Source organism: Strigops habroptila, chromosome 3 (assembly GCF_004027225.2).
Source record: "Strigops habroptila isolate Jane chromosome 3, bStrHab1.2.pri, whole genome shotgun sequence".
Classification (NCBI taxonomy): domain Eukaryota; kingdom Metazoa; phylum Chordata; class Aves; order Psittaciformes; family Psittacidae; genus Strigops; species Strigops habroptila.
Genome location: NC_044279.2, coordinates 57,271,729 through 57,343,484, shown reverse-complemented (window position 1 = coordinate 57,343,484; position 71,756 = coordinate 57,271,729). Strand labels below are relative to the sequence as shown.

General features: G+C 44.6%; 2 long non-coding RNA genes across 2 annotated transcripts; both read right to left on the bottom strand.

The window, feature by feature from the left end:
- Nucleotides 1–46,665: 46,665 nt before the first annotated feature.
- On the bottom strand, nucleotides 46,666–48,610 carry LOC115605945. Its single transcript, XR_003990763.1, has 3 exons — nucleotides 48,552–48,610; nucleotides 47,761–47,788; nucleotides 46,666–46,677 (listed from the first exon to the last, which is right to left on the bottom strand). It is a non-coding gene; the product is annotated as an uncharacterized LOC115605945 (long non-coding RNA).
- An 11,059-nt stretch (nucleotides 48,611–59,669) lies between these two features.
- Nucleotides 59,670–65,926, bottom strand: LOC115605039. Its single transcript, XR_003990486.1, has 3 exons — nucleotides 65,875–65,926; nucleotides 62,495–62,501; nucleotides 59,670–59,722 (listed from the first exon to the last, which is right to left on the bottom strand). It is a non-coding gene; the product is annotated as an uncharacterized LOC115605039 (long non-coding RNA).
- Nucleotides 65,927–71,756: the final 5,830 nt, after the last annotated feature.

Below are 71,756 nucleotides of genomic sequence, written 5' to 3'. Positions count from 1 at the left end.
CACATAACAATCTTAACAGGTAATTTTATTACATTTCATATCAGAAGGTACTGCTAGAAACTAACTCTCTCAATATATTTCCAGAATGATCCATCACCAAAAATATATTTTCAGGAAATGGAAGACAATGTCCTTACAGACAGGATAATAAACATGACTATTGACCTCGAAAAGGCTCTTTTCCATTTCCTTCACATACTCCCATTTCACTGTCTTATCTTAGCTCCCACAGTCCTTGGAAGAGCTTTCAGTTACTGTAAGGCAAACAGCTCTCTTCAATGATTCTCCATGACATAAACCACCACCAAACCCAAACCAGTTCTGTAGAATATTTATCACAGATGGGCTCTAATTGTGGTTTGCTGTATACTGCTCTTCTTACTGTGCTGTTGGCATGTACACTCTTCAGGATAACGATTCTGCTATGAATCTGTTATACTTGATTCAGAGCATAGCAGCAATCACTGTGATAGACAAGGCACAGGCATTTTAAGAATGTTATACACAAGGAGTATGTGCACCAAACTCTTTCAAAGGTTATTCCAGTGTGCTACATAGGAAACAAAATGCTGTTTCGCATAGAAAAGGATTCCAAAGTGTGACTACTCTGTGCTTAGGGCATACTCTCCACTATTCCCTCTGCCCACTCAGTGGCCTGCTAAACACAGAACTTCCTTCCTGTGTAAATAAAGCTATACTTTTTATTACTCAAAACATTTGAAGAGTATTTGTGTGAATGCTTAATTCCATTTAGAACTGCTCTATTTCAATTAGTTTTGCTTGTGTATTAATATTTATTAAGCAAATATCACTCAGTTATGCACCTCAGAAATGAACCACAGAGGTTACTACTAATATATCTGGATGATTTTAAAATCTATTTTTAGACCAATGTTGATTGGTCATTTTTTTATAAGTATTTTACATGGACAAGGCTCTGCTTCTTCAAGCGGGTAGATGAAAGAGGTGAAACTGGGAATCAGAGGACAAGAGGTGAATTCAAGACACTGTGAGTATGGTAGGGCTGCAGGAGCACCCCACAAGCTAGGTCTCTGAATGTCTGAGGCATCCTATGGTGGAACGAGTAGGAAGTTGTGTCCCAGGCCCCGTTAACTAGATGGGTTAATTAAGAGGCTTAATTGTGCACAATGCTAGGTACAGCAAGTACTAGGAAGGAGGGGGAGCCTTAATTCATAAAGTTATTTCTCCACAATTTTAGTACCACACATGGGAAAAAAACCCTTCTATTTTTGGTACTTCTATTTACCTCTAGTAATAGCTTCAAAACAATCTTTGATAGTACTGCACAAACCAACCTCCATATAGTCACACCATGGTTGTATAAAATGGTGAGAAGAAGTATTAGTAAAATACTAGATATTCTGACAATGATTTCCAAAGAGTTCAGCTTCTTCTGATCCTACTGAAGCCAATGTGAGCTGTTGGTATTCAGGGCCTTTGAACATGTCGTGGTTTTAGCCCAGCCAGTAACTCAGAACCACGCAGACGCTTGCTCACTCCCCCACTTCTTCCTCCCTCCGCTCCAGGAGGGATGGGGAGGAGAATTGAAAGAATGTAACTCCCATGGGTTGAGATAAGAACAGTCCAGTAACTAAGGTATAATACAAAATCAGTACTGCTACCACCAGTAATAGTAATGGTAAGGGAAATAACAAGGGGAGAGAACACAATTGCTCACCACCCGCCGACTGATACCCAGCCCGACCCAAGCAGTGATCTCGGCCTTCCAGGTAACTCCCCCCAGTTTATATACTGGACATGACATACTGTGGTATGGAATACCCCTTTGGCTAGTTTGGGTCAGGCATTCTGTCTCTGCTTCCTCCCGGCTTCCCGTCCTCCCTGGCAGAGCATGAGACTGAGAAAGTCCTTGATCAGAGTAAACATTACTTCGCAAGAACTAAAAACATCAGTGTTATTAGCACCATTCCCAGACCAAAGTCAAAAACCGCACTGCACCAGCCACTAAGAAGGAGAAAAATGATTGCCACTGCTGAACCCAGGACAGAACATCTGGCCATCTATTCAAAATTGGTTCAAACATAGTTCCTACCACCCAAGGAAAGACTTTTTGCCAAGAAAAGGATAATCATAATTCAGACTTCTATTCTTCTGGCTTCTCTTTTCTAGACCAGGATAGATTTTATTTTATTCTTCTGTAATTCTCTTCATGAAGTGCTAAATTTTGAGTAGTAGAAATGAAAGAGACAGTGTTTGAAGCTAATGCTCTTTAGCCTGCAAAGCACAAATAAGTCTTTGCTGGCTTTCTTCAGCAAAGCTAAGTTTAAATGCTTCTTTTTAAACAAAAATAAATGAAAAAATAATTAGCAGTAATGTATCAACATTATTCTCAGACAAAAGCCAAAACACAGCACTGTACCAGCTACTGGGAAGAAAAATAATTCTATCCCAGCAGAAACCAGGACGTAGGCTCCCACTTATGAAAAATCCTACTGCTAAAATATCATGTGTGTATATATGCGATGAAGAAAATGCCATGTACTATGTCTCTTCACTGCCTCCATTCATCCAGCAACTGAATTACTGAAACACTTTTTCTGAAAGTGTTCTGAATTACTGAAAGACTTTTTCTGTCTTTGAGGAAAACAACCATATCCTGCTCTTACCAACGACACTTCCTTCCCTAGACAACCAGAGAAAAGCTAATGATTTCATTTTAAAGGTCTTCACGGCCCATGTCCTCCATGCAAATCGCCTTTCACTCACGAGTGACCCCTAGTGCCACCCTGGACTTGCAGGTTCTTGCAATTTCAAACAAATACATTTTGTATCTACTTTTATGCTGACCCTTACATTTGAGAGGACCTGCCCATACACGTTCACATACTGACTTAATTACTGACCATCAATCCTTCTTAAACATCCTTCTTTGAGTTGATGCCTACAAAGACATTCCCAACACTCCAATAAGTTAGGTTGCTGCTATGCCTGAAACTACAGTCATGCTGACAAAAAATGTCCTAAGGTCACTGACCTCCCCAACCTAAGTTCACCATTTTGTCACTGTCTTAGAGTGTAAGTCCTTTGTTACAAAGTTAGGTTCAGTATGATTGAATACTGGGTAAAAACTGAGGTTCCTAAGTGCTATAAGATTCTAAGGTGCAATAACAAGATCTTTATCTGGGGTTTATGAGCTTGTAATGGTGATTTTATTTTTTGTCCCATGTAATGTGTAACGTTTTGATTTCAAAGGCAGTTTTCACACACAATTGGTAGAATTTTCCAGGCCAAAGGAAACTGGCTTTCTTTTCCTCTCTGTCCTAGTTGTTTCTGCTGAGAATCGGAGGCTATCAGTGTCCTACAAAATAGCAAACCAGATCTATCAAGGCCAACAGGAATACTTCTATTGATATAACTGGAAAAAGGGGAAGCACCCAAGTTTCCACTCCTTTTCTGAGCACATACCTGGAATTTCATTTTCTGTGCTTTTTTCTTTAACTGTGTCTGTACTTATGCCAAAATTCTTCAGAAATTCTTTATAATCCATCACATTAGAGTCTCTAACACAGTAACAGTTCCAGAGCGTAGAGAAAAAGCCATTTTTTACAGAACACAGCTATTATAGATCATACTGGTAGTGAAGTGAAGAAATAGGATATTTATTAAGTATTTAGAAATGCAATATTGTAAAAGATTGTGAAAAACAAGCAGTGAATTACTTTTTTTTACCTTCTTCTTACATTCTTCTCTGTTCTCTTTCCTCTGCCAAAGATTGTCTACAGTATATGAGTTGTCTGAATAATATCATTCAAATCCTACATACAGTGCCATTTTCTTGGCCATCTACATGAACATGAATTTTAATGTATCTGCAAAGGGGCATTTTTCTTCTAATAATGTAAGAATATTACTATATTCTTAAACAAATTCCAGTGTAACTTTAGATAAGTCACAACTAAATTCTGCAGCAAGTTGTCTGGATCTTATAGCAAGCTGGAAAATTTGCAGCAGCTTCATCTGGATTAAATGGGAACCTCACTTTGCAATTAGAACTCATTTACACATAGAATTAACTTCTACAGCTTGGAAATTAGTCTTTGAAGTGCTTATTTTCTAGATATTTCCCCTGATCAGAAGGGAAGTAATTAATACTGTATACACTTGCCATCATCAGATTGTATCCAAATACTTCGAAAAAATAGGCAGTTTTCACCTTCCAGAATGACAGTTTGTTAGAGAATCCAGGGCCAGTTTATCACAAGTTACTATGAGATTTAATTCCAATCCCCTTCAGAAAACGCTGCTGTGACTCATGATCATGTGTCATCTTCCTAATCATGAAACCCAGAAAGATGTAGTTTTTAAAATGAAAATTAGAATTCTGTTGCATAAAGAGGATCAGTAAAGTCTAAAGCTAAAATGGTACCATTAGAACATCTTAACTTCCTTTGCATTAGTCCCACAATTAGTCTCTAAATACAATAAAACTTGCGTATGATTTCAGCATGTCTGAAAAAAATTCATCTAATTAGTCCTGATGAATTTTTTCCAATAACGGAAGAATTGATTGTCTTATTTTTTCATTTGAATTTATCTGTTTAGTGAAGATACTACATCATATGATGTAGTCACCTCTTAAACTCCTTTTTCAGAGGCTAAACTGATTGTCTGCTAACATTAAGCCCTAAAGCATCCACACCACCCCTTGAATCATGATTGTGGCTTTTTTAGGGGTTTTGGGGGGGTTTTTTGGCTTCACAATTTTCCAGCATCCTGGGAATGAGAGCACCTGTTGTGAAGTTGTGCTCTGGTTTTGACTTTGACAATATATGAAAATAAAAGTCCTATTTCTGCTCAGTACTTTTTTCCAGACATCTTTTGGATATTAACCCTTTTGGAGAGACTCATAGTAGAAGAAGAGATTTTATGAAAAAAAAAGCCAAATACCACCATTCATAACCTACTACTTGCATCAAAATGGTTGTGGGGAAATTCCATTTAGGTGACAAAAAGTATCCGATTAGCCATTTGGCATGTTCCATTTGTGACAAGAAAAGAGAGCTGCACTGAAACATACCCTGGTTTTCTCTATGTTGTTTGTTTTGCATGGCAAAGTGTGAAGTTATGATTACCTTCACTTTTGTGGGGCACTGAAAGACAGAAATGCCCAATTACAATATTAAATTTACTTAATAAACTTGGGAAGTCGTTGACTTGCCTCTTGCCTCAGTTTCTCATTTGTAACAATTGAATTATAATCCTGCCCAAAAATTGAGGCTATCCGGGTTATCATAATAAACCACATACCTATTTTTGATGTATGTAAGCCACAGGTATATGCATAATTCATGTAGGACTTCACTTCTTTTCCCCAGCAATTCCCTCACATCCTATTTCCCCTTGAGCCTTCTCTTTGTGTCTTACTAGAGTGTGAGGATTATCTGTGAACTTCTTTTCAAGAAAATTTTAAAGAGGTTAGGATTATTTTAGCTGTGAGTTGTACATATGGAAATACAGAATGAATATACAGACATTGCTCTAACATGTGAAATGCAGTAGAAACATATCTAATAAAATGGATAGATTTGGATCTACTTTGAACAAACTTTTCACACATATTCAAAATAAAAGGAATACTTCAAAAACATTCATGTGATTGGATTATTTGGGGATTGACAGTTCTGTTTTAGAAAATGTCATGAGAAAGATGAGATTAATAGTAAATCTCAGCAACAGGAATGATACTTTGGCACATTTTAGGAGTATCTGAAATTCTCCATTGTTTACAGCTCAGTTTTTGATCTACCAAAAACCCCCAACCTACAACAAAGAACAGATATATACACAAATTACCATGCCCTTGCTACAGAACCGGAACACTCTTCAGTCATTATCCTACATTACTGACTGTTTTCAAGCAACCCAGGGGGTACTCTGCTTTCTGTCACATGAAAACAGTTTCACTCCTTTCCCTAGGTACTTCCTACTGTTACTTTTAGGCAATTTCTGCTGTTTTGAACCAAATGGCTTATTATGGATCTGCATATATCAAGGCTGGGAAGCCAATCCCATTTAATAAACAAATAGAAATAAAATACGAATTACTGGTTCAAAATTGCACTTTTCCCCTCTGTTCTTTACACTCCAGTTCTGGAGCATAAAGGATTTACAGGATCCTCATGAATAGGTAAGGATTGCCATCATGCTTTGCACACCATTAACCACATCCTTACAGAAGGGGTGGGGTACAATCTGGACTTGTAAATAATGGAGATTTGAGTTGGTCTTTGCAGCAGGCATTAAAACTGGGCCAGAGCCCATTTTCATGATAAAAATTAATAGGAAACTTGGATTGCCTTGCACTTCCTGTCATTAGATGATTTCCCTATTTATTTCTATGACTTTCCTATTTATTTCCTCATTTTTATAAGCTAAACCAATTCATAGGTTATCATCTGAAAAAAATATTCCAGTACCTGCTTATGTTCTATGCCTGCTTAAATTTGATCACCATTTCCTATCTACACCCAAGATGGAAGGACTGGATTGAAAACAGTTGAAAACAGCAAAAATATGTTCATTGCAGTCAAGAGGCACTGAATCAGACCCTCTCTAAAGCCCTGTTCTTGTGAACACATGGTCTTTCAGAGCACACAGATCCCAACTACATTAACTTTACTGCTAGTTTTAGCTGTGATAGGCTGAAGCATTCAGTCCTGTGCAGCCATGATATTCTTGAATCAATGCCATAAATATAGCTGGACTGCCCAGATCCAGAATGGGAGATCTTTACACAAGTTTTGCTTACAGGCTAGCACATATCTTAGTGCTAAGACTATTACACAAGTGAGCTTATAAAATCTGATGGATCTTAGAAGAAAGATGGGGACAGACATTTTAATAGAACCTGTTGTGATAGGATAAGGGTTAATGATTTTAAACCCAAACTATTCTATGATTCTAAGCACAGGTATTGTTCTATATATTTTAAAGCCTGGGTTTATTTTTAATTTCAGTAAATATTTCTTAACCAATACTTCAACCAAAATTATTTTTTCGTTAGTAATTTTCAAAAAATTGAAGTTGAAAATGCACATTTAATAAGCATAGAAATGGCTTCCAGTTTCCTAAGTATCAAAATAGGCTAATTATAAGTAAAACTATTCATTGTTTTCATACTTTCTATTTTTACACACATACAAATACCTCCTAATTGTTAAAATTGAAAAACAAACAAATATATCCATTATACTTCTTATGAATGCAGCCCATTGTTCAAGGAAAAGAAATCATTCTTTACACAAAAATTTGTTCTGAAATCCTGCCAAAGAAAATAACCTTGAGTTATTTGCTGCATAACTGCCACATGAGTACATTAAAGGTGCCGAGGGACAGCTTCATCTTGAGCATGTAACTTTTAAGAAAAAGCTTTTAAGTTCAATATTTAAAAATTGCTGCCATATCCCTTTTCTTTCTCTGATTTTTAAATTAAATCCAGTTATCACGAATAGGAAGAAGTCAGATTAGTTTTGTTTCTATGTTTCCAGTCATTTTTCTAATAATGAAGGTTTGTATTGCCTGGTTGCAATGAATTCAAGATATCACTGGGATCTTAAGGAAGTAGGTATATATATATATATGTAGTACATGGGTGTTTTTTCCCACAAAACTGAAGAATTTAACCTTGATATGAACTCTGAATCACTTTTCTGACTACTAGGCCTAGATGATCAAGACTGCCCAACTGTAAAAGCCTAAAAGCTGAAGCCCTGGGATCTGGTCTTAAGGAGATTTTAATTTTTCAGAGTCAAGTAAATCTTTAAATGGGAGGTCCATCCAAAAATGGTTTACTTCTCCCTAGCAGAGACTAGGTTTCAGAACTGTTAGAATTCTGGGTTGGTGCTTTTTTGTTTGGGTTTTTTTCCCACAAAATTTTTAATATCTTTTTGGTGATGTAATACAATTGCTTTGTCTCTCTGGATTTGGGCTGACCTATCTAAAAGAAATGCTACGAGCACAAACAGGGCTGTCTGGCAGAGTCTGTGGATCCAAAACACATCTCTAAAAATTAGAATTTTCCCCTGACTACATAGCAAGTGTCCCCAGCCCAAAAGATATGTATGGGCAGTGCCTTATGTCAGGATCTTGACAGAAAAAGCCCTCTTAATAATCACAGGACTGGTCCAAAGTCCATTAAAGTTAATTGAGAGACTTGACACAGTGTCCCAGAACAACCATAACAGGATTATGGGCAAAAAAATATTTGTTAATCAATCCAAGGCAAATATTCAGCAAGCTCTGGCTTGGATCAGGAACAGCTGCAGAGTCCAAAAGCAGAAATCAGTCAGGAGACCACACTGTGAAGGGACTACAGGAAGAAAAGTGGCAGCAGTACTTGGTCCAAAGAACAATATTGGGTTAGAGGCTTTTTCTAGATCAATGCAGAAAGAAAGAATTATAAGTGGAGTATATTATACTGTATTTCAAAAGTAGACACCTGAAGGACAACAGGAGCCCAGGCCTTATCAAATAAGATGGATTTTCTCCAAATGTCACAGCCAGAGGACTATGCTACAAAAGTTATACAGTCCGGAGAAATGTGGTAGACAATCATATCAAAGAAACATGGCCTAGCAGCTAGCTGAGCATTCAACGCCCTAGAATGTAACTGGATCCACAGGTTTGAATCGGAGGCTCTTTAAATATACAGAAACCTCACAGGGAGCTTAAAGACAGAAGAAAATTTCTTTCTAATGAAACCAGCATTTAAGGGTGCTGGGTTTGGAGTATAACACTCCAATCTTTTGCCCAAGGAGGGGAGCTGATAGAGAAGAAAGGGGTATAGGTACATCTAAACAGTCTAAAAAGGCTGTTAGTATTTATTTTGCCTACCTGCTTATCTGCCCTCAACATGCTAAAAAGCACCTTAGAAGCCCAGAGATTATTGATTTTTGTCAAGGAATTTCATGAATGGTGATGTAGAGAACTTAAATATTCCATTGGAGACCATTTTAGTTAGATTTTTTTGCTGTTCACAACAGGCAAAACAAGTACGGTTCTTGCCCAATTTATCAGGCCCAATTTAACCAGTAAGACATGGTTATACTTGAAATAGCAGAGGGCATTTAGATTCAAACATCTTGAGTTGCCCATGCCTCCCCAGCCACCTATGACACAGATAAAATAAACCCAGTAAATATGACCTAAATCACTCCATTGGACAGTTCTTTTAAGGCATGATGATTACAGGATATATAGCTTTTGTACATTAGTAAGTGTGCAGGCACAGGAGCAGAGTAGATTAGCTGTTTTATGTTGTTCTTAAGATTTAACTGGATCAGTGCAAAATTACCAGCACAGAAGTGAATTTGACCCACGAATTTACCACACTTTCAAAAAAAGAAACCATTTTATTCTTCTGACTAGGACATTAATATCCTTCCATAAACATACTAACATTAACATCTTGCAACTTGCGCTTTGAGAAGAGAATACACTTTCAGTTGCTTTAAGGTTTGCCCATAATAACAAATTCAGGTATAATCTGGGTATATTTAAACATTCTCAAATTTAATAGGGTTCTTCAAAAGATGTTTGTGTGATATTCCATCAGTAAGAAAATAAAACAAATGTTACATTTTATCTGTGTATTATTTCTGATATTGTGTTGTTTCATACAGAGGTGACTTGGTACCATTGTTTTTATTTGTTAAGCTTCATAAGTTTTTCCAAAAAATTTCATCTTTTTAAAGCCTTAAACCCCAAAACGAAAATTTGTGTTCTTTTTTATTATTCAGCACTTATGAGATGTAGTAAAATTTTTATAGATTTATTACCTTTCAGATTGCAATGCCAAACACAAGGTTTATTGTCAAATAAAGCATAATTTTGGGTTTTGATTGCCTACTTTAGAAGAGTATTGCTTCTGTTCTATAATTGCCTGTACCAAATTATTTAATTGGTTTTGTTGATATCTAATTCTGGAAAGTATCCCAACCAGAAAAAAATACACCAATTGAAATAGTGTAGCCAGGCAATACGATCTGACAAAAATTATTTTGGAAGTTGCTCACTGAAAAAAAATCTCAATAAAATGTCCAAACAGAAATCCTCAAGCAATAAAGCATCATCCTCAATTGCTTCTTTTTCTTTTAGGTCCCTATCCAGCAAATATATCTCCAGTGGTATTTCCTGATGGACTTCATAGACTCCAGTTCCACAGAAAGCCATTAAATATCATAAGACACTAAATATTCTTTGGAATCAGAGCATGTAGAATCATAGAATAGTTTGGATTGGAAGGGAGCTGCAAACATCATTTAGTTCCAGCTCCCCATGCAGTGAGCAGTACATCTTCCACTAGAGCAGATTGGTCAGAATCCAGCCCAACCTGATCTTGAACACTTCCAGGGGCAGGGCATCTACCACTTCTCTGGGCAACCTGTTCCAGTGCCTCACTACCCTCATTCTGAAGAATTTCTTCCTTATATCTAGTTTAAATCTACTCTCTTTTATTTAAAACCATTACCCTTTGTCCCATGGCAACAAGCCATACTAAAAAGTCTGTCCCCATGTTTCTTATAAGCCCCCTTTACACACTGAAAGGCCACAATATGCTCTTCCCCTGAGCTTTCCCCTTCTCCAGGCTGAAGAAGCCCAGGCCTTTCAGCCTGTCTTCATAGGAGAGGTGCCCCAGCCCTCTGATCATCTTGTGGCCCTTCTCTGGACTTGCTCCAACAGGTCGTTGTCTTTTCTGCTAAGATGATGCTTCTAGAGCTGGATGCAGTACTCCAAGTGGGGTCTCACCAGAGCAGAGGGGCAGGATCACCTCCCTCGACCTGCTGGTCATGCTCCTTTTGATGCAGCCCAGCATACTGTTGGCTTTCTGGGCTGTGAGTGCACACTGCCAGGTCTGTTGAGCTTCTGGCCAAATAACAGCCCCAAGACTTTCTCTTCAGGGCTACTCTCAATCCATTCCTTGCCCAGCCTGTATTTGTGCTTGGGATTGCCCCAACCCAGGTGCAGGACCTTGCACTTGGTCTTGTTGAACCTCATGAGGTTCATATAGGCCCACTTCTTGATCTTGTCCAGGTCCCTCTGGATGGCATCCTGTCCCTCAGGCACATCAGCTGCACCAGCATCCCTGTATTGTTCCCAGGACACCTGTCCCTGCTTTCACTGCTTGTGCATTTCCTTCTTGCCTTTTAGTCTGACCAGCAGGTCTTGATTCAGCCATGCTGGCTTCTTGCCTTCCTTAGCTGATCTCTTACACCTGAGGATCGAGAGCTCTTGCGCCCTGTAGAAGACGTCCCTAAAGATCTGTCAGCTCTGTCCTGCTACCTTATGCCTAAGGGCAGTTTCCCAATAGTTTTCCTATTGACTAACTCCTTGAAAAGCTGGAATTTTGCTTTCCTAAAATTCAGGGTCCTGACTTTACTCTTTTCCAGACCCATATCCCTCAGGACTGTAATCTCCACCAGTGTACGACCACTGCAGCCCAGGCTGTGTCTAATCTTAATGTCACCTATTAGCTAACTTGTGTTGGTGACCGTTAGGTCCAGTATCACATCCCCTTTGGTAGGGCTGTGTATTACCTGGCTTAAGAAGTTGCCCTCAATGTGTTCCAGGAGTCTCTTCGATTACCTACAGCTCTCCATGCTACTTTTTCAGCTAATGTTAGGATGGCTGATATGCCCCAGCAAGATGAGAGCCCGCAAACACAATACCTCCTGTAGCTGGAGTAAGAAGGCTTTTTCAATAGGCTCCCCTTGACTGGCTCGCCTGTAGTAGACACCAACCACAAGGTTCCCTTTGTTGCCTCAGTATCTAATTCTTACCCATAAGTGTTCAACCTGCTTGTGGCTATTCTTCGGAGATAGGTTTTCACGCTCTACCCATTTCTTGTAGTAGAGGGCAACACCTCTGCCCCTCCTTTCTCACCTGTACTTTCTGAACAGCCTGTAGCCATCAATAGCTGTACTTGAGTCACGGGATTTGTCTCACCAAGTTTTTATAAAGACATGTAGGTCTTAGCTTTCTAGCAGCATGATGGTTTCCAACTCTTCCTGTTTGTTGCCCATGCTGTGTGCATTGGTGACAGCTGGGCTGTCATCTGTGTCACCTTCTTAGACGAACGTCCCTTAATTCCTTTCAGGTGTTTCACTGGTATTTCCTTCATGGCTCCTGTTACCTAAGGAGGCTCTGGCTCATCTCTGTAAGATTTCAAGTGTGCTCCAGTGTGGCCATCATGTCCCAGGACAACAAGCTGAGGGCCTTTGACAGAATCTGTCCCTCTGTCCTGGGTTCAGTTGTAGCAGTCATTTTTCTCCTTCTTAGTAGCTGGCGCAGTGCTGTGTTTTTGACTTTGGTCTGGGAATGGTGCTAATAACACTGATGTTTTTAGTTCTTGCGAAGTAATGTTTACTCTGATCAAGGACTTTTAGTCTTATGCTCTGCTAGTGAGGAGGGGCACAAGATGCTGGGAGGAAGCAGAGACAGGACACCTGGCCCAAACTAGCCAAAGGGGTATTCCGTACCACAGCACGTCATGCCCAGTATATAAACTAGGGGAGTTACCTGGAAGGCCCACATCGCTGCTTGGGTTGGGCTGAGTATCAGTCGGCAGGTGGTGAGCAATTGTGTTCTCTCCTCTTGTTATTTCTGTTATCATTATTATTACTGGTGGTAGCAGTAGTGGTTTTGTATTATACCTTAGTTACTGGACTGTTCTTATCTCAACCCATGGGATTTACATTCTTTCAATTCTCCTCCTCATCCTTCCAGGAGCTGGGGGAAGAAAGGGGAGAGTGAGCGAGTGGCTGCGTGGGTCTGAGTTACCGGCTGGGCTAAAACCACGACACCCTCTAACCTCGGTATGTCATCCCACAGCTTATCATGGACAAGCCTCATATTATCCCCCTCCCCTCCAAAGTCATTTGTCAATGAGCCCTGCTGGCTCTTCCTGCTTTGAGAAAGGTGAATCCCTTCTTATGCCAGCAAGCCTGATGCCATGTAAGCCATCCCATTATTGAAAACCCCAAAACTGTGGTGGTGACACCATCCACAGGGCCACATAATAATAGAATTGGCTCATCTGTTTCTTCCAATGTCACTGCCTCCAACTGGAAGGCCATTCCAAGGCCCTGAAGTCTCTCTAGTGTAGCCCTTGGACTACATGCTGCAGCTAAAAGATTCACATTGGTATAAGGCAGTTTGTAGCTGATCTTCCTGCATGCATAGGCATCAGTTCACAGGCATTGTCATTACTTGATCTCTTTCAACATTTCCATCATAGTGCCTTATCAGCACAATTTCACAGCAACCCATCAGCAAAGATCCTAAGGAAATAGTCCACATGTTCTTCGCATATGTAATTTCCTACCTCATCATGCCTGGACCATCTCTCTTCATGCAACCCCTACTGCAGTCAAAGCTCCAGCTACTTCCCATCCCCACATCTCTGCTCTGTGAGAGCAGGATCTGCTACAGCTTCATCCAGTACAAACTAATAGGGGCACTGGATCTATCATATCTGAAGCACATATGGACTGCCAGTATTAATACTTAGTCGTTGCTCTGCCATTGCAGAGCAGACCAATCTAGTTTCCAAATGCTATACAATTATCAATCAAGGTTCACATCATCCCTCTGATGTAAGCAAGTATTACTCCTTTATGTAGATATGCATATTACAGCTCTAAAAAGTTAAGTGTTTCTTCTGAGGTTCCTGGTGAACCAACTGGCAGGCATAGACGACTGGCTCACTGAAGCAAGATGCTCTTTGCTTTCTGGCTTCACCCTACTTGGAGGGAGCCTCTGAGTGTCCATTTCTCCGTAACACTTCACATGAAAACCGTGCTAAGAGAACAGGAAGCAGAGCATAGTATCCTGATGCAATATTTCCCTGTTCACTACCTCAAGCTGCACAGGATGTGAAGATGTGCGATGTACCATCTTATTTCAAATAACTGTGTTCCTCTACCCCATGGGCAAAAGACCAGTCATATTTAAAACACTTGCAGGAATTCAGCAAAAGCATGAAACAGCTGATGAGAGCTGTTGCCTGTTTCAAAGGCAAGATTTCACTAGTCACCTGGTTATTAGGATCTTTTCTTCAGTGAGCGGCAATGGCTCTCATCTTTCTCTACTCACTGGTTCAATAGGTGTGGGGAGCCATTTTCTTGGTCAGCAGCAAACAATTTCAAATCAGCTGTGAAAAGGAGGGGCTCCTGCATCCTGTAGGTATGTTTTGCACACACACTTTGTCCTTTTGATACATTGGTTCTACTTATTAATCATGGAATCATAGAATCAAATATATATAAAATAGAATCATATCTATATTCTCTCTATATAGAATAGAATCATAGAATATTTCAAACAGATCTTATGTATACCCTATGTCAGCCAAACAAATTGAAGGGGTCAAGCAACTGGCTGTCCTAACACCTTTTATAAGCAGAGTAAGGAAATCTTTTCCTCTTTTCACTATTTCTTCCTCTGGAAGAGCCTCTGGGGTTCTCACTATCTCTTCTGTTCAGCTTTCAGACTGGAGTAGGCACCAGCATCTCCACGCAGACTACTCAACCCTGTCCTGGATCTGAGGCCAAGGACATCCAGCACCCATGTTGCTTTGTGCGACTGCAGGCAAGGGGAGTCCTACATTTTCCCTTTAGTATCTTAACCCCCATCCTGAAAATCAAGCTGATTGGGATGAATTCTGATGCAGGACTCATCCGTTTGGAGTAAGTTACCAACATATTTATCTTTGCATTCTGTTGCATCCATTTAGTCAGAGAAAGGCTGAAGGCTGTAACTTGCATGCAGAACATAAACTGGCAAACTAGCCTGCTGCAAGCAACCCCCAGCCACTGTCATTCAGCAGATCACAAAGTCCCTGTTATTTATTGTATTATTACTCTTACAGAAAAATCATGCTGTTTCTTTACTTACTTTTCAAATTCTGAGTCCTTCATCCTAAAACAGGTCATCTCAAGAATTTAACTTATCATGTGCCTCTGTATCCATCCACACGGCTGTAGTCAAAAAGTCTGCAGCACCTGATAATGTTTTTTACATTCTGTGTAATCTACAAATTACAAGTGATTTCAATGAACAAGAAATCAATACTGACACAACTGACACAATTGCAAGCAGTGGAAAGCTTTCCTAACATATAATACAAAATGACATTTTATACCTATTTTGATAATACAGTAGAGTAATTCCCTGGCACAATAGAAAGTGTTACAATAACACTCCAAGAGAAATTAATATTTTGCATTTACTCAATGTCTAAGGCAATTTCCTCTTCAAATGGCACTAGCAAACTTCAAAACACTTTTAGGCAAAGCAATGAATTTCAGATATGATTCATATATTTTAAACAGTAGGATGATCTTCCTTTAATGACTGAAACCTAGAGATTTGCTGGAAACCAAATATCAAAGATCAAGGCAGGTACACATTTCAAAAGCATCAGTGAACTCCAGTGTATCCGTGAACTATTTGTTCTACATATACCAAAGCTTCTTTTTTTCACTTCACTTCAAAAATTGCCAAGATCAAGAAGATTTAGGGGTTGAAAGAGAATGTATACATGGGACAAATTGGCAAATATATTAAAATTCTAGAAATTGCAACTGTCTTCTCTAAGTCTGTAAAGAATCTCAGCAACCTGGACCTTAAAGTAAACTTAAAAACTGAAAACTGGCAATAAAAGTAGTATTGAAGTCTTCCGTGCTTACTCTGTTCTGTGTTGAATTGTTCAGCTTACAAGAATAAAGTCTTGTTCAAAAACAATCACTCTTTTTAACTGCTATTTCTGCAAATGCGACTGAGGAATTGAGTCAGGCTGTGTGCTTTCTGGCTCACATAATAACAGCAATAATAAAGATTTTGCCTCTGTTCCTTACTCACTTATTCAAATGCAGCTGCCTGAGACACAATTCAATCCAGCTCGGTTGCATATACTCTGCAGTGCTACCAGGAGTAAGCAGGAAAATCCTTGGAGGGAGTCCTGATCATAGTGAAGTCAGTACTTCAATGGAACCAAGATTTTGTATCTTGTTTGTTTTCACCAAGAGTCAAGATTCCAAGTCCAGTACGCCCACTGCAGAGCATTTATGCAGAGTAAATAGGCCTATTTGTGGCTACAACCATCCACTGATATAAGCAAATGTTGCCCAAAGTTAGTAGCTATGAATCAGGTGGATTTGACTACTCGTTGGCAACTCTACCTGGCAAAAAAGGGTGGAGGAGGATAAAGCTTTTCATCTGGCTAAAGACATGAAGAAGGAAACCCAGTTTTTATTATTAAAAATGTATTTTCCTATAATAATAGTTATAAAACAACAAAGAAAAGTCAAATTCAAAGAAAGGATTAGATTTCATCAGAGTAGGCTAGGATTTCTCTTCCTTGCCCTGACTGGCAAAACATTTCCACCACAACTCCAAGCTTTTCATAGAGAAAGAAATGCAGCAATCTTGATTCATTTCCCCCTGTAATCAGATTTTACTGAAATGTATTATCTAATGAATGAAGCACAGGTTTGGATACTGTGGTGCCTGGCATCAGTGGTACATTTTTCTGCCAGCTTGATGTGACCATTTGTCCTTACGGGTTAGATAAGCTACACAGCAATCAGTTTATGCTATCAGAATCACTCAGCAGAGACACTAGAAGCAATGTTCCTATTTGTTCTCTGGAGTGTTAGTGATACCACAGCACTTTTAGCAACCACAGGGCCTTGCCATAGCGTCTTTGGCATAACATGCTCTGTTGTCACTGACACATGCCAGCTGGCTGCTGCTCCCCACCCCAGCAGTGACTGCATTTCAGCAGCGTTTATGCATGTAAAGCACTTGGGGATCCCTTGGGAAGAAGGAAGACAATGAATATTTGAAATATTTTCTTATACTTCAGGAGCACAAAGGATAGCTATTGAAAACAATTCCTCCACATGCATCACAAACAGGAGGAACTTCCAGACACTCCCTTATGCAGACTGCAGCTTACTGGGAGAAAATTTCTTGCCACAAATCACTGAAGTTCATTTTGCTACCCACACAAGTGTTACCAGTCACTGTATATCGAGGCATTTTCCTCAGCGACTTGTGTGCCCCATGGATCTGGGCTTGTAAGGTGCCACCTGTGTAATGCATTATTTCCTTCTCCTGGCCTTTATGGAACTTGCTTAGTGGCTCAGGGTATTTGGCAAGGGCGAGAAGGAGATCTGGAAAGGGGCTTTCGTGCATTCCCATTACCTCAAACTCCTCAATTCGGCCTACTATACCATATACCTTCTTTCTGATATTGAACAACTCTGAAAGAGGTCTTAGGAAATCCCTGAGACCAACAGACCCCTAGTGTTACAGTTACCAGAAGAATTGTGCTTTGCAGAGAAGGCAGCTGGCTGGATGAGGAGGCAGAGAAGTTCTGCACAGATGCACTACCATGGCTTGCACATCTAGGGAGATACACATGGAGGAGACTGGGACAGACCCAGCGTTTCTTCTGCAGGAAACAAAAGCTGCTTGACCCTGACATGAGGATCAGAAGCAAAATCTGTGTTCAAACTCATGGCTGCTGCCCCTCTTTAGAGACATACAGTCACCCTAATAAACAACATATGGGAAATCTGGGGTTATTATTTGCCAAGAAAGCAAAAATAGCAAAATTTTAATGGCAGCATTAAGAAACACACTGCAAGGAATAAGTTGGGGACAGAGTGGTAAAACATGCTGCCTTCTTCCACTTTTGTGAAAATGTGTTAAAAATGCATGAATTATTAAAGAAATACCCATACTATAACACCTGGCAAAAGGACTAGAACTCAGATGTGCTTTCAAGGCAAACCCTGCAACATAGGACAACTTGGAAGCTTACCACCCCACTAACTGTTTCTGAAGAGACCATGCATCAGATCCATGGTCTCCAAAACACCCTTTTTGAGAGTGGAAGAGGTACACGTGAGGCAAGCTGGGCAGGGAAGGGAAAGAAAGACTCAGTCACTTTTCTTACAGGGCAGTCTGACAGCAGTCTGTAGTAGTGTCTTTGACTGTCCCCTTCTCTCTGGCCAGCACACCCATGCAGAGATTTACAATTAGATTTCCTGCCCTTCATGACACCCTGCCATAACAGGTACCAGGGAAGAAACAGGATGATGGGGAAGCTCTTAAAGGTATGGTTATATACCTTATCACCAAATGGAAGATTTCAATCTGCGAAGATCTATCAATCTAGTGTATTACACACAGAGATACATCAGATTTTGTTTGTTTTGTTAAAAAAGAAAGAAAGAAAATAAATGCCTGAAAAATATTCTTCTCTTGCTATAAACACATCAGTGCTCATTTTCCCTATATTCTACTTTGGGCCATTCTGTGTAAAATCTTTAATTAAAGTTTTTCTTTGAAATTGTCATCATCAAACCAGAAGAAAGAAAGTAAAAAATGGAAGGACACAGCTGTGCATATATGAAGTGCTATTCAGTACCAAATGAATTGGAACAAAATAAGTATCGTGACTGTTATGCTCTTAGTTTTGGCTCTGTATTCTCAGTAGCATAGTCTAACTTGTCACTTCATATTGATTCCATCTGTTTACACTCTGCAGAGTATTGGCTTCCTACAGTGAACATTTCCTATTTACCAGCTGGTAAAGATAGGCCCAAACCAGATAGAAAAGAATTAGACTATTTTCAGATCCTCATAAACATAAAATCAAAAATTAATGGGGGAGGGGAGATAAAAGTAGGGGGAGTGAGGAAAATATATGGGCCTGACGCTTGTTCATATTGATAGTCTTTTACAACTCATTAGCAATTTTTAGAGATCTTGAAATTTGTGCAATCAATACACAAAATAAATAAATTTTCAGTCCTCTTTACATTCTGCTTTACATGAACAGCTTTATTGTAAATGCGAATTAATCCCAGTACTTCAGTAATCTTTAAAGAGAAAGAGTTAGGGTCCGAATTTAGCTAAAACAATATTCCTACTCCCACCAGCCAGCTATGAGTGAAAGACCTCCAGGCAGAATGGATGCGCCCATGCAGTAGAGCCATCTTTGCACACCAACAAACTGAGTTTTAGTTATTTCTTTTTTGTACTTGCTGGATTCTGTTATTTGGAGGACTGTTTTTTAGAGGGGCTGACTCACTTTAGAAGAGCCCTCTTACTGTCATTAAAAAGACTGTTGCAGGTTGCAAGCTCTTCTTGAACAAAGTTTTATTTTTTAATATTCAGGAACACTGTTATTGAAGTTGAGGCTCTGTATGGTGCCATGCCCTTTTACAAGTGTTATAAATCCTGTCCTTGTTTTTGGAGTCCTAGCAGGCAAAACACTGAAATTGCACTCTGCAAGGAAAGCAAAGGCAGATTTGGGTGCTTAGAAGGCAAGATGCCCTTTTATTGAACAGGTCTCTGCTGCACCAGGACAGTAGCTGGCAGTGAGGTTATCAGCTGGCCGGGAGCATGAAAAAGAGTCTGGGCTTCTGGTATGGTGTAAAAGTTCTGGTTCTTGTTACCCACAGCACATAAAGAAGTGCTTAAGTAGCCTAACTACATTGCTGCCTACTACCTTGAACACTCACTGAGTCAATAGAAAAGAGCTCTTTCCTGTACCATCATTTATATTCCCAGGCATGTACCTGTTCAGCATTTGGCCCTCCTTCCCAGGCTCTTCTTTTCTTAGGAGACAACGCTGTGGATCCTACACATTGTGGCCATTTTCCTACAACTTGCTGTTACTTTTCTTTCTTGATCAGTTGTTGATTTGTTTTGTTTTGTTTGGTTTTTTCCTTTTCTTATATCTGCTTTTCCCAAGACAGTGACCTTCAGGAGTAACACTTTACTATATTTGACTAGAAATGATGGAAGGACTCCTATAGTCAAAACAAAACTTAGAGCTTTGAAATACTGGCATTTGAAATACTCAAAATCTTTCCCTAGCTTATCTATACTTTATTGAGCAAGTAAGAATGACTACAAAGGCAGTAAGGCTTACTTCCAACAAATGCAACGAATAACTGTAGTGTCATAAAACCAGACAAGGTCAGCTTTGGATCATTTGATTAGGTGAACCACCAGCATAGCAAGAGTTTCTAAGCACAGGATAGTGATGACAAATCCAAGGCTGCCTGTTCTCCTATATCTTTTCACTGACTAGAAGATGCTCTGAACCACTTGCCACTTTTCTTTATGGTATTGGGTTTGAATGGCAAGGTTTTGGTAGCAGGGGGGCTACGCAGGGGGGCTACACAGGTGGCTTGTTTGAGAAGCTGCTAGAAGCTTCCCCTAAGTCCAAGAAAGCCAATTCCAGCCACCTCCAAGACATACCTGCTGCTGGCCAACACTGAGCCCATCAGCAATGGTGGTAGTGCCTCTGGGAGAATATATTTAAGAAGGGCGGGGGGGGGGGCGCTTCACTGGAGCAATTGCAGTCAGAAGAGAGGGGTGAGTATGTGCGAGAGGAACACCTCTGCAGACACCAAGGCTAGTGAAGAAGGAGGGTAGTAGGCAGCAGAGCTCTGCTCTGCTCCAGGTACCAGAGCAGAGATTCCCCTGCAGTCCCTGGTGCAGACCATGGTGAAACAGGCTGTGACCCTGCAGCCCAGGGAGGTCCATGGTGGAGGAGATATCCACCTGCAGCTTGTGGAGAATCCCTGCTGGAGCAGGGAGATGCCTGAAGAAGGCTGTGACCCTGTGGAGAGCCCATGCCTTTAGTTGTATTTTCCCTTCCCTGTCCAGTTGAGAAGGGGGAGTGATAGAGCAGCTTTTGTGGGCACTTGGCATCCACCCAGGGTAAACCACCACGCTGACCTTGACCAGTATGCTAGTTATGATGACTAAATACAGATACATGTAGTAGATGTATCTTTCCAAATGTGTCTTTCTGCCTATACAAGGAAAAAACCACTATTCCATATTTTACTGAGGACATTAGAAACTTTATCTTTTGGGCTTGCTGATTCTTTTTTTTTTATTTTTTTTTATATTTTTTTAACGTGCACATACAAATTCAAAACCCAGTCAGAGTCACAAATATAAATGTATCCTTGACTGATTATGTGTATCCAAGCAGAAACAGGTTTGGATGCAGATAAGGTTTGGCTTGCGAATAACCACTGTGGTATGTTACAGATAAATATTTAAAAGAGTATATGAACTCTTAAGTGTATTTGAATAATTATCTGTGTACATCATGCATTTACATATCTTGCAGTACTTCTTTAACTGAATTGTTCCTGGGATATATATGTAGGAGTAACCTTGCCTTCAGTTAATGATGTTTTCTGTTAATGTAGTAAAGTATACATAACAGCTCTATTTCACAATGCTGCTAAAAAATAACATATAACCTTGTAAATTAAATATACCTCCAATTAGGACTTTGGAGGATATTTTCAATTCATAAATTCTATAATAAGAAGATATTTCAGCAGTTTCTTTTGTGATAGGCAACACTTAACATGAAAACATAAATGTTACTCTTTAGTTAGCTGCATATAGCCAAATGAGTAAAAGCTATGACATTAGTAACAAGTATACTAAGTTATGATTGATAGGCTTTTCTACAGCAAGAAAAGATTGTCTTGGATACAATCTGTCCTAACAGCCTTTGCGATATGTTAATATTTTATCCAGGCTAGAGTGAGGATATATTCAGATGTCCTACTCGGTGGAAGGGAAGCAAATGGGTTGCAAATACTACTGCAGCCCTGAGGTGCAGTAACAGCTGTGAAATCAGAAAGATTTTATTTCTCCCTCCCAAACTACAGGCCAAGCCCATGCCAAGCACAGCAGGAGATTGGATTTTCCTTGGAATTTACATCAGGTTATGTTTCTTCTTCTATGAGCAGTCTTAGGGTAAAGCCAACAGACTTTTACATGGTGCTCTCGAAGGCATGGAATACTCTTCTGTGTCCTTGTAAATAATAACTATTATTAGGCATTATAAGTGACATTAGGTTAACTTGCAAGTGCCCCAATATAATAAAAAATCAGGATGTTGACAGACAAATTTTCATGGCTGAGTTTGTACAAAATTAAAATAAAAATCTAGCTTTCCCATAGAAACACCACCACTTTGTCCTCGATTTTAAAAAGTGGTTTTGCGCTGTTAAAATGTGAGTTGAGATTTAAGCTGACTGAGCTCTCAAGTGGCTGGATACTTCTAAATAAAAAGAGTACAAAATGCCTAAAATATTGTTCTTCTGATGCGACAGAATGTTTTACATCAGTCTTGCAAAGTGCTAACCAATTACAGAAATTGTACTGCCATGGACAATCTAGTTTCTTAAATAAGTCAAACGCTGTTATTCAAGCCACAAGCATCCAGTAACTAGGAAATAAATTCACAGTGGGACTATGCCAACCCTATGGCAGAGATCTGTTGAAAGACTTCTTGAAAGAAAAAAAATGTTTAGATATTTGATGCTAAAAAGTGTGGATTAGAGAGGCTTTTAAAATATTACTTTGTACTTTAGCATAATAAAACAAAAACAAACAAACAAAAAAACTCCAACAAACCAGAAAACCCTAAGCATACAAGAATGACCAGATCTTCATAATACAATAGGGTGACATGCTTTTAAACTTATTACTAAATTTGATATTCGCATATCAAGAGCAACATCTACTTATCTGAAATGAATTACTACCCCAGCATGTGGTTTCTGCTATTACCCTCATCTCCTTGAGCACGGATTCTAGCTGACTTAATGTCATTATTTGGCAACTGTGACTGTTCGTCCTGAAAATTAAGATAATAAAAAAGATTATATCAACATAAACCACAAGTACATCAAGAAACATAAGTCACAAATGTATCGTATTACTGTGGAAGACCACTGTAGGGATACCAGTGGGAAAGGGCTTTTTTAGCATGTGAACAGAAGCAAGAAAGTGGCCTTCATTGTGGCTGTTCTTCACATCTTTACACCGCTCTTGGAGAAAATGACCACAAATCTGGATCCCTAAGCAGAAGAGAGATCACAAAATGGTTTGGGTCTAGATCCAACACCCCTGCCACATGCAGGGACACCTTTCACTAGACCAGGTTGCTCAAAGCCCTGTACAACCTGGCCTTGAACGCTTCCAGGTATGGGCAGCCACAACTTCTCTGGGCAACCTGTGCCAGTGCCTCACTGCCCTCACAGTAAAGGATTTCTTCCCAATATCGAATCTAAATCTCCCCTCTGTCAGTTTAAAGCCATTCACCTTTGTTATGTTACTACATGCCCTTGTAAAAACTCCCTCTCCAGATTTCTTGTAGGCCGCTATAGGTACTGGAAGGCTGCTGTAAGGTCTCCCTGGAACCTTCTCTTCTCCAGGCTGAAGAAGTCCAGGTGTCTCAGCCTGTCTTCACAGGCGACGTGCTCCAGCCCTCTGATCATATTCTTGGCCTCCTCTGGACTCACTTAAGCAGGTCCGTGTCCCTCTTGCGTTGGGGCCCCAGGGCTGAACATAGAACTCCAGGAGGGGTCTCACAAGAGTGGAGTATAAGGGGAGAATCCTGTCCCTCGACCTGCTGGTCATGCTCCTTTTGATGTAGCCCAGCATACATATGGCTTTCTAGGCTGCAAGTGTGAACTGTCATGTTGAGCTTCTCAACAACCAACACCCCCAAGTCCTTCTCCTCAGAGCTGCTCTCAACCCATTCCTTGCCCAGCCTGTATTTGTGCTTGCGATTGCCCTGACCCAGGTGCAGGACCTTGCCCTTGGTCTTTGTTGGACTTCATGCGGTTTGCTCAGGCAACTGCTGCTCTACCACAAGTAGAGTGAGCAGTAACAGTGATCACTGTTAGTGTAAAATACTTTGTCTTGAAGTATTCCTTTTGGCTGGCAAACAGCACACGAAGGGATGATCTAGCCCTTGAGATCAGAGTACTCAGGAGTCCCAAGTACTGGACAGAATACTCAGGAATCCCAAGGTCAAGAAAGTTATAGTGTCAGTTCTCCTCTGTCCTCTGCTCCTATCAAGTGTTCTTCAGATATCAAACATGTCTCTTCTATTCTCACTCAGCACAAATCTGAGATCTATTTGTCATCAGTAGCTTTTAATGTTCTTGTAAAAATTAAAAACATATCATCTTGGTTTTGTTTCCTCATCCTATTGACTTGCACCAAGCACCAGAGCAAGTCATTTCAGGAGTCAGCTACCAGCAGCCAAGTTTACTTTCACTAGGGGGTTCTGCAGGTGCCAAATTCCACTCTCTGCACATCCTTCTCTGGTTTTAGCCCTAACTAAGCACTTCTGAAAAGCCTTGTGCAATTTTATTTATATCTTTATTTGTGGGATGAGGTCCTAGGAGACAAGCTCAGCCATCATTTCAGCCTCTGAATTTAGTGGAATTGGTTGAGTTTTAAATAGAGAGAGAAATTAGCTCTGATAAGGCTTCCTAGCAAAATTCCTGGAAAACAGCACCTGTAGTGCCCTCCAGTGGTAAGATTACATCCATCTATGCCTGACAGCTCTAACAAACCTACCATTAATTTTGCCTTCATTCATTGCAGTCTCAGAGTTCTCTAGCAAACTAGCTGACCAAAAGACAAGATCGTCTAAGCATGATCCTCACTTCCCACATTTTACTGAGTTTAAAAGGAAGTCAAGAATAACATCTTATTCTCCTTGAACACTGGAGGAAAATCCAACCCCAAGCATACAGAAAGCTTTACCGTTTTATTATATTGCATGTAATAAAGAAAAGATTAACCTTTTATTCCAGCAAAGATCCCTCATTTGTTATTTAATTAGTTTTCACTAATTAATTAGAATTTTTTAAGCTCCCTTGTCTCTCTGGGAGAAAGTGGCTTAGGTCCCTCCCTTTTTCTTCTTTCATTTTGCTGCTCCTCTTCTTCTTCCTGCTTCCTTTCAAAGTCTTAATCCCATTTTTGTATCCTCAGTATTACATTCCCCCATTCTCTCTTTGTCTGAGAGTTTTCTTAGCTTTGCACTGGCTGGGAACAAAGTTGGACTGGAATTTACAGAATATTTTTTGAGGCAACTCTTTATTGAAGGCGAGATCATAGAAACCACATGACAAACTGAAGGAAAAGGAATTTCCCTGCAGATCCCCTTGCAGAATTTCACCCTTTATAGGTCACTGGGGGAGGGGATGAGGTATGAAAAATATTTAGTGCTCCACTAAGAAAGCTACTGTGAGAGCACAGATTTGGTTTTGGGGTTTGTGGGATTGTTTTGTTTTGGTTTTTAATGATTTCTGTTTTCACACAGAGAATGGTTTTACTTTCCATTTTACTTCTTTGAAGGTAAGAATCTAAACTTAATCCCAGTTCACACACAGCTGGTGTCTTCTCAACTTTATTATTGAAAAATTACTTACACTGGAAACAAAGATCAATATGAGTTATTCACTCCTAAAGGATTGAATCCTGAAACGTTGTAACTTTCCCATTACTGGGTCCCTTGGTTTAGATTTTGTATTTCACCTAAAGACACCACAAGCCGAATGGCATGTTTTCAAATCCCTATTAAACTGAACCAGTTATAATTTCTTTCACACACAACAACTTTCACTGTTAATATAGAGAACAGATTGATTAGTCTTAAAGATTCATACTTTTCCAGTAGCAGATCAGTGGCTTAGCAGACCAGTGGCTTAGCAGACCAGTGGCTTAGCAGACCATTCCCTTCCCTTTGGCAATCAGGTAACATTCCTATGACAACTACACCAGGTATATGTACAGAAAAAGCAATTTAGGAAAACTTGTATCACTACGTCACTAGAGGCTCCCATTAGCAGCTAGATTCTGCTTTCAGAGCTAGACAACTCACAAGTGATTCATGACTACAATTTTTGAGCAATTTTACTGCATAGGATAGAAAGCTTTCGAAGTGCGCTGCTACTTCTGGCAATTTTAGTAAACTTTGACAGGAAGTCAAGATATGGCACAGTAACTTTGCCAGTATTTGGGATCTGTATTTCAATATACATGGATAAGTTCTACAGTGATATCAGATGGTTTAAATACTTCATTTTCATTACTCATTCTTTTCTTAAACAACAAAAGTAAATTTATCTTACAATTTTGTTTTGGGTATTATGCATTACTAATTCTCAGCAACTTGTCTAGAATTACGCAGAACAGTAACTTACTATCTGGTAAATCCCTCCCCCAAAAAGTTACAACCTACAATTATTTCCCTCATGTAAGATAGATTTCTCAACTCTCTAGCTCTATGATCTTTCACATGTATATATGAAAATATATTCATTCTCAGTTTCATTGATGCATCCTTCTCTTGTTCCAACAGACTATTTAATATGTTTCAGCTCTATATATGTCCCCTTAATGACGATTTAGCATTAGCAAAGGACTTAACATCAGTCTTTGCTGAAATGGGCTTAACTCGTTACAGACTAATTAGTTTAAAATGCAAATGCAATAGATCGGTTCACCCAAACTAAAGAAAGAAACAAGAGTCAAATACGTTAGGAAAAAAAAAAAACAAACATAGTCATCCACACTTTCAGGACAGAAACGTAACTGTACAATAATGCTGGTATAGATTTGCATGAGATTCCTGCCGTCTTTTTGGTAAGTGCCAGTCATGATATCGTATAAACATTCAGCGTTCCTTCAGATCCAATCTGACGTTGGCTTATAAGGTAGCAAATACCAAAAGTGAGCTGAGAAATTCCCCGTGCAGACAAAAAACAGCTGGTCTCTGACTCAGAGTTCACAACGTAATCTATGCATATTCATAACACTGCATGTATATGAATTTAAGCTGTGAGGTTTTTTTTTTATCAAAAAATCTGCTAGTAAACTGCAACTCTTTCAAATAGTGAGACACACCACACAGACAAAATCCTCGTATAAACATACTAATCATCAAATTTAGCTCACATTACTTTTGCAAGTTTTCTGTGACTTTCACTTGAACAAAGGCTTTGACCATGTCTAGCATCTTTTCCGTAACACTGGTCTGGAACCTGCTCCCACTGAAATTTTGCTCTTGACATAAATAGGAACAGCCTTCAATGATTATAACCAGCAATGACATAGCATACCTCTGCCAGCACAGCATCAAATTCAGCTTCTGTTAGATGGAAGAGAAAGATTTCAATTACTCTTCCGAATTCAACTTTTGTGACTGTCAGGGTTTGACCAACACCAAGCACCTGAAATGCTTTTTTCAGTTCCTCTTCTTTTTCAGCTGTCTTGTGAAGTAAGTTCTGCCCAATGTCCAGGGAGATGAATGTGGGATCTGGGCAGAGCTCACAGATGTAGCTGTAAAATATATTAGGCAGTCATCATATACTCCTAAGTCTGGCAAAATCATTTATTTTTCTGAGACTTCAATACAAATCTGTTAATTTCTAGAAATATATAAGTAAATCAGTTATTGTTTGTCCACTGAATTGAAATCAATAAATAACCAAACACATTTGCAAGTATTTAAATAAAAGATTCCAGGATATCTCTTTTTGCTACTGTGGCCAAAAAAGTTGTAATATACACTCAAATTTTAAAAGTTAAAACCCAATAAAGTTAAAGCACATAAATGTGTTCTCTGACAGCAGCTCTTCCACTTCAAACTACAGAGAGGATCTCTTTGCCCTGTAAAATGTAGAGGCTTTATTCAGTTATTGAGCTTTGGGTAAAGATTTCGTGTAGCAGTGAAGTCAAAATTCATTGTCTGTATATGGAGTCTACAGCTGGTAAGTATTTTAGCGCATGCCAGCCCCATTCCCACAATGTGTGAAAACACGACCAGCAATGGAAGTACCTGACAGTGCAATATGGTGTACAGGGATGCCTTATATTACTTAAGACACCTCTGGCCCTCATTAGGCTTGAATAAGAATTAAACAACACCGAAAGATTTGGCCTGATGGGTTTTTTTTTTTTTTTTTTTGATTCATAATGAGCCAAATTCAGCCACAGCTATGAGCATTTAATTACCTTCTGCTTGAATCAAAGGAGGTTTTGTATACAAATCTGAACACTGGGGCTAGTTCATAGGCATTTATGTTTTTTCCAAACTTTAATCTAGGATCTGCTCTTAAAATGTAACTGCCTTCAGAAGAAGCTTTATTTATAAAAAGCAAGACAGCAAAATACAGCTTTTTGTTATTTACAGTTTTCCTGCAATTTTATAAAAGCCAAATTTTTTCTTACGCTCATCCCTTCCTTACAATGAAAGTATACAATCATGGACTCCTTGCACATTTCATTTCAACTTTAAGCCATTCCAACAAAAGAAAGCATTCAGATTCACAGCTGGATACAGCTTCAGTGAAATCAATAGAGCTGTCACGGCTTACTTCTACAATGAATCTGACCCTAAATCTAAAACTATGTGTCAAGGAGAGGAGGAAAAGTGACATGAACCGTGATGGAGGAAGCCTCATGTGATAATAATTAAAAATTACTTGCAAGAGGAATGCCCACATTGGGATTAACAGCAAATTCATACATGATTGGAACAAACTATAAATCTTACTGCTCCAGAAAATGAGCTTTCTGTGGCAAGTGTATAGGCATTTCAAATGAGTTCCCAAAGGATAGGATGTATATCAAATCTGGTAATGTGTTATAATTGGAAACAGTGATCTTGTAGTGACTTCAGAACAGAAGTGAAACAGTGGTCCAACAAGAGGTGTCTCTCTTAAGTTTCAATGGACTTCAGAGAAGGGAAAAAAAATAAAGCCTCTGGTTCCTCACATAGAATTAGGAGCAACAAGAGCTGGGTGAGAATGGCCATGGCTTCCTCTTTTACCCTCTCTCCATCATTAAAACCAGATTGATTTTGTTCATGTCCACGGGATCCAGCAAACATGGTGACACACAACTTCTCTCAAAGTACTGAGGGAAATATGCCCCAAACCCCAAATAGCACAAGGTTTCCTTGGTCACTGCAACTTGCTACATTGAAAGGCATCACTGAAACCCAAGCACTAGGACAGAAGGACTGAGAGTGGTGCCATCTGCAAGTTACACAGTGCTTGTCCTCTGAGCAATAGAAGGATTTTGCTTTAAAGTCCCAAGACTGTGAACGCTTAGACTTCAGTACAAACCTGCAGGCAATTTAATCGAGTGCTGCCTGCTGCCACACAATGATCTGTTCTGTGTAGAAGGAGGTCGTGGGGTAAACCTGATGCCTTGAGTGGAGGGGTGCAAGGCATTGAGGTCTTCTGCAGTTGTCACTCTGGCCATGGTGTCCCTTAAGTTTAAAACAGGATTATGAGAATACACCAGAATGTAGGACACAAAAAAAAGCAACAGCAACAACAGCAACAAAACCTGATTTCTTAACACAAGATCTGATTTGCTGACAAAAATACGGACTGAGATAGTTCTTGCTGACCAGCAGTGGCCAGATGAGAGGAGTTTTCAGTTTCTGTGGTTGTGCTGGATACTATCTCCTATGTCAGCACTTTCACGTATGCAGTTTAGGGTAAGAGACTGGAGTAGTAGACTAACTCCTTTACCAAATAACATAGAATTATCTCTGGAAACCGTTTTGGCCATTATTTTGAAGGCCTCTAAAAATATTTTAAGCCACAATCTTTTAGTTATGAAAGCCTGCTAATTTATTAAGCAGTACAGTTGCTTAGATGTTTATTTAGACTTTTAGGCTTTTGCAGGAGAAAAATGCATATATCAGACGCCAGCTCATTACACTAATTACTCTGTTTTATGAAGATCTATTATTAATTTTCCACACCAGGAACTATGAGGCAAACTATACCATAAGTATAAACAGAAGAGCTTACTGGGAAAATAACAATCAGACAGAGATGGTATTGCACTCCATATGCAACAGTTTGGTGAGTGTGGCTCACTGGTGACCTGCTAGACAATGTTAAATCATCTGTATCTGCTCTGCACAGCCATACAACTTGAACAGTGCCTGTGATTGCACTGTTACATGAGCTCCTGGTAGGAATGCTGAGAGCTGACAATGCTCTGCTGCCCAAAACATTGGGAGATGCCCTTCTGGGGCTTATTCAGGTATGACGAGGCACTTGGCTTTGCCCACATGGAACGTGTTTTTAGTTAATAAAATAAGGGTGATCCAAGTGATGGCACTACCACTCAATCCTTTCCATGCCATTTTACAGTCATTAGTCACAAAAGTACTTTCCAATATCAGCAGTCTTATGCACTGGATCATGGGGTGATTCTATTGATATTTTCGTAGTTAACACAATCAGACACTTCAAAGGAAATATTTTAAAAGCCCCTGTTTCCTCTATTAAAAACATAATTCGAAATTAGAAATCTGGTTCCTCCCCAAACAGTAGCATTCTGTTGGGGAGAACAGAATGCTACTGTTCTCTCTGATTCATGGACTGATACTTTGCAGGTGTAAAGGCAATGTAAATGAGAAGAGAACCAGGCTCAGTGTCTGGTTCTCCTCTCTCTGATATGTGCCAATCAATTGCACCTTGCTCCTGTCATTCAGTTACCAACGTATAGAGAGCAAATGTTAGCACAGTGAATTCTCTGAGTTCTGTAGACTTCTGAAAATCCAGCTTGCTGTATGTAAATGACAAAAGCCATATAAGGAGGCTCAGTCAATTCTCTGTAAGGGAGATGAGAAGTAAAAATAAAGCAGACATTTCACAGCCAAGTGAAAAACAGTGGGATGAGAGCAAGACTTACTATCTGTCTAGCAAAAATGTAGCACTGTCCAGCACTATACACAGGTAGAGAAGCCCTTCTTCCTCTTTGTCCCCACCCCATCCAAACTGAATAAACAAACAAAACCACCACAGTTCAAATGCTTTAGGTTTTCATTATGTAGCTTATTGCTTCGGACTATTAGGGAGAAGGGGGGGGGGGGGGGGGGCAAAAAGAAAAAAAGAAAGGGAGAGAAAACACCTTTCTGACAACGTAAGCAATCTTCACATATCAAACAGAAATTAAGTAGATCTGAGCAGATGTCCTCCACTGCTTATCATTCAGCAAATAAGGGAGTTGCTGGGTTCTGTCACTGGGCACTGTATCTTCATCCTTGGTACATTCAAATTGTTAGAATAATCTCTGGGTCAAGCAGCTTCTTGGGCACATTTCAGAGTTAGCTTGGTCAGAAACCGTTCCCAACAGGCAGTTTGCATGCAGCCATCCTGTTTCAAAGGGTGAGAAGTGTTTAACAGTCTGGACATGGCGTATTCCATACCAGCTTGCCTCAGTGCCAAGAAACAGTCATAAGCACGCTGAATTTACTAGCATAGGCCACCTACAGCAGTAACCCCTGGCAGAAGTCCTAGCTCTGTAGCCATCTATTAAAAGAAATAAGTCTCCAAGCATTCTTTCTCCACCACTCAGGTGGAAAACAACCTTTTCTTCTTCATCTGATATATGGCTAAGTGTCATCATTACTACAGTCACTTGGCTGATACAGTGGCACCCATGCAAGTTTGGCTCCCTAGAAACTGTGAACAGGGAAGGTCCGTTTCTCAGAGGCCAAGAGCTCAGATGAATGGTTTCTGGCTGCAACACCTAACCCATCATAAATATGGACAGACAATAAAAGTATTTGAACAATCAGAAGCAAGCTAATTCTGTCATTGCCTCCTCAGGCACCACCAAGCTCTATTGCAGGTACTGGGTGGGGTTCATACTGAAGAGGCTGTGCCAGCTATTTGTACCATGCCCAAGCTAGAGGGAAACTCATGGATATTTCAGTACTACTCTGCCCTTGTTACAGGTTCAGCAGACATATTTAAATCAATTTGTTAGCAAAAGGACCATTCAAACAGCTAAGGCAGCAACAGCTATGTGGCTCAGTAACCAGGCTATGAGAAGAATACGGTAAGCAGAAGCCCATCCTGTTGCTGCTGAAGTCATTAGCTAAGCTTTCTTTGACTTCAGAAAATCAGGATGGAGCTCTGAAGTACTCTCGTAAAAAACAAGTGCAACTGGCACGTTCCTGGACACTAGACATTTTCTGGTGGAAGTATATATCCACGTGTGTAGGTAGTTAAGGTCTGGCGGCCGGAAGATATCGCGATGTACGGAAAGAGAGAACCCCTCCCCGGATACTCTTACAAGCCCCATAGCATAGAGAGGGGAATTGTGGGGCAAGGCTCGGCGATACCATAAAAGGTAAAAATTGTTAACCTGCCTTCTGATTGGGTCAGCATAGGTACTTCCGTGTGGCCGAAAGGCATATAATGCCTGCTGTTGTTTAATAAAACGCTATTTGATCATCCTCCATATTGGTGTCTGTGATCTCTAGCCCTAAGCCAGGGGTTGGCTTAGTTCTGCAAGTCTTGGCTGAAGCAATGCAGCAACAAGTGGTGACCCCGACGTGATTCGTTCGGAGGGCAGAGGTGTAGCTCGCGAGCATGGATGTAACGATTAAGGTACTGAAAACGTTGGCAAAGGACTTTAAGATTTGTATCAAATCTGGCAGCATTAAGGCGTGCCTGGAATCTTTGATTCACAGTGGGGCGCTTGGTCACCCTGCTCAGATATTTAATTCAAAAAATTGGCCACAACTTAAGCAGACACTGATTGAGAAGGCACTGGCGGGAAAGCCAGAAGCCCTCGTCACTCTGGGAAAGTTGTTGGCCTTATTGCAATTGGCTCGGGAAGATCGGGAGGCATGGGGGGCGGCGCAGTTGTATTTGCGGGGAGCCGCGCTTGAAACTGCGCCTCACACTACGACAGCGGCAGTGCAGACTGGCGGGCCTGGTGGGGAGGACGGGGTGGAGGACAAGTCTATGGAGGAACAGCCTGAGACGCAGGCATTTCCTGTTACTGAGCCTGAAAAGGAGACCCCTGCGACCAGTGCGCAGGGAGGGGCCGCGCGGACGGAGCCCCCCGCGCCACAGCATATCCGTGGGGGGAGTTAGAGGATGTTGTGGCCCATCTTAACAATGAGTGTCTTAAAGGGGACGCCGCAGATAGGGGCGGCAAGTCTGTAGCCCGTCTTAACGAGGAATGTCTTAAAGGGGACGCCGCAGTTAGGGGCGGCGAGTCTGGGCCGAATGGACCAAAAAATCAGAATCTGGACCCCCTAGATGCGCTCCCAGGCATGGTACTGAGGTATCTAGATGACGATGAATTGTTAGACCTGGGATTGAGACGTGTGGGTGGCGGTGACGTAGGACCCTTTGGGGCGCGGAAGAAGGAACACACTACCCCAAAGGAACAAACGGCGTGGCGGGAATGGCGGGGAGGTGGGCGTGAAATGCGTTCTGACTCTGAGTCAGAAAATGAGGAAGCTACGGTGAGTGGCATTGGACCTCCTCAGGGCTCGGGTGCCGGGGAAAAGAGGTATAAAACACCGGGGGACCTTATGGAGGAACTCGCCAAAGCGATGCGTATGCTGAAGGCACAGACAAAGATACAGAGACGCGCCTTGGAGCAGCTGGGCGAAACCCCGCCCCCTGTGGCGCAGCCAAATTGGAACTTGGTTGCGAAGGACTGTGTGTTAAGTGGCGTAACCCTAGAAGCCCTACCCGCGGCCACGCCTCCACAGGCGTTCCCTGTTCAGGTTGGGCCACAAGGAGGAGCTATGTGGACGCCCCGAGACGCTAAGTTGGTTCAGGCCCTTCACAAGGCAATAAAAGAGGAAGGTTTGTCGAGCGAAACCACAGCTATGCTGCTCGACTCCGCCCACGTCCAGCCACTAGCCCCTGCCGACGTTAGGCAGCTGGCAAGGGCGGTGCTAACTGGCCCACTATTCCTTCGTTGGAAGGAGGCATGGTATCTCGACCTGCAAGCCAACAAACTAATATTTTAAGTCGAGCCCTGTTAGCTTTAAATCACTATGTTAGAGGACACGAACAGTACCCGCTAATGGAAAAACAGTATCTAAAACAACAAGTAGCTACCTTTCCCCAGGTGCATGTTAAATTTCCAGGGGAACTACAGTGGGAATCCGGGTGGAGGCTGCGTACAATTGGAAGAGGGTATGCAGCAGTAGAAAAGGAGGGATTGCTGAGATGGGTGCCTAGCAGGTGTATTAAGGCGGAATTAAAGGAGACAGATAACTGATAATCATGCAACCAGAATAAAACTAATGAAAACTGTGAGTTCTTGTCCGCAGGACTGAATTATCAGGCGCCCTCGCAACCCGTACGTCCCAGTGACGAATGAAGATGACAAGTAAGAGGATCAGACCTGATGTTTCTACAGCAAGGGGGAGTGTGCGCTGCACTAGAGGAAGAGTGTTGTGTATATGCAGACCACACCGGAATAGTAAGAGACACTATGGCCAAATTGCGGGAAGGTTTGGAAAAATGAAAGAGGGAACGAGAGGCACAGCAAGGTTGGTTTACGTCATGGCTTAACCATTCACCATGGCTGACCACCCTCATATCTACCTAATGGGACCAATCACAATGATTGTGATAGCAGTGATTTTTGGACCCTGTCAAGCTCGTTTCATTTGTTAAAAGCCGAGTAGAGAGTGTTAGCATTATGTTAATGGCACATTAGCGATTGCTCTAAGACTGTTTCCGTTTAAAAATTCCCCTTAGCTATCCCTAGTTATACACCACTACTCTCAGTTGTCCCCTAGTTATCTTGTTTAGCGTGCCTTATATTCTCTATTTAAACTTATGATGTATATTTCTAGATTGTTGTAAAAAATAACATAGAAACGGCACACATTTACTAGGTTTGCACCCAAGTTTTATGATATGTATTTTTAGGATTGTTTTATCTTAATCACTGTATTTGTGCATAGGGAGGGGGGATATTTAGGTAGTTAAGGTCTGGCGGCCGGAAGATATCGCGATGTACAGAAAGAGAGAGCCCCTCCCCGGATACTCTTACAAGCCCCATAGCATGGAGAGGGGAATTGTGGGGCAAGGCTCGGCGATACCATAAAAGGTAAAAATTGTTAACCTGCCTTCTGATTGGGTCAGCATAGGTACTTCCGTGTGGCCGAAAGGCATATAATGCCTGCTGTTGTTTAATAAAACGCTATTTGATCATCCTCCGTATTGGTGTCTGTGATCTCTAGCCCTAAGCCAGGGGTTGGCTTAGTTCTGCAAGTCTTGGCTGAAGCAACGCAGCAACACACGTGGTCTACTAACATTTCACCTTGCATTACTTTACTGTCTTTCACAGACCCTTCAGGAATAGTCCAGCATCCATATGAAGTCCTTATACTGAAAGTCAAAGATTACTGAACAGAGCAATTAAACTAAGTTTCATCAGACACTGAGCCTGGTTGTCTTCTCATTTACACTGCCTTTACACCTGCAAAGTATCAGTCCATGAATCAAAAATAACTGCACTGAATAGCTCCTGATTTATATGTTACTTGAAATTCACGCTGGTACATAAAAAGTCATAAATCAGATCCATTGCTTATATTTTTAAGTACACTCCTACCAGTACAAGGGCAAGATCCTCAGTTACCATAAATCAGAATAGCTCTGCTTGCTTTCCTATCTTCAGAAGAATTACAGCATCTATAGACACTGAGGGACTTGGCCATCATTTCTTCTCATTTCAGTAATTTACTTGATAAGAGTTTCCCAAGTGTCTGTATATCAAGTTCCTGCATCTGAGGCATGTTTCACTTTAGTTACAAGATGGATGGATCTTGCAAATTATATATTTCTGGACAGTTTAGATAGACATGGAGAAGGCAGTTTCTAACTGACAGAATAATGAGGATCTGTTACAGTGCTTCAGTCAGGACCATGGGACTACATACTTTTCTTGGAAGAATAAATGAAGATTTAGAATAGAATGCTTTTTCTATTTGTTTCTGAAAGCTTCACTACTTCGAATTGTGTTTGGCAAGACAGCAAATCTCACCTTCATTTTCTTTTTTTTTTGGGGGGGGGGGGGATTGTTGTTTGTGGGTTTTTTTGTTGTAAGCCTGACACATTTTATCTTACATAACCTAAAGTAAAAGGATTGCTGTAACATTGTCTTTTATTTTGCTTCATTCTCCTTGAAAGTGTGCCAGTCTCTGCAACTGTCAGAGAACAATTAGGGCTATGAAATCCCTCATGCAGGTCAAGGGTGAACAGTTTGTGGCTCTAGCACTATTTGTTGTTCTCATGATGGAGTTACAGCAAACAACCGTCATCAGAGTCACATCAGACTACAAATTCCTGCGTAATCTGAAATGGGCTACCAGAGGCTTCCACAGTGTCATGGGTTGGCCTGGACTGGCTGTCAGATGCCCACGCAGCTGTTCTCTCAATCCTTCTCCTCAACAGGACAGAGAGAAAACAAGATGGAAAAGCTCATGGGTTGAAATAAAGACAGTAAAAATCACTCACCAATTACCAAGACAGGAAGGACAGACTAGATCTGGGGAAAAATAATTTATTACCAATTAAAAATAGAATAGGATGGTGAGAAACAATGGCAAAATACCTAAAACACCTTCCCACCACCCTCCTCTTCTTCCCAGGCTCAACTTTACTCCTTCATTCCCAGCTCTTCTGCTCCCTCCCTGGGAGCAGTGCAGATGTATTGGTAAAGGAAGGTTGCAGTCAGTCTGTAACAGTTCTCTGATGCTTCTTCCTCCTCACACTTTTCCCCTGCTCCATTTGTGGGTCCTTCCCCCCAGTTACAGTCCTTTACAAACTGCTCCTGCATGGGCTCCTCTCCACAGACCACAGCTCCTGCCAGGAGCCGGCTCCAGCATGGGCTTTCCACAGGCTGCAGCTTCCTTCAGGGCACAGCAATCTCCTGTAATCTGGGGTCCTCTGTGGGCTCCAGTATGGATACCTGCTCTGGTGTGGTCCTCTCCATGGGCTGCAGTGAAATACCTGCTTCATCGTGGCCTCCTCCAGGGACCATGGGGGAATCTCTGCTCCAGTGACTGGAGCACCTCCTCCTTTTGTTCTCTGACTTTGACATATGCAGGATGGTTTCTCGCACTTCTTTCTTTCTCCTCTCTCTCTCAACATGTGTACTGAATTTTTAATTTTTATATTTTACTCTTTCTTAAATATACTTTCACAGATGTACCACAGCTGATGTGCTCACCTGTGCCCTGCAATGGGTTGGCTGGAAGCAGCTGTATCTGGCAAGAGGCAGTTCCTGCAGCCCCACATTACCAACAGCTTGATACCTACACCCAATACACAGGGCAAGTCATCCTGAAATCCAAATGGTGGGACCCTATAGCGACTGGTCCAGGGCTCCGTGCATCCTTGGCATAGACTCAGGAAAGGGTACTTCAAAGCCCAGAGTGGTGGAGACGGACATCTAGCTGATGGGCTAAAAACTACATGGTGATTTTGGCAGGGTGTTTGCCAAGGCTTTTTCCCTGAATTTTGCCAAGACTTTTCCCAGTGATTTTGTCAAGGGTTTTCCCAGGGGTTTTCCCAGGACTTTTCTCAGGCCTGTTTCCAGAGATTTCCAGGGATTCTGTCAAGGCTTTTGCCAGGGATTTTCCCAAGGCTTTTCTCAGGGATTTCGCTGGGGCTTTTGCTAGGGCTTTTTCTGGGGCTTTTACTGGGGCTTTTGCCAGGGATTTTGCAAGGGATATTGTCAGGGATTTTCAAAGGCTTTTACCGTGGATTTTGCCAGGGCTTTATCTAGAGATTTTGCCATGGATTTTTCCAAGGCTTTTGTCAATGCTTTTGCCAGGGCTTTTCCTACGGCTTTTGCCATGGATTTTGTCAGGGATTCTGCCAGGGATTTTGCAAGTCTTATTCCAAGGCTTTTTCCAGGGTTTTTGCCATGGGTTTTGCCAAGTCTTTTAAAAGGGTTTTTGCCAGGGATTTTTATCGTGGATTTAGCCAAGGCTTTTGCCAGGGATTTTGCCAGGACTTTTCAACGGCTTTTGCCAAGACTTTTGCTAGGGGTTTTGACCAAGCCTTTGCCAGGGTTTTTGCAAATGTTTTTGCCAGGGCTTTTGCCAGGTCCTTTCCTAAAGCTTTTTCCAAGGCTTTTTCCAGGGTTTTTGCTAAGGATTTTCCCAGGGATTTTGCCTGATCTTTTCCCAAGGCTTTTGCCAAGTCTTTTACAGGGTCTTTGCCAAGGCCTTTTCGAAGGCTTCCCCCCACACACACACCCCCCACCCATGCTTTTTGAGAAGGATTTTTCAAGGGCTTTTCTCGTGGGTTTTGCCAGGGGCTTTGGCATAGCTTTTGCCAGGGCTTTTGCCACAGCTTTTCCCAAGGTTTCTGCCAGGGCTTTTGCCAAGGCTTTTGTCAAGGTTTTTTCTAGGGTTTCTGCAAGGGATTTTGCCAAGGCTTTTCACAGTCGTTTTGTCAGGGCTTTTCCCAGGGACTTTCCAAGGGCTTTTACCAAGGCTTTTGCCAGGGCTTTTACCAGGACTTTTGCCAAGGCTTCTTCTATAGATTTTGCCAAGGCTTTTGTCAGGGCTTTTTCCAGGCCTTTTCCTAAGTCTTTTGTGAGGAATTTTGCCAGGGATTTCACAGGGATTTTTCTGTGGATTTTGCCATGGCTTTTGCCAGGGAGTTTACCAAACCTTTTGCCAGGGCTTTTGACAGGGATTTAGCCTGGGTTTTTGTGAAGTATTTTTCCAGGGCTTTTGCCAGGGCTTTTTGCAGGGCTTTTAACAGTGTGTTGGCCAAGTCTTTTGTCATGGACTTTGCCACGGCTTTTAACCAGGCTTTTGCCAGGCATTTTCCTAAAGGCTTTTCCCACGGATTTTACCAAGGATTTTGCCAAGGAATTTTCCCAGCACTTTTGTAAAGGCTTTTGCCTAGCCTTTTGCCAGAGCTTTTGCCAGGCCTTTTCCTGGGATTTTCCAAGGGATTTTGCCATATATTTTACTAGGGACTTTGGCAGTGCTTTTGCACTTCTCCCAAGGCTTTTGCCAAGTCTTTTGTCAGGGGTTTTCCAAGGCTTTTTCTTAAGCTTTTCCCAGGGCTTTTGCCAGGTCTTTTGCCAAGGATTTTGCCAGGGGTTTTGCCAGGGGTTTTGCCAGGGATTTTGCAAGGCTTTTGACAAGTCTTTTGACAAGGGAATTGCCAGGGATTTTACCAAGACATTTGCCAGGGCTTTTGACAGGGATTTAGCCAGGGTTTTTGCTAAGGCTGTTTCGCAGGGATTTTGCCAGGGATTTTGCCAAGGCTTTTGCCAGGGATTTTGCCACAGATATTGCCAGGGAATTTGCCAGAGTTTTTGCCAGGGATTTTGCCAGAACTTTTGCCAGGGATTTTATTAGGGATTTTGTCAGGGTTTTGCCAGGGCTATTTACAGGGATATTTTCAGGGCTTTTGCCATTAATTTTGCCAGGGATTATAGCAAGGCTTTTGCCATGGATTTCCCTGGGCCTTTGCCAAAGATTTTGCGAGGATTTTGCCAGGGATTTTGCCGGTACATTCACCATGGATTTTGAAATGGATTTTGCCAGGGCTTTTGCCATGGAATTTGCCAGGGATTTTGCCAGATATTTTCTCAAGGCTTTTGCCATGCGTTTTGCCAGGGCTTTTGCACGGATTTTTGCCCAGTATTTTGACAGGGCTTTTGCCACTTCTTTTGCTTGACTTTTGCCAGGTTTTTATCCAGGGATTTTGCCTGGTGTTTTCCCAGGGCTTTTGACAGGGCTTTTGCCACGGATATTGCCAGGGATATTGACTGGCTTTCCCCAGAGATTTTGCCAAGGCTTTTGCCAGAGATTTTGCCAGGGCTTTTGCAAAGGCTTTTGCCAGGTTTTTTGCCACGGCCTTTGCCAATGTTTTTTCTAAATCTTTTGCCAGGGATTTTGCAAAGGCTTTTCCCAGGAATTTTCCTAAGGCTTCCGCTAGGGTTTTTGGTAGGGCTTCTGCCAAGCCTTTTACCAGGGATTTTGCCAGGGATATTTCCAGGGATTTTGCCAGGGATTTTAGCACGCCTTGTGGCAGGGATTTTGCCATGGATTTTGCCAGGGCTTTTGCAAAGGCTTTTGCCAAGGTTTTTCCCAGGGATTTTGCCAAGGAAGTTGCCAGGGCTTTTACAAAGGCATTTGCCAGGGCTTTTGACAGGGATTTTGCCAGGGACTTTGTCAGGGCTTTTGCCAGCGTTTTTACCTAGACTTTTGCCATGGATTTTGCCAAGGCTTTTGCCAGGGATTTTTCCAGGTATTTTGCCAATGATTTTGCCCCATATATTACCAGGCAACGTGACATGGGTTTTGCCACGGAAATTTTTTTCAGGGCTTTTGCCATGAATTTTCCCAGGGCTTTTTTTCCCAGGGCTTTTGCTGGCGTTTTTGCCAAGGCTTTTGCCAGGGATTTTGGCAGGGATTGTGGCAGCGTTTTTGTCACGGATTTTGCCAGCTTTTTTGCCAAGGATTTTGCCAGGGGTTTTACCAAGGCTTTTACCAAGGCTTTTGCCATGGAATTTGCCAGGCATTTTGCCAAGGCTTTTCTCAAGACTCTTGCCAGGGCTTTTGCCAAGGCTTTTGTCATGGATTTTGCCAGGGGTTTTGACTTGGATTTTGCCAAGGCTTTTTCTAGGGCTTTTCCCAAGGCTTCTGCCAGGGCTTTTTCCAAGGCTTTTGGCAGTGGTTTTCCCAAGACTTCTGCCAAAGCTTTTGCCATGGATTTTGCCAGGGACTTTGGCAGGGCTTTTACTAAGGCTTTTCTCAGGGATTTTGCCAAGGATTCTGCCAGGGATTTTGCAAGTCTTATTCCAAGGCTTTTTCCAGGGGTTTTGCCACGGGTTTTGCCAAGTCTTTTAAAAGGGTTTTTGCCAGGGATTTTTATCGTGGATTTAGCCAAGGCTTTTGCCAGGGATTTTGCCAGGACTTTTCAACGGCTTTTGCCAAGACTTTTGCTAGGGGTTTTGACCAAGCCTTTGCCAGGGTTTTTGCAAATGTTTTTGCCAGGGCTTTTGCCAGGTCCTTTCCTAAAGCTTTTTCCAAGGCTTTTTCCAGGGTTTTTGCTAAGGATTTTCCCAGGGATTTTGCCTGATCTTTTCCCAAGGCTTTTGCCAAGTCTTTTACAGGGTCTTTGCCAAGGCCTTTTCGAAGGCTTCCCCCCACACACACACCCCCCACCCATGCTTTTTGAGAAGGATTTTTCAAGGGCTTTTCTCGTGGGTTTTGCCAGGGGCTTTGGCATAGCTTTTGCCAGGGCTTTTGCCACAGCTTTTCCCAAGGTTTCTGCCAGGGCTTTTGCCAAGGCTTTTGTCAAGGTTTTTTCTAGGGTTTCTGCAAGGGATTTTGCCAAGGCTTTTCACAGTCGTTTTGTCAGGGCTTTTCCCAGGGACTTTCCAAGGGCTTTTACCAAGGCTTTTGCCAGGGCTTTTACCAGGACTTTTGCCAAGGCTTCTTCTATAGATTTTGCCAAGGCTTTTGTCAGGGCTTTTTCCAGGCCTTTTCCTAAGTCTTTTGTGAGGAATTTTGCCAGGGATTTCACAGGGATTTTTCTGTGGATTTTGCCATGGCTTTTGCCAGGGAGTTTACCAAACCTTTTGCCAGGGCTTTTGACAGGGATTTAGCCTGGGTTTTTGTGAAGTATTTTTCCAGGGCTTTTGCCAGGGCTTTTTGCAGGGCTTTTAACAGTGTGTTGGCCAAGTCTTTTGTCATGGATTTTGCCACGGCTTTTAACCAGGCTTTTGCCAGGCATTTTCCTAAAGGCTTTTCCCACGGATTTTACCAAGGATTTTGCCAAGGAATTTTCCCAGCACTTTTGTAAAGGCTTTTGCCTAGCCTTTTGCCAGAGCTTTTGCCAGGCCTTTTCCTGGGATTTTCCAAGGGATTTTGCCATATATTTTACTAGGGACTTTGGCAGTGCTTTTGCACTTCTCCCAAGGCTTTTGCCAAGTCTTTTGTCAGGGGTTTTCCAAGGCTTTTTCTTAAGCTTTTCCCAGGGCTTTTGCCAGGTCTTTTGCCAAGGATTTTGCCAGGGGTTTTGCCAGGGGTTTTGCAAGGGCTGTCTCAAGGCTTTTGACAAGTCTTTTGACAAGGGAATTGCCAGGGATTTTACCAAGACATTTGCCAGGGCTTTTGACAGGGATTTAGCCAGGGTTTTTGCTAAGGCTGTTTCGCAGGGATTTTGCCAGGGATTTTGCCAAGGCTTTTGCCAGGGATTTTGCCACAGATATTGCCAGGGAATTTGCCAGAGTTTTTGCCAGGGATTTTGCCAGAACTTTTGCCAGGGATTTTATTAGGGATTTTGTCAGGGTTTTGCCAGGGCTATTTACAGGGATATTTTCAGGGCTTTTGCCATTAATTTTGCCAGGGATTATAGCAAGGCTTTTGCCATGGATTTCCCTGGGCCTTTGCCAAAGATTTTGAGAGGATTTTGCCAGGGATTTTGCCGGTACATTCACCATGGATTTTGAAATGGATTTTGCCAGGGCTTTTGCCATGGAATTTGCCAGGGATTTTGCCAGATATTTTCTCAAGGCTTTTGCCATGCGTTTTGCCAGGGCTTTTGCACGGATTTTTGCCCAGTATTTTGACAGGGCTTTTGCCACTTCTTTTGCTTGACTTTTGCCAGGTTTTTTTCCAGGGATTTTGCCTGGTGTTTTCCCAGGGCTTTTGACAGGGCTTTTGCCACGGATATTGCCAGGGATATTGACTGGCTTTCCCCAGAGATTTTGCCAAGGCTTTTGCCAGAGATTTTGCCAGGGCTTTTGCAAAGGCTTTTGCCAGGTTTTTTGCCACGGCCTTTGCCAATGTTTTTTCTAAATCTTTTGCCAGGGATTTTGCAAAGGCTTTTCCCAGGAATTTTCCTAAGGCTTCCGCTAGGGTTTTTGGTAGGGCTTCTGCCAAGCCTTTTACCAGGGATTTTGCCAGGGATATTTCCAGGGATTTTGCCAGGGATTTTAGCACGCCTTGTGGCAGGGATTTTGCCATGGATTTTGCCAGGGCTTTTGCAAAGGCTTTTGCCAAGGTTTTTCCCAGGGATTTTGCCAAGGAAGTTGCCAGGGCTTTTACAAAGGCATTTGCCAGGGCTTTTGACAGGGATTTTGCCAGGGACTTTGTCAGGGCTTTTGCCAGCGTTTTTACCTAGACTTTTGCCATGGATTTTGCCAAGGCTTTTGCCAGGGATTTTTCCAGGTATTTTGCCAATGATTTTGCCCCATATATTACCAGGCAACGTGACATGGGTTTTGCCACGGAAATTTTTTTCAGGGCTTTTGCCATGAATTTTCCCAGGGCTTTTTTTCCCAGGGCTTTTGCTGGCGTTTTTGCCAAGGCTTTTGCCAGGGATTTTGGCAGGGATTGTGGCAGCGTTTTTGTCACGGATTTTGCCAGCTTTTTTGCCAAGGATTTTGCCAGGGGTTTTACCAAGGCTTTTACCAAGGCTTTTGCCATGGAATTTGCCAGGCATTTTGCCAAGGCTTTTCTCAAGACTCTTGCCAGGGCTTTTGCCAAGGCTTTTGTCATGGATTTTGCCAGGGGTTTTGACTTGGATTTTGCCAAGGCTTTTTCTAGGGCTTTTCCCAAGGCTTCTGCCAGGGCTTTTTCCAAGGCTTTTGGCAGTGGTTTTCCCAAGACTTCTGCCAAAGCTTTTGCCATGGATTTTGCCAGGGACTTTGGCAGGGCTTTTACTAAGGCTTTTCTCAGGGATTTTGCCAAGGATTCTGCCAGGGATTTTGCAAGTCTTATTCCAAGGCTTTTTCCAGGGGTTTTTGCCACGGGTTTTGCCAAGTCGTTTAAAAGGGTTTTTGCCAGGGATTTTTATCGTGGATTTAGCCAAGGCTTTTGCCAGGAATTTTGCCAGGACTTTTCAACGGCTTTTGCCAAGACTTTTGCTAGGGGTTTTGACCAAGCCTTTGCCAGGGTTTTTGCAAATGTTTTTGCCAGGGCTTTTGCCAGGTCCTTTCCTAAAGCTTTTTCCAAGGCTTTTTCCAGGGTTTTTGCTAAGGATTTTCCCAGGGATTTTGCCTGATCTTTTCCCAAGGCTTTTGCCAAGTCTTTTACAGGGTCTTTGCCAAGGCCTTTTCGAAGGCTTCCCCCCACACACACACCCCCCACCCATGCTTTTTGAGAAGGATTTTTCAAGGGCTTTTCTCGTGGGTTTTGCCAGGGGCTTTGGCATAGCTTTTGCCAGGGCTTTTGCCACAGCTTTTCCCAAGGTTTCTGCCAGGGCTTTTGCCAAGGCTTTTGTCAAGGTTTTTTCTAGGGTTTCTGCAAGGGATTTTGCCAAGGCTTTTCACAGTCGTTTTGTCAGGGCTTTTCCCAGGGACTTTCCAAGGGCTTTTACCAAGGCTTTTGCCAGGGCTTTTACCAGGACTTTTGCCAAGGCTTCTTCTATAGATTTTGCCAAGGCTTTTGTCAGGGCTTTTTCCAGGCCTTTTCCTAAGTCTTTTGTGAGGAATTTTGCCAGGGATTTCACAGGGATTTTTCTGTGGATTTTGCCATGGCTTTTGCCAGGGAGTTTACCAAACCTTTTGCCAGGGCTTTTGACAGGGATTTAGCCTGGGTTTTTGTGAAGTATTTTTCCAGGGCTTTTGCCAGGGCTTTTTGCAGGGCTTTTAACAGTGTGTTGGCCAAGTCTTTTGTCATGGATTTTGCCACGGCTTTTAACCAGGCTTTTGCCAGGCATTTTCCTAAAGGCTTTTCCCACGGATTTTACCAAGGATTTTGCCAAGGAATTTTCCCAGCACTTTTGTAAAGGCTTTTGCCTAGCCTTTTGCCAGAGCTTTTGCCAGGCCTTTTCCTGGGATTTTCCAAGGGATTTTGCCATATATTTTACTAGGGACTTTGGCAGTGCTTTTGCACTTCTCCCAAGGCTTTTGCCAAGTCTTTTGTCAGGGGTTTTCCAAGGCTTTTTCTTAAGCTTTTCCCAGGGCTTTTGCCAGGTCTTTTGCCAAGGATTTTGCCAGGGGTTTTGCCAGGGGTTTTGCAAGGGCTGTCTCAAGGCTTTTGACAAGTCTTTTGACAAGGGAATTGCCAGGGATTTTACCAAGACATTTGCCAGGGCTTTTGACAGGGATTTAGCCAGGGTTTTTGCTAAGGCTGTTTCGCAGGGATTTTGCCAGGGATTTTGCCAAGGCTTTTGCCAGGGATTTTGCCACAGATATTGCCAGGGAATTTGCCAGAGTTTTTGCCAGGGATTTTGCCAGAACTTTTGCCAGGGATTTTATTAGGGATTTTGTCAGGGTTTTGCCAGGGCTATTTACAGGGATATTTTCAGGGCTTTTGCCATTAATTTTGCCAGGGATTATAGCAAGGCTTTTGCCATGGATTTCCCTGGGCCTTTGCCAAAGATTTTGAGAGGATTTTGCCAGGGATTTTGCCGGTACATTCACCATGGATTTTGAAATGGATTTTGCCAGGGCTTTTGCCATGGAATTTGCCAGGGATTTTGCCAGATATTTTCTCAAGGCTTTTGCCATGCGTTTTGCCAGGGCTTTTGCACGGATTTTTGCCCAGTATTTTGACAGGGCTTTTGCCACTTCTTTTGCTTGACTTTTGCCAGGTTTTTTTCCAGGGATTTTGCCTGGTGTTTTCCCAGGGCTTTTGACAGGGCTTTTGCCACGGATATTGCCAGGGATATTGACTGGCTTTCCCCAGAGATTTTGCCAAGGCTTTTGCCAGAGATTTTGCCAGGGCTTTTGCAAAGGCTTTTGCCAGGTTTTTTGCCACGGCCTTTGCCAATGTTTTTTCTAAATCTTTTGCCAGGGATTTTGCAAAGGCTTTTCCCAGGAATTTTCCTAAGGCTTCCGCTAGGGTTTTTGGTAGGGCTTCTGCCAAGCCTTTTACCAGGGATTTTGCCAGGGATATTTCCAGGGATTTTGCCAGGGATTTTAGCACGCCTTGTGGCAGGGATTTTGCCATGGATTTTGCCAGGGCTTTTGCAAAGGCTTTTGCCAAGGTTTTTCCCAGGGATTTTGCCAAGGAAGTTGCCAGGGCTTTTACAAAGGCATTTGCCAGGGCTTTTGACAGGGATTTTGCCAGGGACTTTGTCAGGGCTTTTGCCAGCGTTTTTACCTAGACTTTTGCCATGGATTTTGCCAAGGCTTTTGCCAGGGATTTTTCCAGGTATTTTGCCAATGATTTTGCCCCATATATTACCAGGCAACGTGACATGGGTTTTGCCACGGAAATTTTTTTCAGGGCTTTTGCCATGAATTTTCCCAGGGCTTTTTTTCCCAGGGCTTTTGCTGGCGTTTTTGCCAAGGCTTTTGCCAGGGATTTTGGCAGGGATTGTGGCAGCGTTTTTGTCACGGATTTTGCCAGCTTTTTTGCCAAGGATTTTGCCAGGGGTTTTACCAAGGCTTTTACCAAGGCTTTTGCCATGGAATTTGCCAGGCATTTTGCCAAGGCTTTTCTCAAGACTCTTGCCAGGGCTTTTGCCAAGGCTTTTGTCATGGATTTTGCCAGGGGTTTTGACTTGGATTTTGCCAAGGCTTTTTCTAGGGCTTTTCCCAAGGCTTCTGCCAGGGCTTTTTCCAAGGCTTTTGGCAGTGGTTTTCCCAAGACTTCTGCCAAAGCTTTTGCCATGGATTTTGCCAGGGACTTTGGCAGGGCTTTTACTAAGGCTTTTCTCAGGGATTTTGCCAAGGATTCTGCCAGGGATTTTGCAAGTCTTATTCCAAGGCTTTTTCCAGGGGTTTTGCCACGGGTTTTGCCAAGTCTTTTAAAAGGGTTTTTGCCAGGGATTTTTATCGTGGATTTAGCCAAGGCTTTTGCCAGGGATTTTGCCAGGACTTTTCAACGGCTTTTGCCAAGACTTTTGCTAGGGGTTTTGACCAAGCCTTTGCCAGGGTTTTTGCAAATGTTTTTGCCAGGGCTTTTGCCAGGTCCTTTCCTAAAGCTTTTTCCAAGGCTTTTTCCAGGGTTTTTGCTAAGGATTTTCCCAGGGATTTTGCCTGATCTTTTCCCAAGGCTTTTGCCAAGTCTTTTACAGGGTCTTTGCCAAGGCCTTTTCGAAGGCTTCCCCCCACACACACACCCCCCACCCATGCTTTTTGAGAAGGATTTTTCAAGGGCTTTTCTCGTGGGTTTTGCCAGGGGCTTTGGCATAGCTTTTGCCAGGGCTTTTGCCACAGCTTTTCCCAAGGTTTCTGCCAGGGCTTTTGCCAAGGCTTTTGTCAAGGTTTTTTCTAGGGTTTCTGCAAGGGATTTTGCCAAGGCTTTTCACAGTCGTTTTGTCAGGGCTTTTCCCAGGGACTTTCCAAGGGCTTTTACCAAGGCTTTTGCCAGGGCTTTTACCAGGACTTTTGCCAAGGCTTCTTCTATAGATTTTGCCAAGGCTTTTGTCAGGGCTTTTTCCAGGCCTTTTCCTAAGTCTTTTGTGAGGAATTTTGCCAGGGATTTCACAGGGATTTTTCTGTGGATTTTGCCATGGCTTTTGCCAGGGAGTTTACCAAACCTTTTGCCAGGGCTTTTGACAGGGATTTAGCCTGGGTTTTTGTGAAGTATTTTTCCAGGGCTTTTGCCAGGGCTTTTTGCAGGGCTTTTAACAGTGTGTTGGCCAAGTCTTTTGTCATGGATTTTGCCACGGCTTTTAACCAGGCTTTTGCCAGGCATTTTCCTAAAGGCTTTTCCCACGGATTTTACCAAGGATTTTGCCAAGGAATTTTCCCAGCACTTTTGTAAAGGCTTTTGCCTAGCCTTTTGCCAGAGCTTTTGCCAGGCCTTTTCCTGGGATTTTCCAAGGGATTTTGCCATATATTTTACTAGGGACTTTGGCAGTGCTTTTGCACTTCTCCCAAGGCTTTTGCCAAGTCTTTTGTCATGGGTTTTCCAAGGCTTTTTCTTAAGCTTTTCCCAGGGCTTTTGCCAGGTCTTTTGCCAAGGATTTTGCCAGGGGTTTTGCCAGGGGTTTTGCAAGGGCTGTCTCAAGGCTTTTGACAAGTCTTTTGACAAGGGAATTGCCAGGGATTTTACCAAGACATTTGCCAGGGCTTTTGACAGGGATTTAGCCAGGGTTTTTGCTAAGGCTGTTTCACAGGGATTTTGCCAGGGATTTTGCCAAGGCTTTTGCCAGGGATTTTGCCACAGATATTGCCAGGGAATTTGCCAGAGTTTTTGCCAGGGATTTTGCCAGAACTTTTGCCAGGGATTTTATTAGGGATTTTGTCAGGGTTTTGCCAGGGCTATTTACAGGGATATTTTCAGGGCTTTTGCCATTAATTTTGCCAGGGATTATAGCAAGGCTTTTGCCATGGATTTCCCTGGGCCTTTGCCAAAGATTTTGAGAGGATTTTCCCAGGGATTTTGCCGGTACATTCACCATGGATTTTGAAATGGATTTTGCCAGGGCTTTTGCCATGGAATTTGCCAGGGATTTTGCCAGATATTTTCTCAAGGCTTTTGCCATGCGTTTTGCCAGGGCTTTTGCACGGATTTTTGCCCAGTATTTTGACAGGGCTTTTGCCACTTCTTTTGCTTGACTTTTGCCAGGTTTTTTTCCAGGGATTTTGCCTGGTGTTTTCCCAGGGCTTTTGACAGGGCTTTTGCCACGGATATTGCCAGGGATATTGACTGGCTTTCCCCAGAGATTTTGCCAAGGCTTTTGCCAGAGATTTTGCCAGGGCTTTTGCAAAGGCTTTTGCCAGGTTTTTTGCCACGGCCTTTGCCAATGTTTTTTCTAAATCTTTTGCCAGGGATTTTGCAAAGGCTTTTCCCAGGAATTTTCCTAAGGCTTCCGCTAGGGGTTTTGGTAGGGCTTCTGCCAAGCCTTTTACCAGGGATTTTGCCAGGGATATTTCCAGGGATTTTGCCAGGGATTTTAGCACACCTTGTGGCAGGGATTTTGCCATGGATTTTGCCAGGGCTTTTGCAAAGGCTTTTGCCAAGGTTTTTCCCAGGGATTTTGCCAAGGAAGTTGCCAGGGCTTTTACAAAGGCATTTGCCAGGGCTTTTGACAGGGATTTTGCCAGGGACTTTGTCAGGGCTTTTGCCAGGGTTTTCACCTAGACTTTTGCCATGGATTTTGCCAAGGCTTTTGCCACGGATTTTGTCAGAGCTTTTGCTAAGGCATTTCCCAAGGCTTTTGCCAGGGGTTTTCCCAAGGCTTCTGCGAGGTATTTTACCAGGGTTTTTGCCAGGGATTTTGCCGTGGATTTTGCCAGATCTTTTACCAGGAATTTTGTAAGGGTTTTTCCTACAGATTTTCCAAGGGATTTTGCAATGGATTTTGCCAGGTACTTTGGCAGGGCTTTTACCATGGCTTTTGCTAAAGGCATTTCCCAGGGCCTTTGCCAAAGCTTTTGCCATGGATTTTGCCAGGGACTTTGGTAGGGCTTTTGCTAAGTATTTTGTCATTGCTTTTGCCAAGTCTTTTGCTAAGGCTTTTCCAAGTGATTTTGCTGCTTTTCTTCGCAGGGATTTTGCCAAGGCTTTTGCCAGTGATTTTGGCAGGTCTTTTGCCTGGTCTTTTCCTAAGACTTTTTTGACAGGCCTTTGGCCAAGGCTTTTGCCAAGACTCTTCCCGGGGATTTTGAAAAGGCTTTTGCCAGGCCTCCTGCCTGGGCCTTTCCAAAGGCTTCTTCCCAGGCTTCCTCCAGGTTTTTCGCCATGGCTTTTGCCAGGGCTTTTTTCAAGGCTTTTCCCTGGGTTTTTGCCAAGGATTTTGCCAGGGCTTTTGCCAGGATTTTTGCCATGACTTTTGCCAGAGATTTTGTCAGGGCCTTTGTCAAGCCTTATTCCTAGGATTTCCCATTGTTTTTGCCTGTGATTTTGTCAGGGCTTGTGCGAGGGATTGTCCAAGGCCTTTGAAAGGAATTTTGCTAGGGGTTTGACAGGGCTTTTGCCAAGGAAATTGCCAAGGCTTTTGCCAATACTTTATCGAGACCTTTGAACAAGGCTTTTGCCATGGATTTTGCCAATTGTTTTGCCAAGACTTTTGCCAAGTCATTTGTTATGGATTTTGCCAGGGCTTTTACCAAGTCTTTTCCCATAGATTTTTCCAGGGATTTTGCCAAGGCATTTGCCAAGGCTTTTGCCAGTGTTTTTCCGAAGACTTTTCCCAGTGTTTTTGCCAAGGCTTTTTCCAGGGCTTTCGCCAAGCCTTTGCTGCTGATTTTTCGAAGGCTTTTGGCAGTGCTATTGCCAAGGCTTTTACAAGAGCTTTTTCCAGGGCTTTTGCCAAGGCTTTTGCCAGGGCCTTTTCCAAGGCTTTCTCCAGGATTTGCACCAAGGATTTTGCTAGGGCTTTTGCCGTGGATTTTGCCAAGGCTTTATGATTATGTCAGGGCTTTTTACAGAAATTTTCAAAGTGATTTTGCCAAGGCTATTGCCATGGCTTTTGAAAGGGTTTTTTGCCAGGCCTTTTGCCAGGAGTTTTGCCAGAGCCTTTTCCAAGGCTTTTGCCAGGCCTTTTGCCAGGCCTTTTCCCAAGGCTTTTGCCAGGAGTTTTGCCAATGCCTTTGCCAGGGCTTTTGCCAAGGCTTTTGCCAGGGCTTTTGCCACTGATGTTGCCAAGGCTTTTCCCAGGCATTTTGCCAGCCATTTTCCCAGCCGTTTTGCCATGGATTTTGCCAGAGTTTTTGCTAAGGCGTTTGCCAAGGCATTTGCTAGTGATTTTCCAAAGGCTTTTCCCAGCATTTTTGCCAAGCCTTTTTATTGAGCTTTTGCCAAACCTTTTGCCCTTGATTTTTCCAAGGCTTTTGCCAGGGATTTTCCAAGGGAGTTTGCAATGGATTTTGCCGGGGACTTTGGCAGGCCTTTTTGCCACGGCTTTTGCCAAGGCTGTTGCCATGGCTTTTGAAAGGGGTTTTTTTTGCCAGGCCTTTTGCCAGGAGTTTTTCCAGAGCTTTTTCCAGGCCTTTTCCCAAGGCTTTTGTCAAGGTTTTTGCTATGGCTTTTGAAAGGGCATTTCCAAGGCTTTTGCCAGGAGTTTTGCCAGAGCCTTTTCCAAGGCTTTTGCCAGGCCTTTACCCAAGCATTTTGCCACGGCTTTTGCCAATGCCTTTGCCAGGGCTTTTGCCAACGCTTTTGCCACTGATTTTGCCATGGATTTTGCCGTGGATTTTGTCAGGGTTGTTGCCAGGGATTTTGCCGTGTCTTTTACCTTGGATTTTCCCAAGGATTTTGCTAAGGTGTTTGCCAAGGCTTTTCCCATGGATTTTCCAAAGGCTTTTCCCAGCATTCTTCCCAAGGCTTTTTCCAGAGCTATTGCCAAGGCTTTTGCCACTGATTTTTCCAAGGCTTTTGCCAGGGCTTTTGCCGAGGCTTTTTCCAGAGCCTTTTCCAGGGCTTTTGCCAAGGCTTTTGACAGGGCTTTTTCCCTAGATTTTGCCAAGGCTTTTGCCATGGATTTTCCAAGGGAGTCTGCAATGGATTTTGCCAGGGACTTTGGCAGGCCTTTTTGCCATGGCTTTTGAAAAGGCTTTTGCCATGGCTTTTGAAAGGGTTTTTTGTCAGGCCTTTTGCCAGGAGTTTTGCCAGACCTTTCTCCAGGCCTTTTCCCAAGGCTTTGTCCAGGGCTTTTGAAAGTGCTTTTCCACAGGCTTTTGCCAGGAGTTTTGCCAGAGCCTTTTCCAAGGCTTTTGCCAGGCCTTTTCCCAAGCCTTTTGCCATGGCTTTTGCCAATGCCGTTGTCAGGGCTTTTACCAAGGCTTTTGCCACTGATTTTTCCCTAGATTTTGCCACCGCTTTTGCCGAGGCTTTTTTGAAAGCTTTTTCCAGGGCTTTTGAAAAGGCTTTTGACACGGATTTTCCAAGGGAGTTAGCAATGGATTTTGCCAGGGACTTTGGCAGGCCTTTTTACCAGGGCTTTTCCCAAGGCTTTTTCCAGGGCTTTTGCCAAGGCTTTTGCCACTGACGTTGCCAAGGCTTTTCCCAGCCATTTTGCCAGGGCTTTTGCCATGGATTTTGCCAGGGTTTTTGCTAAGGCATTTGCCAAGGCGTTTGCTAGTGATTTTCCAAAGGCTTTTCCCAGCATTTTTGACAAGGTTTTTTATTGGGCTTTTGCCAAGCCTTTTGCCCTTGATTTTTCCACGGCTTTTGCCAGGGATTTTGACAGGGATATTTCCAGGGACTTTGACAGTGCTTTTGCCAAGGCTATTGCCACGAGTATTTCCAAGGCTGTTGCCAGGGATTTAACAATGATTTCGGCAGTGACTGTGCCAAGCCTTTTCCCAAGGTTTTACCAATGCTTTTGGCAGTGATTGTGCCAAGCCTTTTCCACGGATTTTGCCAAGGCTTTTCCCAGGCCTTCTCCCAGGGCCTTTCCCAAGCCTTTTTTCAAGGATTTTCCAGGGTTTTAGACACTGATTTTGCCAAAGATTTTGCTGCAGTTGTTGCCAGGGATTTTGCCAAGTCTTTTGCCGTAGATTATTCCAGGGATTTTGCAAAGGCTTTCACCAGCAAAATTCCCAAGGATTTTCCCAGCTTTTTTGACAAGGATTTTTCCAGGGATCTACCCAAGGCTTTTAGCAGGGATTTTGCAAAGGCTTTTGCCATGCATTTATCCAGGCATTTTGCCAAGGTGTTTGCCAACGCTTCTACCAGGGACTTTGACAAGGTTTTCCCAGCGATTTTCCCACGGCTTTTACCAGCGTTTTGGAAAAAGCTTTTTCCAGGGCTTTTCCAAAGGTTTTTGCAGCTGATTTTACCAAGACTTTTGGCAGGGCTTTTCCCAAGACATTTGCCAGGGATTTTGCCAGGCATTTTGCCAAGTGTTTTGCCATCTTTTGCCACCACTCCGTGACTCGTGCCAACCACAGCCAGCTTGGCCTGCCCTTCCCTCTGAATGCTCCTCTTAGAACAGAGGACGCCATTCCTTACGTCAAGGTCTGGCATGGCACGTGTTTCCACTGCTCAACGCCTATTGGGTTGCAACCAACAGCGGAGCTAAAGGTTCTTCTCGGTGGCAAACACCGAGGCCAACCCAGTCTTGCCCTTGACTATGCTAAGGGCGTTTTGGCCAGCCTCACTCATACACTCAGAGAATGCTTCGGCCGGGAAGGACCCCAAAATCATTCAGTTCCAACCCCCTTCTCATGGATAGAACACCCCACACCAAGCCATGCCGCTCAAGGCTCTGCACAACCCGCTCTCCAAACACCGCCACGGATGCATCATTTACAACTTCCTTCGGCAACCTCATCGGCAATGCTGACTTTCACTTGCCCTCTTCTAGTAACACTGCCATTAACAAGTCACTCCCATAACAAAGCACACACATATTTGCATTACTAAAATAACTACTACAGGGTGCAGCACCGCCTTGTGGACACCGCGGCAAGTGGGGAAGAAAGCCAAAACTGCTCACCACTGCTGTTAGCTAGTGTGTCTCCGCACACAGGAATTTCCCAGGACTTTTCAATAGGCTTTTGACAGTTATTTTGGCTGCGCTTTTGCCAGAGCTTTGCCCAAGCCTTTTCCTACCGAATTTCCCATGGATTTTGCCAGCGTTGTTGCCATGCATTTTGCCACGCATTTTGCCAGGAGCTTTGCCACAGTTGTTGCCAGGCATTCTGCCAGGCATTTTGCCAAGTGTTTTGCCATCTTTTGCCACCACTCCGTGACTCGTGCCAACCACAGCCAGCTTGGCCTGCCCTCCCCTCTGAATGCTCCTCTTAGAACAGAGGACGCCATTCTTTACGTCAAGGTCTGGCATGGCATGTGTTTCCACTGCTCAACGCCTATTGGGTTGCAACCAACAGCGGAGCTAAAGGTTCTCCTCAGTGGCAAACACAGAGGCCAACCCAGTCTTGCCCTTGACTATGCTAAGGGCGTTTTGGCCAGCCTCACTCATACACTCAGAGAATGCTTTGGGCTGCGAAGGACCTCAAAATCATTCAGTTCCAACCCCCTTCTCATGGATAGAACACCCCACACCAAGCCATGCCGCTCAAGGCTCCGCACAACCCGCTCTCCAAACACCGCCACGGATGCATCATTTACAATTTCCTTTGGCAACCTCATCGGCAATGCTGACTTTCACTTGCCCTCTTCTAGTAACACTGCCATTAACAAGTCACTCCCATAACGGAACAAACACATATTTGCATTACTAAAATAATTTCTACAGGGTGCAGCAGCGCATTCTGGATACCGCGGGCAGTGGGGAAGAAAGCCAAAACTGCTCACCACTGCTGTTAGCTAGTGTGTCTCCGCACACAGGAATTTCCCAGGACTTTTCAATAGGCTTTTGCCACTTCTTTTGGCAGGGCTTTTGCCAGAGCTTTTCCCAAGCATGTTCCTACTGAATTTCCCATGGATTTTGCCAGCGTTGTTGCCACGCATTTTCCCAGGCATTTTGACAAATACTTTCCACGGTTGTTGCCACGCATTTTGCCAGGCATTTTGCCATGTGTTTTGCCATCTTTTGCCACCACTCCGTGACTCGTGCCAACCACAGCCAGCTTGGCCTGCCCTTCCTTCTGAATGCTCCTCTTAGAACAGAGGACGCCATTCCTTACGTCAAGGTCTGGCATGGCATGTGTTTCCACTGCTCAACGCCTATTGGGTTGCAACCAACAGCGGAGCTAACGGTTCTTCTCAGTGGCAAACACAGAGGCCAATCCAGTCTTGCCCTTGACTATGCTAAGGGCGTTTTGGCCAGCCTCACTCACACACTCAGAGAATGCTTTGGGCGGCGAAGGACCCCAAAATCATTCAGTTCCAACCCCCTTCTCATGGATAGAACACCCCACACCAAGCCATGCCGCTCAAGGCTCCGCACAACCTGCTCTCCAAACACCGCCACGGATGCATCATTTACAATTTCCTTTGGCAACCTCATCGGCAATGCTGACTTTCACTTGCCCTCTTCTAGTAACACTGCCATTAACAAGTCACTCCCATAACGAAACAAACAAATATTTGCATTACTAAAATAATTACTACAGGGTGCAGCAGCGCATTCTGGATACCGCGGGCAGAGGGGAAGAAAGCCAAAACTGCTCACCACTGCTGTTAGCTAGTGTGTCTCCGCACACAGGAATTTCCCAGGACTTTTCAATAGGCTTTTGCCACTTCTTTTGGCAGGGCTTTTGCCACAGCTCTCCCAAGCCTTTTCCTACTGAATTTCCCATGGATTTTGCCAGCGTTGTTGCCACGCATTTTGCCAGGCATTTTGCCAGGCATTTTGCCAGGAGCTTTGCCACGGTTGTTGCCAGGCATTCTGCCAGGCATTTTGCCAAGTGTTTTGCCATCTTTTGCCACCACTCCGTGACTCGTGCCAACCACAGCCAGCTTGGCCTGCCCTTCCCTCTGAATGCTCCTCTTAGAACAGAGGACGCCATTCCTTACGTCAAGGTCTGGCATGGCATGTGTTTCCACTGCTCAACGCCTATTGGGTTGCAACCAACAGCGGAGCTAAAGGTTCTTCTCGGTGGCAAACACAGAGGCCAACCCAGTCTTGCCCTTGACTATGCTAAGGGCGTTTTGGCCAGCCTCACTCACACACTCAGAGAATGCTTCGGCCGGGAAGGACCCCAAAATCATTCAGTTCCAACCCCCTTCTCATGGATAGAACACCCCACACCAAGCCATGCCGCTCAAGGCTCTGCACAACCCGCTCTCCAAACACCGCCACGGATGCATCATTTACAACTTCCTTTGGCAACCTCATCGGCAATGCTGACTTTCACTTGCCCTCTTCTAGTAACACTGCCATTAACAACTCACTCCCATAACAAAGCACACACATACTTGCATTACTAAAATAATTACTACAGGGTGCAGCAGTGCATTCTGGATACCGCGGACAGTGGGGAAGAAAGCCAAAACTGCTCACCACTGCTGTTAGCTAGTGTGTCTCCGCACACAGGAATTTCCCAGGACTTTTCAATAGGCTTTTGCCACTTCTTTTGGCCGCGCTTTTGCCAGAGCTTTTCCAAAGCCTTTTCCTACTGAATTTCCCATGGATATTGCCAGCGTCGCTGCCAGGCATTCTGCCAGGCATTTTGCCAAGTGTTTTGCCATCTTTTGCCACCACTCCGTGACTCGTGCCAACCACAGCCAGCTTGGCCTGCCCTTCCCTCTGAATGCTCCTCTTAGAACAGAGGACGCCATTCCTTACGTCAAGGTCTGGCATGGCATGTGTTTCCACTGCTCAACGCCTATTGGGTTGCAACCAACAGCGGAGCTAAAGGTTCTTCTCAGTGGCAAACACAGAGGCCAACCCAGTCTTGCCCTTGACTATGCTAAGGGCGTTTTGGCCAGCCTCACTCATACACTGAGAGAATGCTTTGGGCTGCGAAGGACCCCAAAATCATTCAGTTCCAACCCCCTTCTCATGGATAGAACACCCCACACCAAACCATGCCGCTCAAGGCTCCGCACAACCCGCTCTCCAAACACCGCCACGGATGCATCATTTACAACTTCCTTTGGCAACCTCATCGGCAATGCTGACTTTCACTTGCCCTCTTCTAGTAACACTGCCATTAACAACTCACTCCCATAACAAAGCACACACATACTTGCATTACTAAAATAATTACTACAGGGTGCAGCACCGACTTGTGGACACCACGGCAAGTGGGGAAGAAAGCCAAAACTGCTCACCACTGCTGTTAGCTAGTGTGTCTCCGCACACAGGAATTTCCCAGGACTTTTCAATAGGCTTTTGCCACTTCTTTTGGCCGCGCTTTTGCCAGAGCTTTTCCAAAGCCTTTTCCTACTGAATTTCCCATGGATTTTGCCAGCGTTGTTGCCATGCATTTTGCCACGCATTTTGCCAGGGGCTTTGCCACCATTGTTGCCAGGTATTCTGCCAGGCATTTTGCCAAGTGTTTTGCCATCTTTTGCCACCACTCCGTGACTCGTGCCAACCACAGCCAGCTTGGCCTGCCCTTCCCTCTGAATGCTCCTCTTAGAACAGAGGACGCCATTCCTTACGTCAAGGTCTGGCATGGCATGTGTTTCCACTGCTCAACGCCTATTGGGTTGCAACCAACAGCGGAGCTAAAGGTTCTTCTCAGTGGCAAACACAGAGGCCAACCCAGTCTTGCCCTTGACTATGCTAAGGGCGTTTTGGCCAGCCTCACTCATACACTCAGAGAATGCTTCGGCCGGGAAGGACCCCAAAATCATTCAGTTCCAACCCCCTTCTCATGGATAGAACACCCCACACCAAACCATGCCGCTCAAGGCTCTGCACAACCCACTCTCCAAACACCGCCACGGATGCATCATTTACAACTTCCTTTGGCAACCTCATCGGCAATGCTGACTTTCACTTGCCCTCTTCTAGTAACACTGCCATTAACAACTCACTCCCATAACAAAGCACACACATACTTGCATTACTAAAATAATTACTACAGGGTGCAGCACCGCCTTGTGGACACCGCGGCAAGTGGGGAAGAAAGCCAAAACTGCTCACCACTGCTGTTAGCTAGTGTGTCTCCGCACACAGGAATTTCCCAGGACTTTTCAATAGGCTTTTGCCACTTCTTTTGGCCGCGCTTTTGCCAGAGCTTTTCCAAAGCCTTTTCCTACTGAATTTCCCATGGATTTTGCCAGCGTTGTTGCCAGGCATTCTGCCAGGCATTTTGCCAAGTGTTTTGCCATCTTTTGCCACCACTCCGTGACTCGTGCCAACCACAGCCAGCTTGGCCTGCCCTTCCCTCTGAATGCTCCTCTTAGAACAGAGGACGCCATTCCTTACGTCAAGGTCTGGCACGGCATGTGTTTCCACTGCTCAACGCCTATTGGGTTGCAACCAACAGCGGAGCTAAAGGTTCTTCTCAGTGGCAAACACAGAGGCCAACCCAGTCTTGCCCTTGACTATGCTAAGGGCGTTTTGGCCAGCCTCACTCATACACTCAGAGAATGCTTTGGGCTGCGAAGGACCCCAAAATCATTCAGTTCCAACCCCCTTCTCATGCATAGAACACCCCACACCAAACCATGCCGCTCAAGGCTCCGCACAACCCGCTCTCCGAACACCGCCATGGATGGATCACTTACAAATTCCTTTGGCAACCTCATCGACAATGCTGACTTTCACTTGCCCTCTTCTAGTAACACTTCCATTAACAAGTCACTCCCATAACAAAGCACACACAGGGCTTTTGCCAAGGCTTTTGCCACAGCTTTCACCAGGGATTTTGCTAGGGTTTTTTCTAGGGCGTTTTCCAAGCCTTTTGCCAGCGTTTTTGCCAAGGCTTTTCCCAGGGCTTTTCCCAGAGTATTTTCAAAGGCTTTTGCATGCATTTTGCCAGGGCTTTTTCCAAGGCTTTTGCCACCGCTTTTCCCAAGGCTTTTCCCAGGCATGTGGCCAGGGATTTTCCCTGCGCTTTTGCCAGGCCTTTTACCAAGGCTTTTGCCGTGGATCTTGACAGGGATTTAGCCAGAGCTTTTGCTCAGGCTTTATCCAGGCCTTTTACCAAGGGTTTTGCCATGGATTTCGCCAAGGCTTTTTCCATGGCTTTTTCCGCTGCTCTTTCCACAGTTTTTTCCCAGGATTTTGTCAGGGCTTTTGCCAGGGATTTTCCAAGGCCTTTGCAAGGAATTTTGCTATGCATTTGCCAGGGCTTTTGCCAATGAATTTGCCTGGGCTTTTGCCAACACTTTATCCAGACCTTTGAAGAAGGCTTTTGCCGTGGATTTCGCCAAGGATTTTTTCAGTGATTATGGCAGGTCTTTTCCCAGGGGTTTTCGAAGGGATTTTGCCAAGCCTTTTGCCAGGAATTTTGCTAAGCATTTTCACAGGGCTTTTGCCAAGTCATTTGTTACGGATTTTTCCAGGGCTTTTCCCAAGGCTTTTTCCACTGATGTTGCCAGGGCTTTTGCCAGCCATTTACTCAAGGCTTTTCCCAGGGATTTTGCCAAGGCTTTTGACAGGGATTTTGCCAGGGATTTTAGTAGGGATTTTGCCAAGACATACCTCATGGATTTTGCCAGGGCTTTTACCAAAACTTTTGCAAGGGCTTTTGACAGTGATGTAGTCAGGGCTTGGACAGAGGTTTTGCCAAGGCTTTTCCCAAGGATCTTGCCAGGGCTTTTACCAAGTCTTTTTCCAGAGCATTTGACAAGGATTTAGCCAGTCATTTCTATGGCTGGCTAGAAATTTTAGCCAGCCATAGAAAATTTTACCAGGGGGTTGTCGTGGATTTTGACACTGTTTTTCACAGTGATTTTGTCATGGCTTTTTCCAGGGGTTTTCCAAGGGATTTTGCCAAGGATTTGCCATGGATTTTGCTAGGGATTTTCCAAGCCTTTTTCCAAGGCTTTTTACAGGGTTCTTGTCATGGATTTTACCAGGGCTTTTGCCAAGGCTTTTGCCATGGATTTTGCCAGGGCTTTTGCCATTGATTTTGCCAAGGCTTTTCCCAAGGACGTTGCCAGGGATTTTGCCATGCATTTTTTAAAGTCTTTTGACACTGATTTTGCCAAGGCTTTTCCCAGGGCTTTTGCCAAGGCTTTTGCCACTGGTTTTTCCTAGGATTTTCCAGAGATTTTGCTTAGGGTTTTCACAGGGCTTTTGCTAGAGCTTTTCATAAGGATTTTGGTAGGGCTTTTACCAAGGTTTTTGACAGGGATTTTGTCAAGTCTTTCTCCAGACCTTTCAACAGTGCTTTTACCAACGCTTTTTCCAATGCTTTTGCCATGGATTTTTCAAGTGATAGTGGTAGGGCTTTTGCCAGGGATCTTGTCCAGGATTTTGTCAAGGCTTTTGCCAGGGGTTTTGCCAGTCATCTTGGCAAGATGTATGCAAAGGCTTTAGTCAAGGCTTTTGACACGGATTTTTGCCAAGTCTTTCCTCAAGTCTTTTGTTAGGGCTTTTCTCAAGGCTTTTGCCGGACTTTTGCCAGTGATTTTGGCAGCGCTTTTGCTAAGACTTTTTTCTTGCATTTGTTCAAGGCTTTTTCCCAGGCTTTTGCCAAGCTTTTTCCAAGGCATTTTCCAGGGCTTTTGCCAAGGCTTCTTCCCTGGCTTTAACCAAGGCTTTTCCCAGGGATTTTGCCAAGTCTTTTCCCAGGGATTTTCAAATGGATTTTGCCAGGGCTTTTGCCAGGGATTTTCCTGGGGTTTTGCTCTGTTACCCCAAAGCCCAGGGATATGCACCCTAGTGCCTTGGATGCTTTTTTTGTCCTAAACCGTGCAAAAGCACCAACACCCCTTACAACCAATGCCATATGTTAGTTTTACCCTTGGGCAGTGCATCTTACTGCAAGGATTCTTTCAAACAAACCTCAGCTTCTGCGGATCCTTCTCCTCCTGATTAACAGGCAGCTTCCACAGCAAGTGGGTGATGATTTCACTCCGATTTCGGAAGACCAGGGATCTGTCATTTGACAGTGTGACGTAAGTCTTCTCAAGGGTCAAGGACTTCTTGTCTAGCCCAATGTTAACATCTACCTCTGCTCCGTAAAGGCTTGTGTGAACATCTTCACCTGGAACAAAGCAAAGGCAACTCTTTGCTCATCTCACTTGCTGATGGAAGCACATGGAACAGAGCAAACCATGGCTAACAGAAAAAAGAGCTACAGCTTTCAGCTGTATTAGCAGTTCCACAGATCAGGACATTTATCACATCCTGACACCTGCGTGAGGTACAGCACAACCAGTTTGAGGACATCTCTGCTTTCCACCTCACACCGAGACGAAGAAGAGAGAGCCCCTGGCTGTCTACATCAACTGATTAATGACTGGAGCCTTGCTGGAGTACCTGCCACCATTTCACCCTCCAGAACAGACCTCCACCAAAGGCTCTCTCATTTCCAGGGTTTTCAAAGCTTCATGCTTCCCAAACAACTCCTGCAAGTCAGCAGAGCTCAGACTTCAGTACCAAGCCCACTCTTCTTCTTGCAGGCGAGTGTTTCCCAGGCAAGATGCAAACAGGAAAAAGCACACATGCTCTCTAGAAATGGCATTTCTTCAGAGCGCTGCTTAAAGCCTCATACCCAGCCCTAACTGACAAGTGCAGCAGCCAGCCATATCCTGGAGAGCATCCCTCTGCAAAAGCAGAGCCCTCTCGTCACCACACTGCTGACAGCAAGGCAGCCCACGAATGGACCTGCCTTTAAAAGGCTACCATGCAACAACACGAGGAGAGAGCTGATGTGTGCGCTGGGTGGCCTCCTGAACTCCTAAGCCAGACACAACACAGCAGAATTGCATCCGTTCTGGTAAAAAGAGAGACTCCTCTTTTGGAGACGGGGGTTGGGGAATGAAGGAACATTAGCCCTTAAAACAGTAGATCTCTACAGTCATTCGGTCATCTCCACACGTGGAGAATTCAGCCTTCGTGCCTGTGTATTTCTCAATTATATACCAATTTCTCTGCTCCTAAGAGAGTCTGGAGTGATAAGGATTCCTGCCAATGGAACTGCCTCCTCCCTGCCCAGGGGCCAGACACTACCTGAGGACGGGTACTTCACGCTCCTCTGGGAGGATTCACTCTGTGGAGTGCCCAGTCCTGCTTCCTGACCCTCCACGAGCTCCCTCCTGGCAGCTCTGGATAGCCTGGAGGGACAGGAGCCCTTAAATACACCTTGGCTTACAATCGCCCCAGGGGAACCTGGGATGCAACTGCCACTGACCTCACAATGGCCCCAGGAGAACCTGGGATGCAACTGCCACTGACCTTACAATGGCCCCAAGGGAACCTGGGAAGTAAGGGGGACAAGACTTGGAACTGGGCTGTCAGCATCTCACTGCAACCACCACAGTCTTCACAGGCAGGGCACGAGGATTTCAGCAGCACCTCAAGGAAAGAGAGAGGTCGGAGCCTGACATTAGCTAAAGGCTGCTCGTTTCTGTGCTGCTGATCTCCTCCTGCTCTAACATGGGCAGACACGGCCCTGCTCGGGGCTGTGAGAAGAGTCTCCAAACAGCAGCACCAACCCAGTACACAGAAGGGGTTTGCCACCTTAACCACTTCCACACAAAGGTCACAGATGCATGTTCAAGCATTTGTGGCTCTGGGATTTCTTCAGCTCCAGGCTGGAACGGAGGCTGCTGCCTGCCTTCAACTCTCTCAGTATCATGATTGACCAACTTGTCTCTGGTGGGTTACAATGCCACTGAAGTGCCTTGCTAAAGCTACAGCCTTGCAAATCCCTGCAGCCCATCTAGTTTGTAAACATCTCCCTCTGCAGTGAAGAATTGCCAGCAGGATTATGAAGCGCACCTTAGAGCAGCAGCTGTTAATGCTCCATGAGCTTCAGATCAGGTGATTCACACACTGTAGATGAGGGAATAATTTCTTTGTCTAAGGAGTAAAGATTGGTAAGGAGTGAAGGTCCAGAGAGGACCCCAATCGCACCAACGCAAAGGAGCAGGCAAATAACTGGTGCCACAGCTCTGACATGGCCTTCGGGGGTGTCCCCTGTTGTCCCACCTGGTGAATACCCATCCGATGAGCTTGTTCCCGTTAACCCCGCACACACACACGCGCACACACCCCCCAGCCAACTTACAGGAGCATCTCAGCTGCCACAGAGCTTCACACATTTTCAGCACAGCATTTGCTATAAACAAAAGCTTCTCATGAGACTCTTGGTCACAGGCAAACCAAATCATCATGTCTTCCTGGCGGAAAATATGGAGCCCTCAGCTTGAAAACCAACACTCTTTATTTCGGAGTTTACAACCCAGTCAGGGAAGATCTGAGCCCTGAAAACTAACTGGCTCTCCAGCCAGCTAGTCAGCCTGTGGAAACTCACTCCAAAACATCTTCCACATGGTGCTCAGCCACAAATCGAAGTAGAAACTGGACACCTCACACAAAGACACCTCAGATGTGACACCCTTGCGTGCTGAAGGCACCAAGACACAAGTGCTATAAGAAAAGGAAACTGGATGGCGCTTGATGCTTCCCGTCTCAAAGGTAAACCTTGGAGACAGATGTCAAGGTGAGAACCATGAAGTGTCTCAGGCTTGCAAGCCCCTCAGCACCCAATGCCAAACCTGATGCTGCTATCTCAGCCTGCTCTCAAACTCCACAACCCTGCTCCCATACTCAGCTCTGTTCCCCCTACTGAACTCTTGTATTTTTCCAGCCCAAGCCTTCCTGCCCTCCCAGGCAGATAGAGGGACCAAAGCCAGCCATTCCTTAGTCCTGCTTCTCAGCCCAGACAAGGTCACTTCCACATCTCCTAGAGATGCTGCGTGCAGAAACCAAGTGAGAATCCCATGACTTCAAGTCCATCTCATTAACATTGGCAGCCTTTTGACCTGATTTTATACTGAGAGGCACAGGTTGTTCTAGACTGGGGTAGTGCAGGGGCACTCTGTGAAATCCTCACACAAGTGCCTTCTGCCTCTCTGCACCCCAACCACCACACCCTGCCACTGGGTAGGTCCCTTCGCTTGCCTGCTGCTATGTCAAATTCTAATACACTTTCCCCGTGAGGGCTTAGAGCCACTTCTGCAGCCGCCATCCTCTTCTCCCCTGGCAGACGAGTTGAGTTCGAGCTTAGGAAAATGTTTCTGCTACACCAGTTACCTCCACTGTATTTACAGTTTTCCTTGGCAGCTTAATTCTGCACTTCTCCACTTGCTGCTTATTCAAAACACTAATTTGTGCCCCCGGACCAATTAAAAATCCCAGACTTACTCACTCTGGCTCCCAGGGGATATGTCTATAGGGCTCCTCATCATGACGGTTAAAAGCACCATCGCTGGGGGTGGTGGTTTTCGCTTGCCTGTCTCTCGCGGCTCCTAACCATTCCTCCCAGCAATGCCCAAGGTTTTGGGATGCGATCGGTGGGCTGTCTGAGCAGCCCCACTCAGGGCACCTCTCGCAGTAACGCTTTTCATCAAGGGTCCGTCCTTCCTGAACCCGAACTCTGCCCCAGTCCGTCTCGGGACAGTTCGAGATCCCAGGGGGGCGCCAGGCCGGGCCGCGGTTTGTGAATGACCGGCCGGACCCTCCTGCGCCCGCCCGTGCCACCCTCTGGATAGGCCCAGCCCAGCCCAGCCCGCGCCATGCCCGGCGGCAGCTCTCTGGTGTCACATCTCCGCCCAAGCCCAAATGTGCACCAGGGGTTTAGGAGGGGCCGATCCTGCCCCATGGCTGCATGAATTCTCTCCACTAGATTGTGAACAAATATTTCCAGGGCGTCTGGTAATCCTCCAAGGAGGGGTCTGAGGTGACTGGGACCTACTGGAGCAACCGTCAGTACTGTGTGCAGCCCTCTCTCGTGCACTCCTTGGGTGCCAGCAGCCGTTTGTGCTCCACTCGGTAGCTCCAACAGCCCTTTCAGCTGAGCAGTGACCCGGCTCTCCTCCCTCCTGGGCTCTACTCTCCAGCCCAGGAAGCCACTCAGGAAGTTATCGACTGATTGCCCATCAGACCATTGCTCAGAAACACTTCCAGACCCCCAAACCTGCCCGCTTCTTCATCACTGAACTCCTCCTGTCAGAGATTCTCCACAAATGCTCCGTTGCCGTTTTGCCCGGTTTACACGAAAACTCCCTTTGCAATTTCCTGAGCGGAGATCCCGAGCAGAAGCCCCGCGGACCACGGGTCGGGGGTTCCCGCCTTGCAGACCCGTCTGCTTTTGGCTTTAATGAGAGGTCGCACGTTCCTTTCCTCCAGTTCCCCCACCTCTTCACAACTGCTCTCGTCAGAATCTCCCCAGATATTCCCGCCCCGATCCTCTGGGCCTGTGTCCACAACCAACTTCCAAATTTGGACAACACTGGTTTCTTTTGTTTCCTCGTGCCACCCTAATTTCAATTCTTTCCTCCAATAAAGGCATTTGCTCTGTTTCTGTTTTCAAGTCCTCTTTTAAACAGTCCATGTCTCCCAATCGCTCCTTGCAAAACACTCATGTGCCTGGACCAAGCACTTGCCCAAGATGGTGCACACGCTCTTTACCACATCCACCATCTCCACAGCACTGATTCTGTCTGGGACTGCACCGTCACCCGCCGTACCCCTGCGGGAGAAGAGGCACATCCCTGCCTCCACAACAACTCCTCTGTAGGCTATGTCAATTTAAATGGCAGCCAAAAAACTGAGGATAAAGGAGATCTATTGTTCAAACTCAAGGAAAGTGCCACCAACATCAACCACAGCTTCTGCGTGTCATAGGGATTCCTCACTACGCTGACGATTCTTCAACTGGATGACCAATGGTCCAGAATGCACACTCACTCACCTGAACAGGGAGGGCTCTCCATCTCCAGGAGTTACCTTGGACAGCATCCCGAGCCAAGGGGAGAGTCCCTGCCTGCAGGCCCGCTGCTCCGAGGAGGAGGACCGAATCTAAACGGCTCCCCAGAGGGGCTCCATTATACCCAGGTCGAAACTAATCTGCGCTCACATCTGGTCATGTAGACCACGTGCTCGGTGCTCAGGACCTGACTTCCTCACCCTGTACCTGCTGACCACCACCATGCGGGTGGGACAGGAGCTGCGCAAGGGAGGAGGTCTCCCGGGCTCTCTTCCGTGGATGGACGCTTTTGCTGGGACTTTTGTCAGGACTTTTTCAAGGCTGTTGCCAGGGATTTTCACAGGGATTTTGTCAGGTACTTTCCTGGGGATTTTGCCAGGGCTTTTGACAGGGATTTTGCCAGGGATTTTGTCAAGGTTTTTAGCAGGGATTTTCTCAGGGATTTTGCCAGGGCTTTTGACAGGATTTTTGCCAGGACTTGTGCCAGCGCTTTTGCCAGGGATTTTGTCACGGCTCTTGCTGGGCCTTTTGCCAAGAATTTTGGCAGAAAATTTAGCAGGGATTTTGCCATGGATTTTGACAGGCTTTTCTCAAGGCTTTTGCCAGGGATTTTCCCAGGGCTTTCGTCAAGGTTTTTGCCATGGATTGTGCCAGGGCTTTTACCTGGCTTTTTGCCACAGATTTTGCCAGGGCTTTTCCTGGGGCTTTTGCCAGGGATTTTGTCAGAGCCTTTGCCAGCGATTCTATCAGGGATTTTGCAAGGGCTTTTGCCAAGAATTTTGCCAGGGATTTTACCAAGACTTTGGCCAGGGATTTTGCCAAGGCTTTTGCAAGAGATATCGCCAGGGATTTTCACAGGGGTTCTGCCAGGGATTTTGCCAAGGCTTTTCCAGCAATTTTGCAAGAAATTTTTCCAAGGAATGGCCGGGCCTTTTCCAGAGATTTTAATAGGGATTTTGACATGGATTTTGCCAAGGCTTTTGCCACGGATTTTGCCAGGGCTTATACCAAGGCTTTTGACATGGCTTTGACCATGAATTTTGTGAGGGCTTTTGCCAGGGCTTTTGTCAATGCTTTTGCCAGGGATTTTGCTAGGGATTTTGTCAAGACTTTTGCCAGGGATTTAATCAGGGATTATGGCAAGGTTTTTGCCATGGATTTTGCCAGGGCTTTCGCAAGGACTTTGCAAGGGCTTTTGCCACGGATTTTGCCAGCGCTTTTAGCAGGACTTTTACCAGGATTTTTACCAGGGATTTTGCCAGGGCTATTCTCAGGGCTTATGCCACAAATTTTGGTACGGCTTTTCCCAGAGCTTTTGCCAAGGCTTTTGCCAGGGATTTTGCCAAGGCTTTTTCCATTAATTTTTCGTAGGATTTTGACAGGGCTTTTGCAGTGCCATGCCCGGGGTAAACTTTATTGTGTCACGTCTCCACCTGAATCAAACGATTCCATTGCACTTTCTGTAACTGGGGTTGCAGTGGCTGCAGTGTCTGTTGTCGGGGTTTGAGTAGCTGCTGTGCTGGTTGCTGGGCTTGGGGCAGCCGCTGTGCTTGGCGTTTGAGTAGCTGCGTTGTCTTGTTTTGCCATCACATCCAGACTCCTCTTTTACCTGCCCCTTACAGAACAGGGCTATGCAGGAATGGGCCAAACCCAGCACATTTCATGAGTTGTTCCTCTCTGGTATTGCCAGGACAACATCACAGCTTGTCTAAGTGTTCTGCTAATATTTACAGATTTCACGTTTCTTCAGGAGTGAAGTTCCAAAGCACTGGAGGGGTCAACTGGCCCAGGAGCTTGCCCATATGATCCCACTCACCCTGCTACTCATGGCTTAGTCAAGGTAAGGAATCGAGAAGTTACGTCTTCCTCCTCCTCTGATTCCTGTACTACTTCCTCTCATTCAGATGTCGTCCCCTCTAGTTCCAGCATCAAATCTTCATCTTCCTTCACTATACGAGTTGGGTTTTGTGCCTTTCATTTGCTTTTCCTCTTGCTTGTAGAGGCATCTGATATTGGCATTGCTTAGTCTTCTGGTTCATCTGCAGTGTCTGTCTCTGGGAATAGACTGGGGACACTGTCTGTCACTACTGTTGGACATGGCTGCCGTGTCTGTCACTGGGTTTCTTTGGCTGCAGTGTCTGTCAAAGGGGTTGCAGTGGCTGCAGGATCTGTCACTGAGGTTGGAGTGGCTGCAGCATCTGTCTCTGGGTTTGGACTGGCTGCAGTGTCTGTCACTGGGATAGCAGTGGCTGCAGTATCTGTGAGAAGTGGTCTCTAGATAAAAACTTTTATTGTAAAAGCTCAGTGTAGACACAGCAGTGAAGCAGCTATTTATTAACGTTTTTGCAAAAACGGGTGTTCTAGCAAGTAGGCACACACAGCAAAAGCAGAACTATGATTTATATCTCCTGTCCCACCTGCAAGTTCCCTCCGTTGTTTCCCCATTGCTTGGGTACTCCAAGGTTTACAGCCTATACGATGCATGTAATCTACATGCTAACTGTCCTGCCTCTGTTTACATCTCCCCTTACTCGATTTTGTATGCCCCTTCCTCTTATTTATCTCCTTTTATGGTTCAATTTCATAACTCTCTGGCACACATGTGGTACCACAACTTCCTGTTTAACCAGCCTGCACCTGCTTAGTTTCATAGGTTGTACAAAGATAGTATTCTTTTTAACCACAGAGCGTATCTTTTATCCAGAGATTATATTGCCTTTAACTACAGAGTGTGTCTTTTGTCCGAAAGATGATATCGTCTTTAACCACAGAGTATGTCTCTCTAAGTTATGGTATCTCAAACCCTTTGTTTCATTCCCTTAGTAACTTAGACCCAGCCCTAGTATTGAAAAATCTTAATATTGCAAAGCCTTAATATAGACCTTTAAGCTCTAATATTGTAAAGCCTTAATATTGCAAAGCCCCACCCCCAACTATGCGAAAACAACACTGTTTCTCTCACAGTACCAATAAGTGGGGTTGGAGTAACTGCAGTGTCTGTCACTGGGGTTGGAGTGGCTGCAGCGTCTCTCACTCGGGTTGCAGTGGCTGCAATGTCTGTCACTGGGTTTGTCACTGCGATGTCTGTTGCTTTGCCATCAGACCCAGACACATATTTTTCCTGCTTCTTACAGAACAGGACTCTGTAGGCGTAGTACCAGTCCCAGCACAGTTTGGTGGGATGTGCCTCTCTGGTATTGCCAGGATGACAGCACATTTTGTCTAAGTGTTCTGCTAATATTTATGGATTTTGCGTTTCTTCAGGAGTGAAGTTCCAAAGCACTGGAGGGGACAACTGGCCTAGCAGCTTGCCCATATGATCCCACACACCCTGCCACTCATGGCTCAGTCTAGGTCAGGAATCGAGAAGTTACCTCTTCCTCTTCCACTTCCTCCTCCTCTGATTCCTGTGCTACTTCCTCTCATTCAGATGTTGCCCTCTCTAGTTCCAGCATCGAGTCTTCATCTTCCTTCACTATATGAGTTGGTTTTGGTGCTTTTTGTTTGCTTTTCCTCTTGCTTGTAGAGGCATCTGATATTGGTATTGCTTAGTCCTTTTATTCACCTGCAGTGTCTCTCTAGGATTAGACTGGGGGCACTGTCTGTCACTGGGGTAAGAGTAGCTGCAGCATTCATCCACTAGTGTTGGAGGGACTGCACCATCTGTCACTGGGTTTGGAGTGGCTGCAATGTCTGTCACTGGGGTTGTATTGGCTTCATTGTCTGTCAATGGGTTGTAATGGCTTCACTGTCACTGGGGTTGCAGTGGCTGCAGTGTCTGCCACTGGGGTTGGAGTGGTTGCAATGTCTGTCACTGGGGTTGCATTGGCTGTGACGTCTGTCACATTTGTTGCACTGTCTATGGTGTTGGTCGCTGGGGTTGGAGTGGCTGCGGCATCTGTCACTGAGGTTGGAGTTGCTGTGGCATCTCTCACTGAGGTTGGATTGGCTGCAGTGTCTGTCACTGGGGTGGAGTGACTGCAGTGTCTCTCACTCGGGTTGCAGTGGCTGCAGTGTCCATCACTGGGGTTTCAGTGGCTGTGGAGTCTGTCACTGGGGTTGCAGTAGCTACAATGCCTGTCACTGTGTTTGGAGTGGTTGCAGCGTCTGCACTGGGGTTGGACTGGCTGTGGCGTCTGCCACGGGGTTTGCAGTGGCTGTGGTGTCTGTCACTGTGGTGAGAGTGGCTGCGTCGTCTGTCACTGGGATTCGAATGACTGCGGCATCTGTCCCTGGGGTTGCAGTGGCTGCAATGGCTGTCACTTGGGTTGGAGTAGCTGTGGCATCTGTCATGGGTTTGGACTGGCTGCAGCCTCTGTCACTGGTGTTGGAGTGGCTGCGGCGTCTGTCACAGGGGTTAGAGTGCCTGAAGTGTCTGTCACGGGGGTTGCAGTGCCTTCAGTGTCCTTTACTGGGTTGCAGTGGCTGCAGTGTCTGTCACTGGGGTTGGAGTGGCTGCGGCATCTGTCGCTTCTGTTGGAATGGCTGTGGCATCTGTCACTGGCGTTGTAGTGTCTGCAGTGTCTGTCAGGGGTTGGTGTGACTGCAGTGTCTGTCACTGGGGTTTCAGTGGCTCTATTATCTGTCACTGTGGTTGCAGTGGATGCAGCGCCTGTCACTGTGCTTGGAGTGGTTGCAGCATCTTTCACTGGGGTTGGACTGGCTGTGACGTCTGTAACTGGGGTTGCAGTGGCTCTATCATCTGTATCTGGGGTTGCAGTGGATGCAGTGCCTACCACTGTGTTTGGAGTGGCTGTGGCTTCTATCACTGGGGTTGGAGTGGCTGCTCTGTCTGTCACTGGGTATGGACTGGTTGCAGCGTTTGTCACTGGGGTGGCAGTGGCTGCAGTGTCTGTTATCAGGGTTTGAGTAGCTGCTGCGCTTGTCACTGGGGATGAGGCAGCTGCTGTGCTTGGTGTTTGAGTAGCCGCGATGTCTGTTGCTTTGCCATCAGATCCAGAGACATCTTTTTCCTGCTTCTTACAGAACAGGACTCTGTAGGCGTAGTCCCAGTCCCAGCACATTTTGGTGGGTTGTGCCTCTCTGGTTTTGCCAGGATGACAGCACACCTTGTCTAAATGTTCTGCTAATATTTACAGATTTTTCCTTTGTTCAGGAATGAAGTTCTAAAGCACTGGAGGGGACAACTGGCCTAGCAGCTTTGGTCCCACTCACCCTGCCACTCATGGCTCAGTCAAGGTCAGGAATCAAGAAGTTACCTCTTCCTCTTCCACTTCCTCCTCCTCTGATTCCTGTACTACTTCCTCTCATTCAGATGTTGCCCCCTCTAGTTCTTGCATTGAGTCTTCATCTTCCTTCACTATATGAGTTGGTTTTTGTGCCTTTCGATTGCTTTTCTCTTGCATGTAGGGTCATCTGATACTGGCATCCTCTGGTTCATATGCAGTGTCTTGTCCCTAGGATTAAACTGGGGGCAGTGTCTGTCATTGGGGTTGCAGTAGCTGCAGCAACTGTCGCTGGGGTTGGAGTGGCTGCAGCATCTGTCATTGGCAGTGGACTGGCTGCACCGTCTGTCACTGGGGTTGTAGTGGCTGCAGCCTCTCTCACTCGGGCTGCCGTGGCTGCAGTGGCTGTCAGTGGGTTTGCAGTAGTTTCATTGCTGTCACTGGGTTGTCGTGGCTTCAGTGTCTTTCACTGGGGTTGCAGAGGCTGCAGTGTCTGTCACTGTTTGGAGTGGATGCAGCGTCTGTCACTGTGGTTGGTGTGGCTGCAATTTCTGTCACATCGGTTGCATCGGCTGCGGCATCTGTCACTTGGGTTGGACTGGCTCTGGTGTCTGTCACTGGGGTTGCAGTGGCTGTGGCTTCTGTCACCAGTGTTGGAGTGGCTGCATTGTCTGTCACTGGGGTTGTAGGTATTGCCCTGCCTGTCACTTGGGTTGGGCTGGCTGCATTGTCTGTCCAGAGGTTTTAGAGGCTGCAGTGTCTGTCACTCGGGTTGCAGCGGCTGCATTGTCTGTCACTGGGGTTTTAGTGGGTGCAGTGTCTGTCACTAGGTTTGGAGCAGCTGCAGTGTTTTTCACTAGGGTTCCAGTGGCAGCGGCGTCTGTCACTGGGGTCAGAGATGCCGCATCCTCTGTTAGTGGGGTTGGAGTGGCTTCGGTGCCTGTCACTGGTGTTGCAGTGGCTGCAGCATCTGTCACTGAGGTTGCAGTGGCTGCAGTGTTTGTCACTGTGCCTTGAGTGGATGAAGCACCTGTCACTGAGGTTGCATTGGCTGCACCGTCTGTCACTGGGGTTGCAGTGGCTGCACCATCTGTCACTGGGGTTGCAGCGGCTGCAGCTTCTGTCAGCGGTATTGGACTAGCAGCAGCTTCTGTCACTGGGGTTGGAGTGGCTGCAACATCTGCCACTCGGGTTACAGTGGCTGTAGCATCTGTCACATGGGTTGGAGAGGCTGCGGTGTCTGTCACTGGGGTTGCAGTGGCTGTGGTGTCAGTCAAGGAGGAAGGACTGGCAGTGGCGTCTGTCATTGGGGTTGGAGTGGATGCAGTGTCTCTCATGGGTGTTGCAGTGGCTGCAGCGTCACTTGGGTTGGAATGGATGCAGTGTCTGTCACTGTTTGGAGTGGGTACAGTGTCTGTCACTGGGGTTGGCGTAGCTGCAATGTAAGTCTCTGGGGTTGCATTGGCTCTAGTATCTGTCACTCGGGTTGCAGTGGCTACAGCTTCTGTCACTGGCGTTGCAGTGGCTGCAGTGTCTGTTATCAGGGTTTGAGTAGCTGCTGTGCTTGTCACCGTTTCGGGGCAGCTGCTGTGCTTGGCATTTGAGTAGCTGCATTGTCTGTTGCTTTGCCATCAGATCCAGACTCCTCTTTTACCTGCCCCTTACAGAACAGGGCTATGTAGGTGTACTACGAGTCCCAGCACATTGCAGTGGGTTGTCCCTCTCTGG